The sequence below is a fragment of the Macaca mulatta genome, chromosome 2 (assembly GCF_049350105.2).
Source record: "Macaca mulatta isolate MMU2019108-1 chromosome 2, T2T-MMU8v2.0, whole genome shotgun sequence".
In the NCBI taxonomy this organism is placed as follows: Eukaryota; Metazoa; Chordata; class Mammalia; order Primates; family Cercopithecidae; genus Macaca; species Macaca mulatta.
In genome coordinates, this window is record NC_133407.1 from 15953631 (window position 1) to 16023376 (window position 69746).

The 69746-nt window shown below is 41.3% G+C and overlaps 1 protein-coding gene across 1 annotated transcript; it reads left to right on the forward strand.

Moving 5' to 3' along the window:
* Window positions 1–9980: 9980 nt before the first annotated feature.
* On the forward strand, window positions 9981–54492 carry DYNC1LI1 (dynein cytoplasmic 1 light intermediate chain 1). The gene is made up of 13 exons (XM_015132392.3): window positions 9981–10148; window positions 10354–10427; window positions 34648–34764; window positions 35508–35738; window positions 39434–39603; window positions 43154–43247; window positions 45521–45656; window positions 47091–47202; window positions 50001–50060; window positions 50189–50233; window positions 50855–50975; window positions 51884–52039; window positions 53564–54492. The coding sequence occupies exons 1-13, from the start codon at window positions 10003–10005 to the stop codon at window positions 53671–53673; spliced, it is 1572 nt and encodes a 523-aa protein (XP_014987878.1). The 5' UTR covers window positions 9981–10002; the 3' UTR covers window positions 53674–54492.
* The last annotated feature ends 15254 nt before the right edge of the window (window positions 54493–69746 follow it).

Below are 69746 nucleotides of genomic sequence, written 5' to 3' on the forward strand. Positions count from 1 at the left end.
ATCTCACTTATTGTCCACTCAAGCTGCTGTGGGTATGAGTTGATTTTATAGGTTACTATCCTTCCATTCATCACCCATTTTCCAAGAATGAATATGGAAATTGTGGTGAGGAGTTCAGTCTGAAATGAAGGGCAATTCCACTATTACCTTATCCTGGAATTAAAAAAATAAATATTCTGGCCAGGTGCGGTGGCTCAGGCCTATAATCCCAGCACTTTGGGAGGCCAAGGCAGGCGGATCACCTAAGGTAAGGAGTTCGAGACCAGCCTGACCAACATGGAGAAACCCTGTCTCTACTAAAAATACAAAATTAGCCGGGCATGGTGGCACATGCTTGTAATCCCAGCTACCAGGGAGGCTGAGGCAGAAGAATCGCTTGAACCTGGGAGGCAGAGGTTGCGGTGAGCCAAGATCGTGCCATTGTACTCCAGCCTGGGCAACAAGAGTGAAACTCCATCTTAAAAAAAAAAAAAAAAAAAATCAGAGAGGTTTATTTCTGAATGATACATTTCTAAGCCAATGAAAAACAATTTCTTGGCCAGGCACGGTGGCTCATGCCTGTAATTCCAGCACTTTGGGAGGCCGAGGCGGGCGTATCACCTGAGGTCAGGAGTTCGAGACCAACCTGGCCAACATGGCAAAACCCCGTCTCTACTAAAAATGCAAAAAAATTAGCTGGTCATGGTGGTGTACTCCTGTAATCGCAGCTATTCGGGAGGCTGAGGCAGGAGAATCGCTTAAATTCGGGAGGAGGAGTTTGCAGTGAGCTGAGATTGAGCCATTGTACTCCAGCCTGGATAAAAAGAATGTAACTCCATCTAATAAAAACAAACCACAACAAAACAAAACAAAAATTTCTTTGTAAAATTTTGTCCTAAAGTATACTTGGGTATGCGTGTGCACGCGCGCACACACACACATACACCAGTACTTTTTTTTTTTTTAAAGAAATGAGGGGCCAGGCATGGTGGCTCATGCCTGTAATCCCAGCACCTTGGGAGGCCGAGGTGGGTGGATCAAGAGGTCAGGAGATCGTGACCATCCTAGCTAACGTGGTGAAACCCCGTCTCTACAAAAAATTAGCCGGGTGTGGTGGTGCACCTGTAGTCCCAGCCACTCGGGAGGCTGAGGCAGGAGAATGGTGTGAACCTGGGAGGCAGAGCTTGCAGTAAGCTGAGATCGTGCCACTGCACTCCAGCCTGGGTGACACAGCGAGACTCTGTCTCAAAATAATAATAATAAGAAAGAAAGAAAGAAAGAAAGAAAGAAAGAAAGAAAGAAAGAAAAGATTTCACATTAGATGTAAAAATAAGAGGGTTTTTTTTTTTTTTTTTTTTTGAGGTGGAGTCTCACTTTGTCGCCCAGGCTGGAGTGCAGTGGTTCGATCTTGGTTCACTGCAGCCTCCATCTCCCGGGCTCAAGCGATTCTCCTGCCTCAGCCTCCCGAGTAGCTGGGATTACAGGCATGCCCCACCATGTCCGGCTAATTTTTGTACAGTTTGTAGAGATGGGGTTTTGCAGTGTTGGCCAGGCTGATCTTGAACTCCTGGCCACAAGTGATCTGCACTTCCGCCTCCCAAAGTCCTGGAATTACAGGTGAGAGCCACTGTGCCTGGCCCTTTCTATGAAAAAACCAATCCACCAAGAGAGTCTATTTCACTTTCTCTTAGGTATTTCTCCATCTCTTTATTTGTGCTAAGATACGATGTTCTGTGAGGGTTCACTTGACAAAAATTCCTAGGTGAGAAGTAAGAGGAAGGATAGGTCTATAATTAGAGGGGCTGGCGACTGCGAAATGAATTAGATACCCATCATTTCATTCTAAGGAAGTACTTAGAATGAGATAAACACGACTCAAAGGAAAGCAAATATAAATGACCGTAGGTGTTTGCTCCGTCTTTAATGGCATCCCTGGTTGGGTCTGCTGGGAGAGATGGCTCGCAAAGACTCTGCCAATTCTAGCATTACCAGTTTGTCTCAAATGTCAGGAATGTTACCAAAAAAAAAAAAAAAAAAGATTCATATATTGTGTAGCGGATGGGACTATTTAAACTCAGAAGTCCTTTTCAACGCTATCATTTGAGTTGCTCATAGAGTGAAACTTTAAGGGTCCACTCATCTTGTTTACTTCCTTTTTCTCTTGATTTTGGCCTTTCAGCCAGCATTTAATACCAACTGTGACTGCCACCATTTGGTGCCACGGGTGAAGCAGGTTTTATCTGAAAATCTGCTGGTGGCAGCCTGTGGAACTGATGCAATAGGAAGCAGCCTAAGTGGTAGCTGTCTTGTTCTGGTTCCCAAACACGGAAGTCATCCCCAAAAGAAAGAGGAAGTGGTTCTACAGTCCCCCGCTCCAGACCTTCGGAAAGTTCCCCTCCCAGTCAAACTAGGTTTCTGCATCACTTTTGTTGAGATAGAGAAATACCCAATGTGACCTTGAGAAAGCTGATGAGTTTGCAGAGGACGCTGGTTGACAGAGAGAGGAGAGAAGAGAAGTAAGCAGAGAGGAGAGACGTGTAGCTCTTGGGAGACAGGAAGCTGGAGAGAGGAGGAGCTGTCTCTCTTTTGGCTGGTGTTCCATTTCCCACTTACAGGCCCTGAGGCTCAGCTGAATTAGAAACCAAACCAAAAGGCAGAGTCATCTGGGATACACCCGGGGAATCCCAGTAGGACCTGAGCACTTCCCAGATATAACATGGTAGTATTATTGACGAGCCTAAGGAAGCCAAGGGCCTTTAGGAAAACATAAATCTATGTTTATATAACTTGTTAAAATAGGAAAGGAGTGGTGTGTATAATATACTTTTAAGTGATTTATATTTTTAAAATGGTTAAGGCTGGGTGTGATGGCTCATGTCTGTAATCCCAGTGCTTTGAGAGGCTGAGGCAGGACGATGGCTTGAGTTCAGGAGTTTGAGACCAGCCTGGGTAACATAGTGAGACCTTGTCTCTACCAAAAAAAAAAAAAAAAAAAAAAAAAAATCAGCCTGGGTAACAAAGCAAAACCCTGTCTGTATAAAAATTTTGAAAATTAGCTAGGCGTGGTGGCGTGCACCTGTAGTCCCAGTTACTCAGGAGGCTGAGGTGGGGGGATCACTTGAATCCAGGAGGTTGAGGTTGCAGTGAGCTGAGATCAGGTCACTGCATTCCAGCCTGGATGATAGAGTGTGACTTTGTCTAAAAAAAAAAAAAAAAGAGCTGGAACATGGTGGCACATGGGTATAGTCCTAGCTACTCAGGAGGCTGAGGCAGGAGGTTCACTTAAGCCCAGGGGCTCAAAATTACAGTGAGCCATGATTGTCCCACAGCACTCTGGCCTGAGCAACAGAGCAAGACCCTGTCTCTAAATAAATTAATTTAATGGTTAAAATATCATAAAAGAGAGCTCCTGCTTTCAGGTGTTGGAATGAAGAATTTTTATCTTCTCTTAAATACACACACACACACATACACATACACAAGCATGCACACACGCACCCACACACATATTCTGAAATTTTGGAACACTGGTAACAAGTAGATTCATTCATTTATTCATATTTTCAGCAAATCTTTACAGAAGGCCTGCTATGTTCCAGGTACTAAGTGCTTGGGGTACATTACTGAAGAAGATAAAGATCCTTGCCCTCACAGAGCTTGAGTTCTACTAAACAAGTAAATCCTATACTATGTTAGGCAATAATAAGTGCTATGGAGAACGAAAAAAGAGCAAGGTAAGGAGAATCTGGAATTTCAGAGGTGAAGGGCCAGGTTGCAATGTTAAATGGGGTGGTCAGGATAGACATCACTGAGAAGTTGAGAACGGAGCACACTCACTGCAGGAGAAGAGGGAGTTGGCCAACTGGCTACCTTGGGGAAGACACTGGGATGGACAGCTCCTCACCGCCTTCAAAACAGAAGGAACAGCTAGAACAAAGGCCTCAAAGCAAAGAGACACACCACAGATTCAAGAAACAGCAGCGGGGCTGAAGGTGGTTGAAAGGGGGAAATTGAAGGGAAGAGTGGAATGGAGGTCAGAGGGGCAGTGGGGCCAGATCCTGCACGGCGTTATGGGTCATTGTAAGGTCTTTGGCTTTTCCTCCAACTAAAATGAGGAGCCACCATCGGGTTTTGAGCATAGAAGTGACGTGGTCTCACTTACATTCTTAAAGGATCACTGTAGATGTTATGTAGAAGAGCCTTTTACAGTATTTAGGCACGAAATGATAGCTCAGGTCAAAGGGTATCAGGGGAAGTGTGGTAAGAAGTTGGATTGTGGGTATGTTTTGAAGGTAGAGACAACAGGATTCCTCATGGATTCAATGTGTCATGTGAAATAGAGAAGTCAAGCATGACTCAGGTTTTGGGCCTAAGCAACAAAGCAACAAGGAGTTGCTACCTAATGGGGAAAGCCATAGGTAGAAGATTATTTTGTTCCCACAGGACAGAAGTTCAGTTTGGGGCATGTTGAGTTTGAGATATCTATTAGATATTGAAGTGGAGATGTGGAATAGGCAGTTGGCTATATTAACTTGGAGTTCCAGATGGAGCTCTGGGCTGGAGCAATAAATTTAGAAGTCTTTATCATGTAGATGGAATTTAAAGTAGTTAGACTGGATGACATCACCAAGGGAATGAGTATAGAGAAAGAAGAGGAACAAAGACTGAGTCCTGAGGTCCTTGACTCAGAAAAATGGGTAAAGAAAAGGAGACTGGGAAGGAACAAGTACCAAGGGAGGAAAAACACAAAGAGAACATGGTGACCTGGCAGCCACATGAAGGATATCCAGAAGGAACGAGCAACTGTATCCTGTGTTGTTGATAGGTCAAAAAGACAAGGATAAAGAGCATACCATTGTATTGAGCAACAAGGGGGTCATTGACAAGGGTAAGAGCAGTTTCTGTAGAGTCACAGGGGTAAAAGCCTGATTGAAGTGAGCCATAAGGGCAAGAGGGAAGAGGAATTTAAGATAGCATAGAGAGAAAATTCTTTTAAAGAGTTTTGCTGTTAAAGCAAGGAAAGAGGCCCGGGGTGGTAGCTCACGCTTATAATCCCAGCACTTTGGGAGGCCGAGGAGGGCAGATCTCCTGTGGTGAGGAGTTCAAGACCTGCCTGACCAACGTGGTGAAACCCTGTCTCTAATACAAAAATTAGCCAGGTGTGGTGGTATGCACCTGTAATCCCAGCTACTCAGAAGGCTGAGGCAGGAGAATCGCTTGAACCCAGGAGGCAGCGGTTGCAGTGAGCTGAGATTGCACCACTGCACTCCAGCCTGGGTGACAGAGGGAGACCCTGTCTCAAAGAAAAGGAAAGAAATGTAGTAGTAGCTGGTGAAGGAGTGGGGTTCAGAGAAATTTTTCTTTCTTTTTTTAAAATTAGAGAATCAATAGTATGTTTGTATGTTAACGGCAATAATCTAGTGGAAATAAAAAATGATTATATAGAGAAAGAAAGGGAATAATTGTTGGAACAATGTCCTTGAGTTGAAGTTAGGAGATGGGTTCTAGTGCATAGAGAATGCTTTAGTATAAGAGTGGATTATTGGCCGGGCGCGGTGGCTCAAGCCTGTAATCCCAGCACTTTGGGAGGCCGAGACGGGTGGATCACGAGGTCAGGAGATCGAGACCATCCTGGCTAACATGGTGAAACCCCGTCTCTACTAAAAAAGACAAAAAAATAGCCAGGTGAGGTGGCGGGTGCCTGTAGTCCCAGCTACTCGGGAGACTGAGGCAGGAGAATGGCGTAAACCCGGGAGGCGGAGCTTGCAGTGAGCTGAGATCTGGCCACTGCACTCCAGCCTGGGCGACAGAGCGAGACTCCGTCTCAAAAAAAAAAAAAAAAGAGTATGGATTATTCTTTCAATACTTAGAAGGAGGGAAGAGTAGGAAAGTGCAAATAATGGAAGGGGGATAGATGTGTTAGTGGGAATCTGTGGAAGTTGCAAAGGATTCCAATAAGGAGAAAAAAAAAACACAACAAAGATTCAGAAATCAGAATGGCTTTGGATTTCTCAATGGCAGCACTGGAATCTAGCAGACAAAGGGGCCAAGGCTTTAAAAACCTAAGGGAAGATAGCTTGTAACCCAAGAATTCTACACTTAGCCAAACTATTATTAAGTGAGGATAGATTAAATGCATTTTCAAACACAGGAGGTGTGCTAGATACCTTGTTTGCCCCTTGAGATCCTTCTCTATTCCTACTTTGTGCTCAGGGAGGTAGACCTGCATGGGTTGCTTCACTTGGGTCTCTTGCCCTCAGGCTCCTGGGTGAGTTTGGTCAAAGTGTGACACTGGTAGGAGATCGGGGGCAGAAAGAAAGAGATGGATACTGTGTTCCTTTACTGAAGACTATAGATCTTGGTGGGCAACCCTTTCCTATAAGCTGCATCTCTCTCTGGATTCTAGTAAACACTCCTTCCTCTATCCCTTTCAGGCCTATTGCTAGTCCTATCTCTTCAACTGTTCACACCTTTGTAAACAGTCCCTCCATTAAGCTTTCCTCTAGCACCCCCTTAAGAATGCCATTTTTCCTCTGGTTGACCTTGACTGGATACACAGGTATCCAAAGACTTACCAGTGAGCCTTTTTATCATAAAACTATTGGAGGAAGTTCTACACTAAAACAAAAAGAAGACACGAGATTGAGGCAAAGGGAATCTCCTGAACAATGGTGAAAGATAACAGGATGACAGCTGTGTATTCAGTTTCAGAATAACCAACTTAGATGTAGCAGGCCAGAAGGTTCTTAAAGGTATCTTTAAGAAGGTAAAAGTGTTAAAATATCTAACAAGGAGTTTTACACAGCTGGGACAGGAATTTGAAACTGAATGAAAGACATGGAAATCTAAGCAAATGAAAAAGAAGATGGTTGGCTGGGTGCAGTAGCTCACGCCTGTAATCCCAGCACTTTGGGAGGCAGAGGCGGGTGGATCACCTGAGGTCAGGAGTTCAAGACTAGCCTGACCAACAAGGTGAAACTCCGTTTCTACTAAAAATACAAAAATTAGCCAGGCGTGTTGGCAGGCACCTGTAGTCCCAGCTACTCGGGAGGCTAAGACAGGAGAATTGCTTGAACCCAGGAGGCGGAGGTTGCATTGAGCCAAGATTGTGCCACTGCACTCCAGCCTAGGCGACAGAGCAAGACTCTGTCTCAAAAGAAAAAAAAAAAAAAAAACAAGATGGTTATTAATTTTAGATGTAAGAAAACATTGGGCAATAAAGAAAAAGCAATCATAGTATAGAAAACAGGTCAATCATCAAACAGCATTTATGCAACAAAAATTCCAAGGGACTGCTGAATTATTTCCTTTTATAGACTTCCTCATAATATATAGCTTCCCTATTTTTGTAATGTAAAGCTTTTCACAGAAGGTATTTACCAGAACAGCACCTAAAATTACCAGGACATTTATTTTAACATGATTTGACCTAGGTCATTTTACAGACTAGATAGTAAAAAATCTCAGTTTATCTATAAACTTCTGATCTGTGTGACCTGGGGTAGGTTACTTAATTTCGCTGACCCTTACAAAGTATGAGGATTGCAAATATCACACACAGAGTGCCTGGCACATAGGAGGCATTCATAAATGACCACTTTTGTCAGCCACCTTAATGGAAGAGTGCTGGTTAGGGATATTATAAAACCACAAGGAATACAACTTTGACCTCAGTTTAGGTGGGGAATTGAGCATCTGGAAGTCATGAGGTGTTAGAAGCCTGACATTATTATAAAAGTAAACACTTCTGGCCGGGCGCGGTGGCTCAAGCCTGTAATCCCAGCACTTTGGGAGGCCGAGATGGGCGGATCACGAGGTCAGGAGATCGAGACCATCCTGGCTAACACGGTGAAACCCCGTCTCTACTAAAAATACAAAAAATTAGCCGGACGTGGTGGCGGGAGCCTGTAGTCCCAGCTACTCGGGAGGCTGAGGCCGGAGAATGGCGTGAACCCGGGAGGCGGAGCTTGCAGTGAGCTGAGATCCGGCCACTGCACTCCAGCCTGGGCTACAGAGCGAGACTCCGTCTCAAAAAAAAAAAAAAAAAGTAAACACTTCTCAGACTAAGCAAATATGATATGGAACTGACAACAAAATTGATGGGAAAATGCTCTGAGGAAAAAGATGACTGAAAGAATAAAGTAGACTAAACTGGCTTTCAGAGGGGCCAAGAGCAGTATACAGCTCTCCTTTAGAACAGTGACATAAAGACTCAGCTTCTCCTGGTGGTGTAGGACTACTGGGGAGGGTTCTGGTTCCTTTCCTAAGTATACAAACAACAAAATCAAAAGTTTTATTTTATTTATTTATTTATTTAGTGACAGGGTCTTGCTCTGTCACCCAGGCTGGACTGCAGTGGCATGATCGCAGTTCACTGCAGCCTTGATCTCCTGGACTCAGGTGATCCCCCCACCTCAGCCTCCCAAGTAGCTGGGATTTGGCTAATTTTTTGTATTTTGTTGTAGAGCTGGGGTTTCGCCATGTTGCCCAGGCTGATCTCGAACTCCTGGGCTTAAGCAATCTGCCCGCCTTGGCCTCCCAAAGTGCTCACATTACAGGTGACAGATAAAGAATTTTAGCTCCAAGAGTTCTTTAGGCCCATCACTTCTAGAGGTTGGTCAGATATTAATGGTTTGAAAGGTAAAGAAAGTCATTGATAACAATTAACATGTGGTGAGCGCTTAAGATTTGCCAGTCGTTATTCTAAGCCATTTTACATGAATCATCCCGTTTAATCTTCACAACAATTCTAGGTCCTTTTATCCTCATTTCACAGATAAGGAAACCGAGACTCACGGAGGTTAAGTAAATTGCCTAAGGTTACACAGCCAGTAAACTCAAAAAGCTAGACCTGGACTCAGATTTGCCAGCCTCCAAAGGCTTCCAGACTTCTAACTGTAACGCTAATATACAGCAAATAGTCTTTAGTTGTGGATTTTCTCACTAGCATAACAGCATTGATCAGGTCATATTTTAGCAAGTGATTTTCAAATATGAAATGATAGAGATAACGTACAAAGGTCAGGCAATTTTAAGCAAATGCTCTTACAGGTGTGTACTAGGATAGAGCCTTAAAACCATTGACTCCTTCTAAACATGGAGTTCAGACATTCGAATACATTTACCTAGTAAAGTTCTAATAGAAAAAGAGTTATTTTAGGGCTAGTATAAGGCCATCCATGTATTCCCAGTGTCAACTGTGCTCGACGTAGTAAGTGTGGAATTAATGTCTAGTGACCGGTTAGATGACCCGCGTAGTGGGTCTTTTCAAATCTCACATGGAGGATCTCATACAAAAACATCAAGAACATTAAAGCAAGCCCTGACAATAATTTTTTTAAAATAACAGTCTATTTCCAGGGTAAACAATTACTTTGTCACGCCGCTGCTTAGGGGTGGGAGAACCTGCTTCTGATGTGGGTCCAGGTTGAGGAACACTTCGCCACTTGAGAATGCAAGTAAAGTCCACAAATCCAGGACCACAGCAATACTCCTGCCCAGGGTTGCAGGGCAGCCTCTTTACCAGCCGGGCGACCCATTTCTATCTAGGCGCCCGCGAAGCACCGGTGTGGGCGGGGGACCGCGCCCAGCCTGAACAGTGGGTGGGCCCGCAATGACAATGCAGGAATTCCGCGCCTGCTGCAGGGTTTGGGGATCTGTCGGAAGGGTGGGAGGGAGCACTTTTCACCTGACACACCCAACCCCCCTGCTGCAGTCCAGGGCCGCGGATGAACGGAAGGCAAGCGGTTCAATACTGTCAGATCAGTGGACTTGAGCTGCAGCAGAGCGGCCCACCCCGCCGCCCGCACACGCTCAGTCCCTCCGAGCAGGCCAGGCAGCAACGCACGCGCAGTCTGTTCTCGCTCGCTCCATCAGTCCCGGCCCGGGGCCCCGCCCCCGCAGGCGCCGCCCCGCTCCCGTGCGCTGAACGCCCCATATCCGGGTTCCCGCCGCCTCCACCGCCGCCGCCTCAGCCGCCTCGCATATTTAGTCTTGCCGGGAGTGGTGTGATTCCCGACCAAGATGGCGGCAGTAGGGAGAGTCGGCTCCTTCGGTTCTTCTCCGCCGGGATTATCTGCGACTTACACAGGCGGCCCCTTGAGCAACGAGATAGCGTCGGGCAACGGTGGCGCCGCGGCAGGCGACGACGAGGACGGGCAGAACCTTTGGTAACGACTCCACCCCTCCCTCAGCCCCCGCTGGTTCCCCGGGCCTTGCGCGGACGCCTTGGGATCCCGTGCCCGCTGGAGCTCGGCGCCGGGCCCGGCCACTGCGTTCCCGGCAGCCCCATCCCCGGCGCGCCAAGGCCGGGTCCGTTCCTCCCGCGCTGCGGCTCCGGCCTCCGGCCTCACCGTACGCCTTGCTTCCCGTTAGGTCCTGCATCCTCAGCGAGGTCTCCACCCGCTCGCGCTCCAAGCTCCCTGCGGGGAAGAACGTGCTACTGCTGGGTAAGAGTTCCCTGCCTCGCCCCGCCCCGCCTGGCCCCCAGCGGCCCGGGGTACCTGGTCCGCCGGCTAGCTCGCTGGCTCTCTTTGTGCGGACAGCCGGCCCAGCCCCGCCCCGCCGCCCGACCTGTCGCGGAAGGCTGGGCAAGAAGGGGAACCCGAGACCCTCGACCCAGGACCTACGGGAACCCGCCCTCCCTCAGGTTCCTCCTCCTCCCCGGGATATGGGGGTGGCCCTGACAGCCTCCCCTGGGAAGGACAGAATTCGATCGCTCATCTGAGGGATTCTGGTGGCCTAGGGTTTATCTAGAAATTGACAGTTTTTCTTTCATCCCAAAAATTGGTAGCAGGAGACTCTTTGCAAGAGCTCCGGCGCAAATGGCTTGCCATTAATATTTAATAGCTGACTCTTTGTATAATTGACAGAAGCTACAACTAAGACCTGGCGATAAATGTTCTTGATCCAGTGTTCTCTGGTACAATGTGCTCGTGTTGCAGCTACCTTAACTGTCACATGTAATTCTGAAATCTGTAAAAGACAGTAGAACACACCTTTCTAGTTAAGTCTTTTCAGCCAAATGGATGTAATAGGGAGAAATGGTCCAGTGTCAGTTCTCCTGATTGTTCTGTATCTCCTCGGCTCTCTGGAAGTTGTGTATTCTGTTTCTTTAGTGACTCTGGGGGTGGGGATAGAGGACTGAGGGAGAATAGTTCGCAGGTTCGCATTTTTGCAGGCTTAGGTCCTGAATCATTTATAGGAGAAATTTCTCTCTATAGTTCTATACATGCAAGATAACTGAAGTTTGGCTTATGCGATGATTAAATTGAAAAACTTTGGTGTTTGATATCGGCTCAATACCGGAGGTTCTTTTTTTTTTTTTTAATGTCCATCTAAAAACAGGAAAGGAAACAAAGAAGTCAAATGCTACTTGATAGGCTGCATGGTTAAATATAAATGTTTACACAGAAAAAATTACTTTTTTAATAGACTTCTGCCAAGCAAGAACATATGATTATTGATATTCTTTAAAGCTGCATGGAGCTAGTTGAAAAATTAGTTTTTACTCTTGTTTTTAATGTGATTGAAATCACCTACTGCAGATTAGCCTGGATTGAGTCACTGTCCTATCACATATAAGCCCTAAGATCTTAAGCAAGTTGCTTGACATCTATAAACCTCAGTTTCTTCATTTTTAAAATGGTTGTTATGGAAATAAAAATACCCGCCTCTAGGGTTGTGGGAGGATCAAATGAGTTAATGTTTGTATAGTGATAATATTTGCAAGTGATATATTTATCTTAAACTGAATTAGAAAATATTTGTGCTCAGAACTTTTTAAAAAATTGAATTAGTGCCTTCATAAGTGATATTAATAGGGCAAAAATAAATTAGGCTCCAAAAGCAAAAAATTGTAGAATATGTTTTTAATTTACTAATTTAAACAAATTACCACTCATTACTAAGCTAAAATGGATTTAAGATCATATGACCTCATTGAAATCTATTCTATTTTAATTACTTTAAGTAAGACTTATTTGGAAACACTGCCATGGTAAAGGTAAGATTCAGTAGTTTTATTCTTATTTTATACATTTCCTCCAGTTATTTCTGCATATTAGATATTGCATAGATTATTCTGTTTGTGGTAAAACAAAAGTGGCAGTTTTGTTCATTTTTTGGTATACCGAATTTGCACTGAGGTTGTGCCATGGTTTTTTTTTTAAAACCCCCCCTTTGACACTGGGTCTGTGCATGGGACTGAGTGTTCTTAGAGGTCCCAGCCTCCTTCACGCCACCATACAAGAATAGATTAAATTTCCTTTTTTATGAACTTAATAGTTCATAAAGTTCCATCTAGTATCAGGTAATATGAGCTTGAAACTTAATATTTTTCTTTCAGTACTGTTGGGATTTTCATCAGAGTCCTTTTCAGCTTTGGAAGAAGCTAATAACTGATTTGTATACTGGTTACAAAAATAGAGTTAACTTCTAAGATACCCCTGAAGATTTCTTTCAGACATTTTACTATCACATATGGCAGCATTCACTCTGTGCTGGTGGAGGAAAGAAATATACAAATAGGGATTGTGGTTTTCTTTGTTATGAGTTTGAAGGTGCTAGGCAGGAGGATGCTTGGCCCTAATATATCTTTCATGAATGCAAGTGGTCTCTGGAGTCTCTTATTTTAAAAAACAAATCTAAAGCCAGGCACAGTGACCCCGCCTGTAATCCTAGCACTTTGGGAGGCGAGGGGTGGATTGCTTGAGCTCACGAGTTGGAGACCAGCCTGGGTAATAATGTTGAAACCCCATCTCTACACAAAATTAAAAAATTGGCCTGGCATGGCAGCTCCTGCCTGTGCTTTAGGAGGCCGAGGTGGGTGGATCACCTGAAGTTAGGATTCCAGACGAGCCTGGCTAACATGTTTAAACCCCATCTCTACTACAAATACAAAAATTAGCTGGACGTGGTGGCATACACGTTACTCGGAGGCTGAGGCAGGAGGATTGCTTGAGTCCAGAAGGCAGAGGTTGCAGTGAGCCAAGATCGTGCCATTGCACTCCAGCCTGGGTGACAGAGTAAGACTCTGTCTCAAAAAAAAAAAAAAAAAAAAAAAAGTTGGGTATTATGGTGCATGCCTGTAGTCTCAGCTACTCAGGGAGGCTAAGGTGGAGGGACAACTTGAGCCCCAGAGGCAGAAGTTGCAGTGAGCTGAGATCGCACCATTGCACTCCAGCCTGGGCAACAGAGTGAGACCATGTCTAAAAAAATAATACTAATAAATAAAGTAAAACAAATCTGAGCCTTTTGCAAGGCTTTACATTTCAGAAACAACCTAGAATAGGAACAATGGTATAGACCTAAGTACTCCCCTCACAACACACACAAATGGCAGTTTAGCTTTCCACATGCTCTCTTCTACTACCTGATGGGAGAAAAGGGACACGACTAGTAATGTGTGTATGTGTAAGAGCCATTCTCAAAGGATTTTAATACAAATCTCATTTCACCTCCTCTCTCCTCCCAGATCAGGGCACCAATTTATAGATGGGTAATGAATTGTAGAGACCTGTTGAGTGGATTTTCCAAGGTCACACAACATAAGGGCCCTGTTCTGTGACTCTGGCATGGATTTCTGACTTGATAGAAGTTCCCACAAGGGAGAGAGTGCCAGGTACAAAACTCTTTCTATTCAAAGCCTGTCTTTGAGCAAACGTACTGGTAATTATTTTAAAGGAAAATCCACATATTTATTGGATTCTGGGATGCAGCTGTCGCCATGGCACTTGTGTTTAAGTAATTATTTAATCTGCCTAGGCCTGACTTCTAATGAAATCCAGAAAGTCTATGATATTAACTCTTCTTTCTTGAAAGGTTTTGAGAATGGATTTCAGTAAGATTTGTTTTTAATAAAGGTAGGACTTCTTGCGCATGTATTTTAAGTAGATTCTAACTTCTAAATTGTCCTTTTTAAGAACTACATTTTCTTTTTTACCTTTTATATTTAATTACTTTTAATACAATTGATTATATTTTTTGTTTGTTTGTTTGTTTGTTTGTTTTGAGATGGAGTTATCCTGGCTGGAGTGCAATGGCATGATTTCGGCTTACTGCAACCTCCGCCTCCTAGGTTCAAGCAATTCTCCTGCCTCAGCCTCCTGTGTAACTGGGATTACAGGCATGTGCCACCACACCAAGCTAATTTTGTATTTTTAGTAGAGACAGTTTCTCCATGTTGGTCAGGCTGGCCTCCAACTCCCGACCTCAGGTGATTTGCCTGCCTTGGCCTCCCAAAGTGCTGGGATTATAGGCGTGAGCCACCTTGCCGGGCATATTTGTATTTTAATAGCTGCCTTTAAAGGCAGTTTCTCCATATTGATTACTTTCCCATGTTTTGATAAGAAAACTCCCTAAGGAAAATAATAATTAATAATACCTAACATAGAGCACTTACAGGTACTAGTCATGTAAGGATTGTTTATGTACTCTGTCCCCTTAAAGATCAGGAAACAGACACAGAATTTGTGTTTTGTTTTTGAGGCAGGGTCTTACTTTGTCACTCAGGCTGGAGCATAGTGGTATAATCTCGGCTCACTGCAACCTCTGCCTCCTGGGCTCAAACCATCCCCCTGCCTCAGCCTCCTAAGTAGCTGGGACTACAGGTGCATGTCACCACTCCTAGCTAATTTTTGTACTTTTTGGAGAGATGAGGTCTCACTGTGTTGCCCAGGCTGGTCTTGAACTCTGGGCTCAAGCAGTTCTCCTCTCACCTGAGCCTCCCAAAGTATTGGGATTACTGGGGTGAGCTACCACACCCTGCCAGACACAGAAATGTTAAGTAAATTGTCCTAGGGTTACATAGCCAGGAGGCAAAATCAGTATTCAAAATTTTGCAGCCTGAGGCCGACCGTGTGGCTCCTGCTTGTAATCCCAACACTTTGAGAGGCTCAGGGGGTGGATCACCTGAGGTCAGGAGTTTGAGACCAACCTGGCCAATAATATGGTGAAATCCCATCTCTACTAAAAATACAAAAATTAGCTGGACATAGTGGTGGGCTCCTGTAGTCCCAGCTACTCAGGAGACTGAGGCAGGAGAATCGCTTGAACTGGGGAGGCAAAGGTTGCAGTGAGCCGAGATCGCACCATTGCACTCCAGCCTGGGTGACAAGAGTGAAACTGTCTCAAAAAAAAAAAAAAAAAAAAAGTGTGCAGCCTGGCTCCCAGAGCTAGTACCCTTTTTTTTTTGTTTGTTTTTTGTTTTTTGAGACGGAGTCTCGCTCTGTCGCCCAGGCTGGAGTGCAGTGGCCAGATCTCAGCTCACTGCAAGCTCCGCCTCCCGGGTTCCCGCCATTCTCCTGCCTCAGCCTCCCGAGTAGCTGGGACTACAGGCGCCCGCCACCACGCCCGGCTAATTTTTTTTGTATTTTTAGTAGAGACGGGGTTTTACCATGTTAGCCAGGATGGTCTCGATCTCCTGACATCGTGATCCGCCCGTCTCGGCCTCCCAAAGTGCTGGGATTACAGGCTTGAGCCACCGCGCCCGGCCCTAGTACTCTTAATCTATACAATCTCCCTAAAGGAAAAGAGCTTCCCTTGTAAGTAAGCTATGCTTAGCAGTTTTTAAGGAATTTTATCTGATTCTTCTGGGTGTGTATCTTTTAGTGCAAACAATATCACTTACTTAGATTAATTGAATTCATTGTCAACAAAGATAACATATGTAACCCTGGTCCCAAGCACAGTGCCTGGTTTTTAGATAGGACTTCAGTATAACTTTTTGATTTGCGGTGTGAATTAATGAAAACTAGCTGGTCCTTTGTCAAGTCATATAAGCCTCATCTTTCTCATCTGTAAATTAGACTATTTGAATTTAGTGATCTCCAAAGCCTTGTTTGATCTGACATTTTATAAATTTTCTTGTTTTAATCTTGTGAGTTATTGAATATTTTTAAAGAAATGTTTTAAGGCACATTGAAATTGGGTTTTAATTAATTAATATAGATGTGGGCCATTTAATTCCCCCCAGGAAAGAAATGTAAAGTCGCTATATTGTTCCCTGAAGGTATTAGTCCGCGGTAATATGCAGCAGAAAAGTCCCACAAAATGCTGAACATCATCAGTAAGTACATGTGAAAGTCTTTTTTTCCCCCCTTCAGGAATAAAACTCTATTATGCTTGAGCTATTGTAGGAAACCTTAAGATATACACAGTGGAATTCAGAGATCTGTGCAGAGAAGTAACTTGTAACTGGCAAGGGAGTGTATGGTTTTCTATGTGAGGACTGATTATAAAAATAATGAGAGTGTTCAGTCTGAAACTATTGATTTGTGGAGGAGCTGGGATTAAAGATCATCAAGGTTCCATGAGTTATGCTGTTTTCTGGCATGACTGGTTATGGGAATATGCAAGGAATAGACTGTTACCATATATATGATATTGAATTTTTTCAAAGAATTAACATGAAATTATTACATGTTTATTATATGTTACAGCTACTAAAAATACACCAAATATAAAGTGTTTTGAGAGTAAGATGGCATATTGGTATCTTATAATAGGGTCAGCAAACTTTTCTGTCAAGGGCCAGATTGTAAATAGTTTAGGCTTTGTAAGTCATATGGTCTCTGTTGCAGCAACTCAGTTCTGCTCTTGTAGTTCCAAAACAGCCATGGATCATATGTAAATGAATGGATACAGCCTTGTTTCAATAAAACTTTATTTACAAAAACAGGCAGCAGGCCAGTTTTGGCCTGTGGCCTGAAGTTTGTGAACCTCTGTGTTAGTTTATTTATTTAGAGACGTGGTCTCGCCTTGTCACCTAGGCTGTAGTACACTGGCACAATCATAACTTATTGCAGTCTCAAACTCCTGGGCTCAAGTGATCTTCCTGCCTCGGCCTCTTGAGTAACTGGGAATGCAGGCATGTATTCCCACCATGTTGGCTAATTTTAAAAATTGTTTATATTTTTCTAGAGACAGGGATTTACTATGTTGCCCAGGCTGGTCCCGAACTCCTGGGCCAAAGTGATCCTCCCACCTGTCTCCTGAATCACTGGGATTATAGGTATGACGCACAGCTCTTGGCTGTGTTAGGTGATTATTGGCGTCAGTTTTATCAGTAAGCACAGATGCCAGTTAATAGAGATTTCTGGTTAATGGGATATGGTGTGTGGCACATAATAGGTGCCTAATGAATACGTGTTGAACAAATGATGAACAGTCTTTACTTAAAGTATCATTGTTATTCCAGTTAGGTATAGTTTGAGCACAGGTTTAAGAATTGTTAAGAGGACTTCATATAATATTTCCCCCAGTGCTACTGTCAAAAGCAGAAAACAGAACTGGCGAATCACAGATATAGGCTGGAGCAGTAATTCAGTTGGTGTGAAATCCATGTGAGAGAGAATGTCAGCAAAAGCACTTAGAAAATATAAAACAGAAAGGAGTCTTGAAATAGGAAAAGAGAAGTCCAAAATTTAGTGTGGGACCCTGTCACTAATAAGTAAGTGGCCGGGCGTGGTGGCTCAGGCCTCTAATTCTAGCACTTTGGGAGGCCAAGACAGGCAGATTACTTGAGGTCATGAGTTCGACATCAGCCTGGCCAACATGGTGAAACCCCGTTTCTACTAAAAATAGAAAAATTAGCCAGGTGTGGTTGTGGGCGCCTGTAATCCCAGCCACTCGAGAGGTGGAGGCAGGGAGAATTGCTTGAACTCAGGAGGTGGAGGTTGCAGTGAGCCGAGATCATGCCATTGCGCTCCAGCCTGGGTGACAGAGCAAGAATCCATCTCAAAAAAAAAAAAAGTAAGTGACCATGGACTAACATTTTTGGGCCTTATTTGCTTCATGTGTAAAATCAAGACAGTGGCTATTAGAAAGACTCCCCAGATTATCATTTTATTCTTTTTTTCACCAAACATTTATTGGAGACATGTCACATATAAAATGCTTTACTGAATCATCTGGGGTAAACAGGATGACTGAGACTCAGCTCCTGCCCTCCAGGAGCTTATAAACTCCCTTGGGGAAGAGACTCAAAGTAGTAAAGATCAAGTATGCCAGTATGAAATGATTGCTAAATAGGTCACAAAATATTTTGTGGAAAAGGTGGTATTTTTTTATTTTCTGAGTTTTTATCTCACCTGACCAAAAGTCTTTTTTTTTTCCCCCCCTGTGGTATGCTTCCTTATTTATTTTATTTTATTTTTTATTATACTTTAAGTTCTAGGTACATGTGCACAATGTGCAGGTTTGTTACATATGTATACTTGTGCCATGTTGGTGTGCTGCACCCATCAACTCGTCATTTACATCAGGTATAACTCCCAATGCCGTCCCTCACCCTCCCCCCCATAATAGGCCCCGGTGTGTGATGTTCCCCTTCCAGAGTCCAAGTGATCTCATTGTTCAATTCCCACCTATGAGTGAGAACATGCAGTGTTTGGTTTTCTGTTCTTGCGCTAGTTTGCTGAGAATGATGGTTTCCAGCTGCATCCATGTCCCTACAAAGGACACGAACTCATCCTTTTTTATGGCTGCATAGTATTCCATGGTGTATATGTGCCACATTTTCTTAATCCAGTCCGTCACTGATGGACATTTGGGTTGATTCCAAGTCTTTGCTATTGTGAATAGTGCCGCAATAAACGTACGTGTGCGTGTGTCTTTAGAGCAGCATGATTTATAATCCTTTGGGTATATACCCAGTAATGGGATGGCTGGGTCATATGGTATTTCTAGTTCTAGATCCTTGAGGAATCGCCATACCGTTTTCCACAATGGTTGAACCAGTTTACAATCCCACCAACAGTGTAAAAGTGTTTCTATTTCTCCACATCCTCTCCAGCACCTGTTGTTTCCTGACTTTTTAATAATCGCCATTCTAACTGGTGTGAGATGGGATCTCATTGTGGTTTTGATTTGCATTTCTCTGATGGCCAGTGATGATGAGCATTTGGAAAAGGTGGTATCTGAGTACAATTTTGCTAAGTAGGGTGGAGAGGAAAACAACCTGTGAAAAGGGCCTAAAACCCAGAGAAGAGGGCCGAGGCAGTTTAGGTATGGTGGAAGGAGCCCTGACAAAAGCCGCAAGATCTTTGAGTCAGCCTCCCTATCCTTTGAAGCGGTGGAGTTGTGGACAAATTAGAACCCCTTGACCTGTAAACTGAGATTATTTCATACATTATTTCATACATCATGGGATTAAAAGAACCAAAAGAAATTATGTCTAAAACACTTTCCTCTCACAATTGGAAATCACTATTTTAAATGATGAAAGTAATGCATGTTTCTTGCCAGAGAAAGAAAAGAAAAAGGTAAGAAGATAAAGTGAAAATAGCCATGCTCAGTGGCTCCTGCCTGCAATCTCAGCACTTTGGGAGGCCAAGGTGGGGGCATGGCTTGAGACGAGCCTGGGTAGTACAGCAGGACTCTGCCTCTACAAAAAAAATTAAAAAAATAACTGGTGTGGTGGCACATGTCTTTTGTCCCAGCTACTTGGGAGGCTGAGGCAGAAGGTTCATTTGAGCCCAGGAGTCCAAGGTTGTAGTGAGCTGTGATCACACCACTGCACTCCAGCCTGGGTGACAGAGCGGGACCGTGTCCCAAAAGAAAGAAAGAACATGAAAATAATGCATGATCCTACCACTTAGAGGTAAGTGTTCATTTTTTCTTATTTATTTATTTTTTATTTTTTAGAGAGAAAGTTTTGCTCTGTTCCCCAGGCTGGAGCGCGATGATAGTGTAATAACAGCTTACTGCAGCCTCCAATTCCTGGGCTCAAGTGATTTTCCTGCCTCAGCCTCCTGAGTAGCTGGTACTACATGACACCATACTTGGCTATTTTTTGGAAAGATGGGAGTCTCACTATGTTGCCCAGCCTGGTCTCAAACTCCTGTGCTCAAATGAGCCTCTGTTCTTGGCCTCAAAGTGCTAGGGTTATAGGTATGAGCATCTATTAACATACCAGGTCGTGTTCATTTTCTCTATGTGAATATTTTTTTCTGAAAAATAAACTCATGATTTATATTATATTACTCTTTTGCAGTCAGATTTTTTTTAACTTCATGTACCATGGTTCACTTCATGTAACATGAGTTTTTTTCATGTGAATAGATACGGCTTTATGTTTCTTATTGACTGAATAGTATATATAGCTATACCATAATTATAATGGATTGGTATTATAATGGACAGATTATTATTGTTATACCTCATTTTCCACTTGCCCAGTATTTTCTTTGGTTGGAATAAGTTCCCAGAAGTGGAATTGTTAGGTCTTCTAAATCTTTCTGCATAAGTATTGTCAGTCTTCTAGGAAAATTGTACTATTTTACTATTTTTTTTTTTTTTTGAGACAAAGTCTTGCTCTATCGCCCAGGCTGGAGTGCAGTGGTGCTATCTCAGCTCACTGCAGCCTCCGCCTCCTGGGTTCAAACAGTTCTCCTGCCTCAGCCTCCCGAGTAGCTGGGACTACCGGCGTGTGCCACCATGCCGGGCTAATATTTCGCATTTTTTAGTAGAGACGGGGTTTCGCCGTGTTAACCAGGATGGTCTCAATCTCCTGACCTTGTGATCCGCCTACCTCGGCCTCCCAAAGTGCTGGGGTTACAGGTATGAGCCACCGTGCCTGCATTTTTACCATCAGTATGTGAGAGTACTTGTTTGTTTAGCACCATTGCCAATACTAAGTATTATTCATTTTAATCTTTGGCTATCTAGTAGGTTAAAAATTTGCATCTTAATATAAAGATGATTTAATTGTAGAATACATACCATATTTGATTAAGAACCATTGCTTTAGTGTGCCTTTGACCTCCTAGGGCATGGGAACTATTAATAGCCATTGTAATCAACCACTGTGGTTAGCATTTACTGATCTCGGTAAATATTTATTGGATTAAACTAAATGTTTTCTTTGTTTTTGTTTTTTTTTTTTTGAAACGGAGTTTTGCTCTTGTTGCCCAGGCTGGAGTGCAATGGCACGATCTTGGCCCACTGCAACCTCCGCCTCCCTGGTTCAAGCGATTCTTCTGCCTCAGCCTCCTGAGTAGCTGGAATTACAGGCATGAGCCACCACATCTGGCTAATTTTGTATTTTTAGCAGGCGGGGGTTTCTCCATGTTGGTCAGGCTGGTCTCGAACTCCCGATCTCAGGTGATCTGCCCGCCTCATCCTCCCAAAGTGCTGGGATTACGGGCATGAGCCACTGTGCCCAGCCAACTAAATGTTATTTTTAATTCATATCTAGACAGCCTGTGGGAGTAAGGAAAATGATTAAGGATAAGTTCTATTTTTTTTAATGTAATGTAAATTGCTGAATGATCAAAGGTGGAGCTTTGGCCAGCTGCAGGGATAGGAACTATCATGTATTGCGTCTGTGACTTGTGTTGAGTGTTCTGCTAGGTGCCGTATTATGTAGCATGTTTACTGTTTTACAGGAAAGGGTTTTAAGCCCCAGGTTACACAACTGAACTGGAATTCATTTTATTTATTTTTTGAGATGGAGTCTTACTCTGTTGCTCAGGCTGGAGTGCAGTAGCACGATCTCGGCTCACTGCAACCCCTGTCTCCCTGGTTCAAGCGATTCTCCTGCCTCAGCCTCCGGAGCAGCTGGGACTACAGGCATGCCACCACACTTGGCTAATTTTTGTATTTTTAGTGGAGATGGGGTTTCACATTGTTGGCCAGGCTGGTCTTGAACTCCTGACCTCAGTTGATCCACCTGCCTCGGTCTCTGTAAGTGCTGGGATTATAGGTGTGAGCCACCACTCCTCGCCTTGAGCTGGAATTCAAAATTGGGTTTGTCTTTTTGCTCTACAGGCACTCCTTGACATGTTGGAGGGATGTAGTCATAAATAGGCATGCATAAATGTTTATTTACAGTCACTTTGTCTGTGTCCTGCATTTGGTTAATAGTCTCTCCCTACTCTTAGCTACCAATGTGAGGGAGGATGATGCCCTCTAGGAGATGGGGAGCACACCAAAAGTCCCTCACCTTACCTGGGTCCTCCAGATAACCTGTGGAAGGCCATGCAGAAGATGTATGCCACAAGTAGTTCAGTGAAGACCCCTCATGACTCTTCTCACCAGAGCTTTCAGATAAAATAGGATAATTTATGTCATATAAGGCCAAATAAAAAATGTCAGCTTTACAATGTTGATATCTCAATTGGATAAGGAAGGGATATAGCAGATTAGAATTCCCTGTCTCCTGATGATCATGATGCTGGGGACCATGTCAAACAGTGGCATGCATGCTTGGGAAGTGTTCAAGGTAGCTATTATCATTAATGTATTATGTGTTCTTAATTGTTTTGCTTTGACTACTCATTTTTCACAATTCCTGTTTTTATTGTTATATATATATTGTTATATATTTTATTGTTATATTGTTATTTTTTATTGTTTTATAGATATATGTTTTTATTGTATCTTATATTGCTGATATAAGATACAAAGGAGTTGGGCCGGGCATGGTGGCACATGCCTATAATCTCAGCATTTTGGGAGGCCAGGGTGGACAGATCACTTGAACTCAGGACTTTGAGACCAGCCTGGGCAGCATGGTGAAATCCTGCTCTACAAAAAAATACAAAAATCAACCAGGCATGGTGGATGCACCTGTAGTCTCAGCTACTCAGGAGGCTGAGGTGGGAGGATCACCTGAGCCTAGGAGATCGAGGCTGCAGTGAACTGAGATCTTGCCACTGCACTCCAGCCTGGGCAACAGAGTTGCCCTGTCTGTCTCACACACGCACACACACACACACACACACACACACACACACAGAAACTATATATATACACACACACAAACACATGTATATACACGTATATATACACACACATATACACACATATGTATACACACATATATACACACATATATATACACACATACACATATATAATACGCAATCACAGGAGGCTGAGGCTGTAGTGAGCTGTGATTTTTTTTTTTTACATTTTTAAAGAGATGGAGGAATAAAACAAAAATGTGTAACAGAGACCTATGTGGCCTGAGAAGCTTAAAATATTTGCTGTCTAGTGCTTTACAGAAAACGTTTTCTAGCACCTGCATGTAGACATGAAAATAGCTTTATTATAATAGTATTGCTTTTATGAAATTTTTGTTGTTGTTGTTTGAGACAGGGTCTTGGCTCTGTTGCCCAGGCTGGAGAGCAGTGGTGCAATCACAGCTCACTACAGCCTCAGCCTCCTGGGGTCAGGTGATCCTCCCACCTCAGCCTCCTGAGTAACTGGGGCTATAGGTGTGTGCCACCATGCCCACCTAATCTTTGTATTTTTTTTGTAGAGATGGGGTTTTGCCATGTTGCTCAGGCTGTAATGAAATGATTTGTTTTTTTAAATATGCCCTCTTTAGGAAAATCTAGTATATAAACTTGCAAATTTAGATAAAATCTTCAGAAAATAATTTTAGCATCATCACCTAAAGGGTTTTTTATGGAAGGGCTTTCATCCAGTCTTTGAACAGGAACTCTACTTGTGTAATTGTATGTTTACACATCATTAACTATTTGGCTGGCAGTCTTACAACTGATGTGTCTGTTTCACTACCAGCTGAAGGCCAAGGAACTGAAGATAAGTAGCTGGATTATTTCAAGCATTGTTTGAAACCCCTTTTCTATACTTGCCACTTTAAAGGTGTAGAATAATGGTGTAGAATAAGGTAAATTTTTTTTTGTTTTATTTTACTGGAGCTATTAGGTGTGTTGTTTTCTCCAAACAATAACTTATAATTTGGTGACTTAATTTTTTAAATTGCTTGTCATTAAGCATTTTTAAATTTTTATTATTTATTTTATTTTTATTTCTTTTTTTGAGACAGAGTCTTGCTCTCATTGCCCAGGCTGGAGTGCAGTGGCACAATCTCGACTCACTGCAACCTCCACCTCCCGATTCAAGCGATTCTCCTGCCTCAGCCTCCCAGGTAGCTGGGATTACAAAGTGCCCACTACCATGCCCAGCTAATTTTTTTTCTTTTTTGTATTTTTTTTTTTTTTTTGAGACGGAGTCTTGCTCTGTTGCCCAGGCTGGAGTGCAGTGGCCGGATCTCAGCTCACTGCAAGCTCTGCCTCCCGGGTTTACGCCATTCTCCTGCCTCAGCCTCCTGAGTAGCTAGGACTACAGGCGCCCGCCACCTCACCCGGCTAGTTTTTTGGTATTTTTTTAGTAGAGACAGGGTTTCACGGGGTTAGCCAGGATGGTCGCGATCTCCTGACCTCGTGATCCTCCCGTCTCGGCCTCCCAAAGTGCTGAGATTACAGGCTTGAGCCACCGCGCCCGGCCTTTTTTTTGTATTTTTAATAGAGCTAGGGTTTCGCCATGTTGGCCAGGCTGGTCTCAAACTTCTGACCTCAGGTGATCCACCCGCCTCGGGCCTCCCAGAGTGTTGGAATTACAAGCCTAAGCCACCGTGCCCAGGCTGGCCTCAAATGTTTTTTCCTTATTCTGTTTACCCTAAGAGCTAAAGGGAGTTGTACCCTTGCAGAGGTTGACCTGAATTCTCTTCGGAGGCATGGAATATTCTATGCTACCACCAATCTTTGTGACTATAGCCTTGGCCTCAGTTTCCCCATTTGTAAGAAGCGGGAATTTATTACAGTTCCTTGTAGCCCCAAAATGCTGTGTTTATGAAATGTTATTGATTCTCAATGTGACCATTTCTAATTTGTTACAAGAAGTGAGAAATTTTGAAATCACAGGGTGGGGAAATAATCTGAAACTACCATGTTTAACATACTACGTTTATTTGACCATATGCTCTTTCCTTTTTCAAATTTTATGTTGTAAAGTTTACTTAAAACACATTACAAAGTACTGAATGTTAAGAGGAGTAGCTGTCATTTAAAATTCTAGCAGAGAAAAAACTATCAGCATAGTAAAACAAACTTCTGGTACTTCAAGTTAGATTCAGAAGACTAGGAACATATCCACCTGTCACTCAGAGGAAGTCCACAGAGAAGAATGCATTAATTCATTTTTCTTTCTCTTCTGAAAATAGCAGTGACTCTTGGAAGTGGAGATAACTGTTTTCTTCAGTGAGTCATGATACAAAATATAAAAACAGTCTTTGTTGTCGTCGTTGTTGTTGTTACATAGATTAGAGATTTCTGTGTTGCCCAGGCTGGCCTCAAATGCCTAGCCTTGCCCTCTTATGCACCAGGACAATAGCCCTGAGCTACCACGGCTGCCAAACAGTCTTGCTTTAATGGTCTCTAAAGACATCAGCACTGTTGAGTATTAGGAAGAGTGTGCCTTGGCATTAAATTCCTATGAATTTAGACCTAGCTCTGTCATTTCCTACCTGTGTGAACTTGGATAAGGTACTTAACTGAGCCTCAGTATCCTACCTGCCAGATGGGAGATAATCACGCCCCTCAGAGTTGTTGTGTTAGTTATTGTTGGCAGGATACTCTTGCAGATAGGCACTCTGTAAGTGTTCACTGCTGTATGCTGCTTGCTGCTTCTGTAGAGAGGGAAGTGGGAACACTAGTGGCTCCATTTGACTAAGGTATGGGCGAAGGGACATAATTCTAGTCTTTAATTTTTATTGTATGGAAACATGTTGACTTCATCCTTTTTCTGTCCTAGTTTTTCAGGCCTTTGCATTTCAAACTCGTTAATATATAATATAGTTTTAAAATAATCTCAAAGTAGGTAAGGGGACAAAATTTGTATCCTGCATTCAAGGATTTGTGAAACTTAGATCAATTTTTGGCTGCAACTGAGTTGATAGCACTTTTTTATGGTTTGGTTTGGGTTTTTTGTTTTTGTTTTTGAGATAAGTGTCTCACTCTGCTTCCCAGGCTGGAGTGTAGTGGCATGATCACAGCTTACTGCAGCCTTGATTCTCCCATGCCTGAGCTATCCTCCCACCTCAGCCTCCTGAGTAGCTGGGACCACAGGTGTGCACCACCACACCTGGCCAATTTTTCTTTTTTTTTTTTTTGTAGATAGAGGATCTCCCTATCTTGACTAGACTGGCCCTGAGCTGCTGGGTTCAAGTGATCCTCTTGCCTTGGCCTTCCAAAATGCTGAGGTCCATGCCCAGCCAATAGCACTTTTTGTTGTTTGAGACAAGATGTGTCAGTGGCTGCTCTGTAGGAGGCTTAGAAGTATACATTTTAGGCTGGGTGCTGTGGCTTATGCCTGTAATCCCAGTATGTCCGGAATTGGTGGGTTCTTGGTCTCGCTGACTTCAAGAATGAAGCCGTGGACCCTCGCGGTGAGTGTTACAGTTCTTAAAGATGGTGTGTCCGGAGTTTGTTCCTTCAGACGGTCAGATGTGTCTGGAGCTTCTTCCTTCTAGTGGGTTCATGGTCTCGCCGACAGGGGTGAAGCTGCAGACCTTTGCGGTGAGTGTTACAGCTCTTAAAGGCGGTGTGTCTGGAGTTGTTCGTTCTTCCCGGTGGGTTTGTGGTCTCGCTGGCTTCAGGAGTGAAGCTGCAGATCTTCCTGGTGAGTGTTACAGCTCATAAAGGCGGTGTGGACCCAAAGAGTGAGCGGCAGCAAGATTTATTGCAAAGAGCGAAAGAAGGAAGCTTCCACAGTGTGGAAGGGGTCCTGAGCGGGTTGCCACCGCTGTCTGGGGCATCCTGCTTTTATTCCCTTATCCGACCCCACCGATATCCTGCTGATTGGTCCATTTTACAGAGAGCTGATTGGTCTATTTTACAGAGAGCTGGTTAGTCTATTTTACAGAGAGCTGATTGGTCCATTTTGGCAGAGTGCTGATTGGTGTGTTTACAATCCCTGAGCTAGACACAGAGTACTGATTGGTGCATTTACAATCCTCTAGCTAGACATAAAAGTTCTCCAAGTCCCCACTAGGTTAGCTAGATACAAAGTACTGATTGGTGTATTTACAAACCCTGAGCTAGACGCAGAGTGTTGATTGGTGCGTTTACAATCCTTTAGCTAGACACAGAGTGGTAGACAGAAAAGTTCTCCAAGTCCCCACTAGATTAGCTAGATACAGAGTGCTGATTGGTGTCTTTACAAACCCTGAGCTAGACACAGAGTGCTGATTGGTGTGTTTACAATCCTTTAGCTGGACATAAAAGTTCTCGAAGTCCCCACCAGGTTAGCTAGATACAGAGTACTGATTGGTGCATTTACAGTCGGTTAGCTAGACATAAAGGTTCTCCAAGTTCCCCACTAGACTCAGGAGCTCAGCTGGCTTCACCCAGTGTCTCCCCCACCAGGGCTGCAGGCCAAGCTGCAAGCCCATCATGTGCCATGTGCCTGCACTCCTCAGCCCCTGGGCGGTTGATGGGACTGAGCTCTGCGGAGGAGGTGGAGGCGCTTCTCAGGGAGGCTGGGACTGCAAGGGAGCCCACCGTGTGGGGGCGGTTGGGGCATGGTGGGCTTTAGGTCCCGAACCCTGCCCCGCAGGGAGGCAGCAGAGGCCCGGCGAGAACTCGAGCACAGCGCTGGCAGGTGAGCACTGCTGGGGGATCTGGTGCACCCACCACAACTGGGCCCTGATGCTAAGCCCCTCACTGTCCTGGGCTGGTGGTGCCGGCTGGCCGCACCGAGTGTGGGGCCCGGAGCCCGCACCTGCGGGAACTCGTGGTGGCCTGTGAGCTCCGCCTACAGCCCCGGTTCCGCCGGCTTCTCTCCCTCCACACCTCCCCACAAGCAGAGAGAGCTGGCTCCAGCCTCGGCCAGCCCAGAGAGGGGCTCCCACAGTGCAGTGGTGGGCTAAAGGGCTCCTCAGGCGCCGCCAGAGTGGACGCCGATGCTGAGGAGGTGCTGAAGAGTGAGGGCTGCGAGCACATTGTCACCTCTCACCAGCACTTTGGGAAGCTGAGGCAGGCAGATCACGAGATCAAGAGATCCTGGCCAACGTGGTGAAACCCGGTCTCTACTAAAAATACAAAAACTAGCTGGGCATGGTGGGTGTGCCTGTAGTCCCAGCTACTCAGGAGGCTGAGGCAGGAGAATTACTTGAATCTGGGAGGCGGAGGTTGCAGTGAGCCAAGATTGCGCTCCTGTACTCCAGCCTGGCAAGAGAGGGAGACTCCATCTCAACAACAACAACAACAAAGTATACATTTTGCTGTGAAAGGAGCAGAGTTTATAGGCACGTTTGTCACATGTACTTTTTAGGTACTAGGGATGCAGCAGTGAACAAAATAGAAGTGCCTGTTTTTCTGGAGCTTGCTTTTGAGGTTGGGGGAGACTAAGTAAAATACATAGTAACTTAGTATGTTCAGTGGAAAAAAATAAAACAAGAAATAAAGAATGTTGGGAGGTTGTAATTGTAAATGAGATGGGGGAAGAAAAGGTGGAGGTCTCAGTGACTCATGCTTGTAATCCCAGTGCTTGGGAGGCTAAGCGGGAGGAATGCTTGAGGCCAGGAGTTTGAGACCAGCCTGGGCAATGTAGCGAGACCCTGTTTTAAAAATGAATGAATGAATGAAGAAAGGTAACAGAGTGAGACCTGTCTCTAAAATGAATGAATGAATGAATAGTAAATGGTTGTTTGTAAGAAGGAATGAATGAATGTAGGTGGTCAGGGAGGCCTACCTGAGGAGGTGATATTTGAGGGAAGGCAAAAAGGAGTTTAGGCAGCATGCAGATATCTGAAGGAACTTTGTTCTAAGTGGAGGGAATAGTGGATATAAAGGCTTTGAGGTTGGACTCTTATATTAATTATGTAAGTCAATGTTTTGGGGGAAGTGGCAAGATGATGATAATGCTTTGTGCATATTGAAATGTGAGGTATTCATGGGACATCCAGTAGTAATGACTAGTAAGCAGTTCAGGAGAAGCTGATCCTTGAAGGAAGTCTGTGGGGTCACCAGATTTTAGGTGGAATTGAAGTCATGGATTTGCAGAGCCTCTGGGAATTACATATACAGTGAGAAGAGCAGAGGACTGAGGAACGAACCCTAGGTAACAAATGTTGGGTAGGGATAGAAGAGCAGTCTGCAAAAAGACTTAGGACCAAACACTTCAGAGGCAGCTAGAAAAGAGGATGGTGTTTCTGAAGTTATAGCCAGGCAGTCTTCTCTGACTTCTGTGTCTGCCTTTTCTCTGCCAACTCCCAACCAAAACAGCCTTTGAGTATAGTTGTCTCTGCCTCCATACTTAGATCAGAACTACCTCATTTTTTGCTAGGACTCCATTAATAGTCTGTTGTCTAGTCTCTTTACTCCTTAACTTATTCTTGTCAGTCATTCTTCCACACTTTTCCATAGTAGTCTTTCTAAAGTACCTAAACTGTGCCAGTGGTTCCTCATTTTCAGAATAGTCTGACCTTGTCAGCCTGGTATAAGATGCCCTTCATGATCTGGCCTCTGTTTGTTTTCACCTTTTGTTTCCTTTCCCCTTCACATCCTAAATTTCATGCATTCAAATTATTTGTCCTTCCTAGAAGGACACTTCTTTGCTTCTGGGTCTCTGTACGTGGTTTTCTCGTGTGTTCTTACTTCCTGGAATGACAAACTCTCCATGGTTCATTAACCATACAAGATTTGGCTTAATTGTTACCTTTTCTGCAAAGACTTCTGACTTCCAAGCAAAACCAGGCTCTTCCCTCTGGGCTGACTTCCTGATTTGTTGCATATCTCTGGTGTAGTCCTAATGACAGTATCTTGAAACTGTTTCCTATTTGTTATCCCCTTCCAATTTATGAGCTCTTAGAGGACAACAATGTTGATATAAGGATCTTCACATTCTTAGTGTATGGCTTAGTGTAATAAATGTCTAATGCAGTGGTTTTCTTTTTTTTTTTTTAATTTGCTGTTAATTTTTTTTTTTTTTTTTGTAATTTAAAAACAGATAGAGATGGGATCTCACTTGATCACCCAGGCTGGTCTTGAACTCCTGGGCTCAAGTGATCTTCCTGCCTCGGCTCCCAAAGTGCTGGGTTTGCAGGCATGAGCCACCACATCCAGCCATGGAGTGGTTTTCAGTGTGGCCTCTGTACCAGTGGCATCAGCATCTCTGGAAACTTGTTAGAAATGCAGATTCTTAGGCCCCACTCAGTATTTACTGGATTAGAAACTAAGGGGGTGGGCCCCAGTAATCTGTGTTTTAACAAACTTCTCAGGTGATTCTGATACCTTATAACAAATCCTGCAGGTGATTCTGATAGTTCTAATAGTTAGAAAATTATTAAATCGTCCAGTGAAATGAATGATTGACAACATTCACAGAGAGGAATAAACTCTGATCTCATGATAAGTGAAGGAGAACCCTTCCACTTGTGTTCAGTCTTTAGAAAAAGGAAACAGCCATGCCTTAGTGATGGCTGCAAGAGCTTAAAATAGTGAGCATATATAGTTACATTGACAGTTTTGTTTGTTTGTTTGTTTTGAGATGGAGTTTCGCTTTTGTTGCCCAGGCTGGGGTGCAATGGTGCTATCTCAGCTCACTGCAACCTCCGCCTCCCTGGTTCAAGCGATTCTCCTGCCTCAGTCTCCCGAATAGCTGGGATTACAGTCATGCACCACCATACCTGGCTAATTTTGTATTTTTAGTAGAAACGGGGTTTCTCCATCTTGGTCAGGCTGGTCTCAAACTCCTGACCTCAGGTGATCCACCCGCCTCGGCCTCCCAAAGTGCTGGGATTACAGGCGTGAGCCACCGTGCCTGGCCAACCGTATTTTGGCTCAAAATCTGTTCTGAATCTACTGACTTAAACCTTTACAGATCAAAAGGAAGACACAAGCTTGTTATTGAAAAATTACCCATAATATCACCATCAGAGATAACCAAATTATCAATAATTATTTCTAGGTAATATGGTTTCTATTCTTTTGCTTAGATTTGTGAGATTTTCTGCAGTTATGTATTTTTTATTTGGAAACCTTTATATTTAAGTAATTTCAAATGTTAATATTTTAAGAAATAAGTTGAAATAAACTCATCTGAAGTTTTTACCCTTATGAAGATATCTTTTCACTTTTTTAAAACTGACAAAAATTGTGTTTATTGTGTACAATATGTTTTGAAATGTGTGTACATTGTGGAATAGCTCAATCAAACTAGTGTCTTTTCATTTTCTAACATTTAAAGTGGGAATTAAAGAAATAAGATAGATCCTGGGTCATATTATATGTAGTTTTACTTAACTGATTACTGCTTATTTTATGGATCTGTGTATGCTTTACAAAATACTTACTGAACATTGTGTTGTTCAATAAGCTTCTGTTATAAGGCTGGGCACTAGGTTTTTACTTACAGTGCAAAACATTGTTTTTGTGGGATAATCCAAATTAAGTTGATATCATGTTAACTTAGAGGATTTCTTTCAGGAAAGTAGCCTGTCATAAGAGTAAAAACTTTAAGAAATCTTGATTCTTTTCCTAGTTCTAGAACAGATTCAGGCTCCTTTTGAAAGAAGATCTTCATAGATCTTTTCACATGGTGATTTAAATTAGTTTTATTATATAAAGTCTAATGCTTGTGTCTACCGAGGCAACTAGATAATACTTTTTTTTTTGGCTTATGGTTCCCAAATAACTCCAAATCCCAAAATTATAAATTAAATGTACTTATAAATTAAATGCCATAGAAACTCTACTAATTTATATAAGTACTTATAAAATTAAATGCCATAGAAACTGTAGAACTTGATAAAATTCAAATTAGCAACATTAATATAACAACTGATGTTTTGCTGAAATTAAATGCCAGTGTTGGGTTTAGTAATAGAAAGAAATATTTTTATATTTTATTTTTTACTGGTTATTATTTTCATTTTAAGCATTTTAGACATGATCATTATGGGAATCATTGTCATCATAGATATTACTGTTTTTAAACCTAATCTGTTTTGTTGATTGGCCAGTTTAATGGCACATTGTAAAGATAGTACTGAAAAATACTAATTTAATGTCAAATTCTTTTTTTAAATTAGGTTAAATTGTATGTATTTACAGGACATGAAGTTTTGGAATATATATGTGCGTTATGGAATGGCTTAATCAAGCTAATTAATATATATATATTACCTCACATAGTTGTCATTGTTGTGAGAACACTTAAAATCTAATCTCTTGGCATTTTTCCGTACAGTATATTGCTAATAACTATAGTCACCATGTTGTACAATAGGTCTCTTGAAGGTATTCCTCCTGTCTAACTGAAATTTTGTAACCTTTGACCAACATCTATCTCCCCAACTCCCTCCTCCACCATGGCCCCAGTCCCTGGTAACTACCATTGTGTTCTCAACTTCTGTAAGATCAACTTTTTAAGGTTGCACGTATGAGTGAAATAATGGAGTATTTGCTTTTCGGTGCCTGGCTTGTTTCATTTAACACAGCAGTCCCCAGTCTTTTTGGCACCAGAGACTGACTTCATGGAAGACAGTTTTTCCATGGACTGGGTGGTGATGTTTCAGGATGAAACTCTTTCACCTCAGATCATCAGGCATTAGTTAGATTCTCCTAAGAAGCATGCAGCCTTGATCCCCAGGTGTGCGCAGTTCACATTAGGGTTTGGGCTCCTATGGGAATCTAATGCCAGCACTGCTGATCTGACAGGAGGCGGAGCTCAGCGGTAATGCTGTTGGCTCACCTCCTGCCATGTGGCCTGGTTCCTAACAGGCCACAGACTGGTACCTGTCCACAGCCCAGGGGGTTGGGCCCCCTGATTTAACATAATGAAGAACCTTCCAGGTTCATTCATATTATTGCATATCATGGAAATTCTTTCCTCCTTTGAGGCTAAATAGTATTGCATTTTGGGTATGTGTGTGTATAATATATATGTGTGTATATATTATATGTACATATACACACATACACATACCAGATTTTCCTTATCTATTCATTTGTTGATGGAGTTGATGGACAATTAGGTTGATACCATATCTTGGCTATTGTGAATAATGCTGCAGTGAACATTGGGAGTACAGATACTCCCTTTAATATATTTACTTCCTTTGGATTTCTTACTGTCACCTTTTTTATTGCCTATGTAAAGGTACAGTTATTACTATGAAGTATTAGAAAATGCTTCATAAAAAGAACCAGTCTGCCCAGTGCAATTGAATATGGAATTGACTGCTCTGGGATACTTTGAATTTGGCGTGCCTGTGTGTTGACTCTCTTTTCTGTTCTGTCTGCTTCACTTGGCTTCCCCTTGGCCCCAGCAGGATTATAAACACCATTGCAGAGGTGGGCACTGCAATCTTGTGGCAGCATTCAGATACAAAGACCTAAGACGTATTTTTTTTTAGCTTAACATGAAAATGAAGACAATTTTTAAATTCAGAGAACTCATAAATCTCCAGGCATAAGTCCTTAGATCCAAGCAACTCCAGTTTTATATCTATAAATACTATTACTATGATTCTAACAAGTCCATGAACAGTAACATATAAGTAGCATTTAAATACTCACAATATAAAAAAGCACTCACCAAAACATTGAACAGCTAGCCTAGTTTTGTTTTGTTTTGAGACGGAGCCTCGCTCTGTCGCCCAGGCTGGAGTGCAGTGGCGCGATCTTGGCTCACTGCAACCTCCACCTCCTGGATTCAAGCAATTCTCCTGCCTCAGCCTCCTGAGTGGCTGGGATTACAGGTGCACGCCACTGTGCCCGGCTAATTTTTTGTATTTTTAGTAGAGATGGGGTTTCATCATGCTGCAAGGCTGGTCTCGAACTCCTGACCTCGTGATCCACCTGCCTTGGCCTCCCAAAGTGCTAGGATTACAGGCGTGAGCCACCGCGCCTGGCCTAGTTAGCCTAGTTTTAAACCTTTTTAAAAAAATACTTGTGTCAAGTTTAAATCACGTGATTTTCTGCCATTAACACTTTTAAGTCTATTTTTAATTTTTGTCTGTTGTACATTCCCCCTACACTTTTTCTTGCCCAGTTTTTTATCCCCATTTTCTCCCCATCTCTCCTGCTATGTATTTATTATGGCTTCATGGTTCTGGTAAGGGTCACAGTTCCCTGTCCTGATGTACAGGGAACTGATTGATGCACCGTCCATCCCCCTTCATTGGCCCTTAGGTGGACATATAACTCAAACTGGGCCAATTAAGAGTCTTTAACTGAGGTTCTTCAGACTGAAAGCCAAGAGTAAGAGTCTTTTGTTCCTTGTGGATTAAACTGGGATGACATGAGAGTGGAAATTCCTGAAACCTAAGGTGTTTCACTTTACCTTCTCATCTCCTGAAAATTATCCATAGAGGAAGTCATTTGCAATAGGATAGGACAAGATTTAACAAGACCGGGAGAGAGAATCCTGGTCATGATGGAGTCTGCATCTTTATCTCTTTTTTTTTTCTTCAGACAGAGCCTCACTTTGTTGCCCAGCCTGGAGTACAGTGGCACAATCTTGGCTCACTGCAACCTCTGCCTCCCAGGTTTAAGCAATTCTTCTGCCTCAGCCTCCTGAGCAGCTGGAATTACAGGCGTGTGCCACCATGCCTAATTAATTTTTCTACTTTTAGTAGAGATGGGATTTTACCATGTTGGCCAGGCTGTTCTCGAACTCCTGACCTCAGGTGATCCGCCTGCCTCAGCCTCCCAAAGTGCTGGGATTATAGGTGTGAGCCACCGCACCCAGCCAAGTCTGCATCTTTGATACTGTAGCTGCTCCATTATATTTCATCAAATTGTCTTTTTGGTTGAAGCTAGTTCCAGTTGGGTCTTTCACTTGATACTAGAAAGCATCCTTAAATAATCTGTGTTGTAATTTATAAGATGTATCCTTTTTTTTTATATCTAGGTGAAGATGGAGCCGGAAAAACAAGCTTAATAAGAAAAATTCAGGGAATAGAGGAGTATAAGAAAGGAAGAGGACTGGAATATTTGTACTTAAATGTGCATGATGAAGACAGGGATGGTGAGTGTCATTTGTAACATAAATTTCTGAAGTCTGTTGTGAGGTGCACTGCCATTCACATTAGTCTTTGATTTTTTTTTTTTGGGGGGGGTAATTTTTTACTAGAAGTTCTGTGATGTCATGCTGGTCAAGAAATAGCTATGTTTAGGCATACTTTTATTAATTTGGGATTGGGATTCGTATATGATACTTTTAAGCATCTTAAGCTATCCTGGTGTGCAGATACTTCTTTCCGGCCATACTTGAAGAATCTCAATTTTTCAGCTCATCTTCCCTCAGATAGTGATTGTTTTGTTGACTCCCATTTCACCTTCTAATTTTCTGATAAAAATATTATCTACTTAGCTTTTATCTATCAGCTATTTTTTCTTCTGTAGATCACTTGCCTTCTCATTTTTGTATATAATATCTTGGTATGCATATCTCTATCTGCTGATGGTAAAAACAAACAAGTTATGCATCCTCTGGTTTTAGATTAAGAAATATGAAGTAGAGGATGCTACAGTGAAGTCATTTTAGGCCTTTAGATAAATTAGAAGATGGCCTAAATAGTTGAACTATACTGGCAGTTAAGTCATTTTAGGCCTTTAAATAAATTGGTAGATGGCCTACATTGTTGAATTTTGTCAAAGCCAATAGCACATCTCCTGTGGAGATGCACTAAAATACCAAGTGGTACTGTTAGTTGGATGATGAAATTACTTAATCTCGTTGCCTTGGTTACTTTGTTTTGTCTGTTGTAGATCAAACAAGATGTAATGTATGGATCTTAGATGGAGACCTATATCACAAAGGCCTCCTTAAATTTTCACTGGATGCCGTATCTCTGAAGGATACCCTAGTTATGCTGGTTGTTGACATGTCAAAGCCTTGGACTGCTTTGGATTCTTTACAGAAATGGGCCAGTGTTGTTAGAGAACATGTTGACAAACTGAAAATCCCTCCTGAAGAAATGAAACAAATGGAGCAAAAGTGTAAGTAGTCTAGAAATAATAATGTAGGTTTCAAAAACAAAATATCTAGGCTGACTTTAATCATTAGAAATTTTTGACTATGAAAAAGGTTTAATGAAGTAAGCATATTGTAAGTACTTTTTTTTTTTTTTGAGACAGAATCTTGTTCTGTCGCCCAGGCTGGAGTGCAGTGGCATGATCTTGGCTCACTGCAACCTCTGCCTCCTGGGTTTAAGCTGTTCTCCCTCAGCCTCCTGAGTAGCTGGTATTAGAGGCGCCTGCCACCGTGCCCTGCTAATTTTTGTATTTTTAGTAGAGACGGGATTTCACCATATTGGCTAGGCTGGTCTCGCACTCCTGACCTCATGATCCACCGCCCTCGGCCTCGCAGAGTGCTGGGATTACAGGCGTGAGTCACCGGCCTGGCCTGTAACTACTGTTTTAAAAATTCTGTTTAGATGATGTGCTAGGTTTTAATACAGTTTCAAATTAGAAACATAAGACACAATGGTAAACTGTTTAGTAGAGATGCCTTTTCTCCTTGCCAAAAAGCTGTGTGTGTTCATTTTGGAAAGTAGCTTTGCAGGGTGAAAAAATGGAATCTTTCTTCAGCTGCTCATTTTCAGCAGTTTCATTTTTTAACTAGTAATCTTACTGACCTTGTCAAAATGAAATGTGCCTAGAAAGATGTTGACAGTATACATATAAAGATATTAAAATGGTTTTATGATTTACAAAGTACATATTTTATACATGCTCATGTGAATTGGAGATTTTTATGGGAATTATGAAAATTGTATGAGTCATTTCTAACAGGTTGTAAGCCAGTAACATTTTTTATTTACTTTTTTTAAATTTTTGAGTCAGGGTCCCACACTGTTGCCCAGGCTGAAGTGCAGTGGCACAATCTTGGCTCACTGCAATGTCTGCGCCCCAGGCTCAAGCCATCCCCCAACCTCAGCCTCCCGAGTATCTGGGACTACAGGCACGTACCACCATGCCTGGCTAATTTTTTTATTTTTCGTAGACATAGGGTTTTGCCATGTTGCCCAGGCTGGTCTTGAACTCCTGAGCTCAAGCGATCCACCTTGCTCAGACCCCCAAAGTGTGCAGGGATTACAGGCATGAGCCACCACATTCAGCTGCCTGTAATATTTTTTAATGTCACTTAGAGTTCTTCATTTGCCAATATCGTGCTTTGCATAAGAAAATACATAGATGGGCCAGGCATGGCGGCTCACATCTGTAATCCCAGCACTTTGGGAGACTGAAGCAGGTGGATCACGAGGCAGAAGTTTAAGACCAGCCTGGCCAAGATGGTGAAACCCCGTCTCTACTAAAAATACAAAAAAAAAAAACAGCCCAGCATGGTGGCAGGCACCTGTAATCCCAGCTACTTGGGAGGCTGAGGCAGAGAATTGCTTGAACCCAGGAGGCAGAGATTGCAGTGAGCTGAGATTGTACCACTGCACTCCAGCCTGGGTGACAGAGCAAGACTCCGTCTCAAAAAAAAAAAAAGGAAGTACATAGATGAGCTCCTTTGTTGTTATTTACTGACAGTAACTTTTAAAGCGAATTTGCCGGCTTGCTGGAATTTATGCGTAAGAAAACAGTAAAACTTGTATGTACTAAATCATTGAAAGAGATGTCTAAATACTTTTAATTTTGTTTGTTTGTTTGTTTGTTTACTATTGCCTGTGGAGTTTTTGTTGTTGTTCTTCTCTAAGTCTAGATTTATTCTAGAGTAGTAGTTGTTCAACTGTGGTTCCCTGGACCAGCAGCACTAGTATCAGTATAGCTGGGAACATGTCAAAAATACACATTTTTCACTCCCCATCCTAGACCACTGAACTAGAAACTCTTGAGGGTGGAAACAGTAATCTGGGATTTAACAAGCCTTTGAAGTGATTCTGGTGCATGATAAAATTTGGTAGCCACTGTTAGATTACAGCCTCTGATCTTAAGGGTGGTAGTCACCAAGGCTGCTAAGGGTTAATACAGACCCCTGTGTTTCTGGAGGGAACGGTGCCCAACTGTTCGGGATTCCCTATTCCTTGACCCCATGTAAATTCAGAACAGTTTTCCTCCATATGAGTCAGTCTTCACGATCCAAAGATCTGGCTCATAATTACTTAAAGAGAAAACACACATTTTTTTTCTAAGTAAGTAATAATGTACATTCTTTGTTTTTTGAAAATTGAAAATAGGGCTGGGCGCAGTGGCTCACGCCTGTAATCCCAACATTTTGGGAGGCCAAGGCAGGTGGATCACAAGGTCAGGAGTTCAAGACTAGCCTGGCCGATATGGTGAAACCCTGTCTCTTCTAAAAATACAAAAATGAGCTGGGCTTTGTGGTGGGCACCTGTAGTCCCAGTCCGTTGGGAGACTGAGGCAGGAGAATCACTTGAACACAGGAGGTGGGGGTTGCAGTGAGCCGAGGTTGTACCACTGTACTCCAGCCTGGTGACACAGTGAGACTCCATCTCAAAAAAAAAAAAGAAAAGAAAAGAAAAAGAAAATAGCCAGTCACAGTGGCTCACCCCTGTTATCCCAACACTTTGGTTTGCTGAGGTGGGAGGATTGCTTGAGCCCAGAGTTCGAGACCAGCCTGGGCAACATAGTGAGACCCCAGTCTCTACAAAAATAAAATAAAAAGTTAGCCAGGTGTGGTGGCACATGCCTGTAGCTACTCAGGAGGTTGAGCTAGAAGATCACTTGGGTTAGGGCTATAGTGAGCCATGATTGCACCGCTGCACTCCAGCATGGGTGACAGAGCAAGACCCTGTCTCAAATCAGTAAATCAGTAAATCAAACTTTTGTGTATTTTTCCCAGTATTTTTATTTCTAAGCTGGAATCATACTTTGGCTTTATTTATATCTCTTTTAATGTTACTATTTCCTGCAACATTAAATATTCTTTGAAAACTTGACATTTTATAGTTGTGTATAATTTTTTCTCATATACCATTTTAATCCTATGCTATGGACAGTTTGTTTCCAAATGTGTTTTGCTTTTAAACATGAAGAAAAGAGTTATATGGAAATCCCTGTGTGTGCATGACTGATTGTGCCCTTGAGAATTCCTAGGAGAATAATTACTGAGTCTAAACATACATTTTCAAGTCTCTCGTTACGTTCACGTTTACTTTATATTTTTTAGTGACAATTTTGACAACCTTGCAAATAACTCCTAAAAACTGATTGGCACTGGTAATATTTCATTAAGTTGTACCAGGGTTGCAGAATGAGCATGGACCAAGATTGAGCCTAGGTAAAAAAGGAGAGACCTGAGTAAAGGGTTTAGTGAAAGGAGTTAGTATTAGAAAGTCATCTAGGCTGTCTTTTAAATTGTGGGATTTTTTTCTCCCACATTTATTTTTCTTTTATCTGTATAGTGCCTTTTGTGAATTAGAGAAGGTAGAGAGACAAAACCAATTGTGACTTGACCAAAAGAGTTTGCATAAATTGAGCCAGGTCTAGATAGAACCCTACTTTGTAGAGCCATCCCATGCAGTAGTAGTATTCTGCCTCCTAATTATTAATGTGGGTTCGTTGTTTGTATATTCTCTTTGAAATAGGTTTCTCAAACCCTTTTTGTTTTTTCTCTTATACAAGACTAAGTATAAATTGGAGTAAATTTTATCTTTAGATTATGGCAAGAAAAGTTACCTGCTGAAATAAAGCAATTTCTAAATTGTGTTTACTTTGATTTTCAGTGATTAGAGACTTCCAAGAATATGTAGAACCAGGAGAAGACTTCCCAGCTTCTCCCCAGAGAAGAAATACTGCGTCACAAGAGGACAAAGATGACAGTGTAGTTTTACCTCTGGGTGCGGATACACTTACACATAACTTGGGCATTCCAGTACTAGTAGTTTGCACAAAGGTTAGTTTGCTTCCTAGGGATTCTGCTACTGATATTCACTGAGGATGAACAACTGTTTTGTTTTCCAGGTTTTTTGGAGTTAACACATTAGTTCTCCTAGATGATTTTTTGTTAACAAATAATAGTTTAAAGTATTGAATGATATTAACATGTTGCTTTTGTGGTCTTAATTATAGTTTCTTTGAAAGAAAATGTTATTTCAAATACTCATGATTGAATCTCATTTTCATAATTTCCATTGAACTTCATTGTATGATCAGTCAGTTTAATAGAAATAATTACAGGTAAAATGATAGTTTATTGGTTTTTATAAACTTGTTTTTCAACTTTTTTTTTTTTTTTTTTGAGACGGAATTTTGCCCTTGTTGCCCAGGCTGGAGCACAATGGCACAATCTTGGCTTACTGCAACCTCCGCTTCCCTGGTTCAAGCAGTCTCCTGCCTCAGCCTCCCCAGTAGCTGGGATTATAGGTGCCCACCACCATTCCCAGCTAATTTTTTGTATTTTTAGTAGAGATGGGCTTTCACCGCGTTGGCCAGGCTGGTCTCAAACTCTTGACCTCAGGTGATCCACCCACCTTGGCCTCCCAAAGTGCTGGGATTACAGGTGTGAGCCACTGCACCCAGCCTCAACATTGAATTTTTATATGTTCTCTAATGTCAGAGGATTATGTACTTAAAATCGACTTTTAAACATGTAGCCGTGCTCATTATATGAAGTTGACATGCAGTTATCAAGTGTTTCTGGTTTTTAAAAAGGTTCTGATAGGATCACTATTATCAAAATTATATTATTGGTTATTTCACTGTATATGTTTTGTAATAAAATTAAGTTTCCTTTAAAAATAATTAATAGAAGACCAGGTGCGGTGGCTCAAGCCTGGGAACCTGGAAGGCGGAGCTTGCAGTGATCGTGCCACCGCACTCCAACCTGGGCGACAGAGCGAGACTCTGTCTCAAAAATAAATAAATAATTAATTTAAAAATAATAGATCAGCCGGGCGCGGTGGCTCACACCTGTAATCCCAGCACTTTGGGAGGCCGAGGTGGGCGGATCATGAGGTCAGGAGATCGAGACCATCCTGGCTAACACGGTGAAACCCCATCTCTACTAAAAATACAAAAAATTAGCCAGGCGTGGTGGCGGGTGCCTGTAGTGCCAGCTACTCGAGAGACTGAGGCAGGAGAATGGCATGAACCTGGGAGGCAGAGCTTGCAGTGAGGCGAGATCGTACCACTGCACTCCAGCCTGGGTGACAGAGTGAGACTCTGTCTCAAATAATATTAATAATAATAATAAAAAGATCAAGTTCATGTTCTCCCCGCTTGGTCCTGAGTGTATGTTTTTACTGTTTGTAAGTCATGGAATAGTTAAGAAAATGACAGAACATAAGTCCTTTTCAGACCTGAAATTAATGCTTTTTAACATGTAAAATTTGCGCATATAAAATTAAAGGAGGGTATAGAATTTATTTATTGTTGGAGTAAAATTGATTAAAGTATTTAAAACCTACCTTAGGTTTTACTTTACTACAAAAATGATCCATAACAAAGGAATGGAGTGACAGCATTTAAAATAATTAAGTTAAAGTCTGCCATCTGCTTTCAAGTGGTGGTTCTGGTATAGTTGTTACGTACACCTTTTCTGTAAAACAGTATCTTAAAATCTCACACTGAAATCCTTCTGTGTGATTTGTTTTTTATTTTGTTTTGGTTGGTGAAGAGCTGTTTGTTTACTGGAAGTTGGTTCCATTTTACAGCACTACATGCCTTATGAAAAGCAGTCTTACTTTCCAAAAGAAAAATGTTAAGCTTAAAGGGTCCGGAATCAGTATCAAGTGAGTCATAGAGTCATAACATTTTCAAACCAGAAGAGATCATCTACTGTATTTCATAAAATCTAAGACACTATCAGATGTATTTCAGTTTATGAACTTTTAAAATGTGTTAGGCATATGGAGAAATGTGTGTTTCCAAAGGGAGAGAAGTATAGTGGTTCAATGCCATCAGTTTAAAGACTCCAGAAATGGAGATTTCAGAGAGACTAAGTTTCTTGTCTTAAGTCCAGATCCTCTGATTTCAGTTAAAATATTTTTATTTTATTTTATTTTATTTTTGATATGGAATCTTGCTCAGTCGCCCAGGCTGGAGTGCAGTGGTGCTATCTTGGCTCGTGGCAAGCTCCACCTCCCGGGTTCACACCATTCTCCTGCCTCAGCCTCCCGAGTAGCTGAGACTACAGCCCCCGCCACCACGCCCGGCTAATTTTTTTGTATTTTTAGTAGAGATGGGGTTTCACCGTGTTAGCCAGGATGGTGTTGATCTCCTGACCTTGTGATCCGCCTGCCTCGGCCTCCCAAAGTGCTGGAATTACAGTCGTGAGCCACCGCACCCAGCCTTAAAATATTTTTATTTAATACTAAACCACCATGCCTTTCCAAAAGTGTCATTAAGTCAAAGTATAATAATTATTTTTAATCTTTTGAAATCACTGTATTTGATAAAATGGGCAATGAAATGCTTATTATAATTCTGTAATGAGACTGTTCCGTGCCGTATATATGTTTTTATTTTCATTTTTATGGAGAGTTTTGCTATGTTGCCCAGCTAGCTTTGAACTCCTAGGCTCACTCCTCCCTCCTCACCCTCCGAAGTAGTACAGGCGCATACCACTGCACCCTGTTAGGTTTTTTTGTTGTTGTTGTTACTTTATTTTATTTTATTTATTTATATATATATATATATATATATATATATATATATATAGTGTGTGTGTGTATATATATATATGTAACAAAAAAATACATAGCAAATTTAACCCGAAACTAATATTGGGTGTAATGACCATTATTAAATGTTTATTTTTATATTTTACACCTTCAATTCAGAAGTGTTTTGGTGAAATTATTTGGATGTTGTGATATTTGAACATGACTTCTTTGTATTTTTCTTAGCATTTTTCTGTAGCAAGCAGCATTCAGAATTGTCTCATTGATTGTACGGGTGACATTTCAAAAATCAGTTGTAATTTCCTTATTTTGTTATTAGTTGAGATTGTAATAAGCGTGAATAAAAACACCAGAAAAGAAATTAAGGTCACTTGAGAATTATCAGATAAACACAGGAACAAAGAAGAAATGGTGAGAAGTAGAGACTCCCTGGATATGCAGAAGAGTTTTATAAAACTAAAATGGATGTTAGATCTTTTAAAACTTTGTTCCAGGTTATATAAGTAGTTGAGTTAGCAAGTATGATTTCTTAGAACACGCTAGGCTTGTTATTCTTCCTTCCCTTATGTACTAAAACTTTCTCTTTGGTATTCTGACCAGATTTAACGTTAACATAGAAGTTAATGCTTTTTAAAAAGATAAAATTATCTGTTAGTCCCTCCACGTTCATAGAGCACTTGATATTCTGTGTCCTGCTGTTCATTTACCATATCAGAGTGGTACTTTTATGATGTTCCCCTATCCAGAATTGAACTGTTTACATTACTATATTTAGTTTTGATTATTTTAAATGTATTATTTTTAATTATTTTAACTTAACAGTGTGATGCCATTAGTGTATTGGAGAAAGAACATGACTACAGAGATGAACATTTTGATTTTATTCAGTCACATATCCGGAAGTTTTGTTTACAGTGTATCCTTTTAAATACATTATTGATTCAGTGTACCACTTTCCACTTTACCTTTTTTTGTTTTTTAAAGTTAAAAGAATTAAATTGATGGACTTGAGAAATTCTGTAAACATTTCTCCTTCTGCCTCTGGTTGGAAATTTCATTTTAATTCCCAAATTATTTATATTTGGATATTTCGAGATAGAAAAGCAAATATTGAAGTATATTACTTTGATTTGCTGTGTTTCAAGTATGCTTAAGAAAAATAATTATCGCCGGGCGCGGTGGCTCACGCCTGTAATCCCAGCACTTTGGGAGGCCGAGGCGGGCGGATCACAAGGTCAGGAGATCGAGACCACGGTGAAACCCCGTCTCTACTAAAAATACAAAAAATTAGCCAGGCGCGGTTGTGGGCGCCTGTAGTCCCAGCTACTCGGGAGGCTGAGGCAGGAGAATGGCGTGAACCCGGGAGGCGGAGCTTGCAGTGAGCCGAGATCGCGCCACTGCACTCCAGCCTGGGCGACAGAGCGAGACTCCGTCTCAAAGAAAAAAAAAAAAAAAAAAAGAAAAATAATTATCAATTGTATGTGGAAAAGTCTAGTAAGCTGTATGAACAGATCTGATTGAAAAACTGTATTTGTTGGTGGGTGGTAGGGCAAAGTCAATATTGCGTTTTCTGTGTTTTCATTTTTAATTTATTTAGTGTGTTGTCATCTTCTCCACATATAGCCTAACAGTGGTTTCAATATCTGGCTCTGCCTATCTAGACATATTGGATTAGAGTATTCCAAAGGGAGGCTGGAGAATCATCTATACGTTAGAAACCTTCCTGGAAAATCTATCATAGAAAGTCTTGTTAATCTAGATTGCAAGGATTAGGTAAGCCAGTGAGTAATAATTACATCTAAAAGAGGGAGAAAATGAAAGTTAACAGTGAATACTTTTTAGAGACTTTACTGTTGAAAACTTAGTTACACCTTGAATACACTGAAGAGTAAACTCACCAACCCTCTTGGATCAGATATTTTGCAGTTGCATTCCCCAGCCAAAGCTTTTGAGTCTGAAATGTAATGAAATGATATTAGGAATAGATAGTAATGAGTAATACACACATGTTTATAGTGTCTACAATTTATAAATCATTTTCATTAGTGGGCATTTAATTTAAGGACCACTTATAGAAAGCCTGAGTGAGATCACTTGACACTGATAGTTTCCCTTTCCCCTTTTCCCTTCTGTTCTTTCTCTTTATGGGCCTTTCTCTTTTGTCACCAAATGGCTGAGTTGGTTGAGTTAAAGGATACTAGTCTATCATAATGTCTTCAGAAATAAAATAAAAAGTGGGAGTAATTGTAGTATAGGTATCTATAGCCCTTTTTTAATGTTATCTTTGGGGATTAGAAAATTTGAGAATAAACAGTCTCTTTAATCATTTATTTAATGCTATACTTAAAAATGTAAATACAGGGCCGGGTGTGGTGGCTCATGCCTGTAATCCCAGCACTTTGGGAGGCCGAGGTGGGCGGATCACAAGGTCAGGAGATCGAGACCATCCTGGCTTACATGGTGAAACCCCGTCTCTACTAAAAATACAAAAAAATTAGCTGGGTGAGCCACTCTGAACCCATCAGTGGTCAGTGGTCACATTGTCCACGTATGTCTTAATATTTACATCCACTGTGTCTTTTGGATAAAAGGTCATCTTCATGTGAGGTTGTGTGATTTCAAGTTTTGTCATGAAATGTGCTTTTGCCTTGGGTTATTCCTGAAAGCTTCCTCATTGGTACCTGCTGGTTCACCTTTCAACACTGGGTTTCTTTTGCCCTCTGCAATGAGTGTCCTGAGCCTTATCCCTGAAGTCTTAATTCCTGTCTTTAGTAAAAACTACAAAGAAGCACTGTTACATACCATTTTTGTTGAAAAGGCAAACAAAACAGCTGTTGATAAGTAATATCCCCTCCATGAAGTTTAGGAAAGTTAAAGTCATAAAAATTTTCCTTTCATGTGCTTTAAATATAGAAGTAGTAGTAGTGTCAGTATTTCTAGATTTACCTTTACTTAATGAGACTTCTACCTTCCTAGGTTAAATTGATCATGTAAAAATTCTTTTATCAATTGTAGCCCATATGAAGGTAGTATTTTTTACTTTTGAAGTTCTTGATTACCATATAGTATACCTTTAGAGTTATTTCTGAAACCAAAATGCATAGAAATAAAAGTTAAGCTGAAAACACAGAATTTTATGGTGTTTGCTCATGATATTTGTCCAGAATTTTCTTTAACCATATTATTCAGATGGTGCAGCACTTATTTACACTTCAGTAAAAGAAAACAAAAATATAGACTTAGTATATAAATACATCGTTCAGAAACTATATGGATTTCCCTATAAGATTCCTGCTGTTGTTGTGGAAAAGGATGCAGTATTTATGTAAGTGCACTCTTAAATACGTAATTTTATCATGTATTATTGCTACTATTTGATGGTGAATCATATTTTCAGTTTTGAGTTGGGACCAATAGACCTTTCCATGATGAGTAAGTGAGAATCTATCTGTTCCTAGATTGGTTTTTGTTTATAACCTGTCTTGATTTATCTATTATTGCCTTTTAGATTTACTGCTGGCCTGAACCCTTTTTCAAAGGTTTTTACTATTATAGCTAAACTGTCTACTGGTTGCCTATATTAGTGTATTGTATCTGCTTATTCTTTAATTGATTATGATAGATAAATGGCCAAATATGTGATCTAGACATGCTTTTAAAAAGTTACCTGGCTGAGCACGGTGGCTCACGCTTCTAATACCTAGCACTTTGGGAGGCCAAGAGCGGATCACTTGAGGTCAGGAGTTCGAGACAAGCCTGGCCAAGATGGCGAAACCCCCCTCTAATAAAAAATACAAAAATTAACCCAGGTGTGGTGGTGCATACCTATAGTCCCAGCTACTTGGGAGGCTGAGGCCCAGGAATTACTTGAACCTGGGAGGCAGAAGTTGCAGTGAACCGAAATTGCACCACTTCACTCCAGCTTAGGTGACAGAGTGAGACTCCATTTCAAAAAAAAAAAAGAGAGAAAAAAGAAAAAAAATTACCTGAATAGTCCAGGCGCAGTGGCTCGTGCCTAAAATCCCAGCACTTGGGGAGGCTGAGGTGGAAGGATTATTTGAGCCCAAGAGCCCAAGACTAGCCTGAGCAACATCGTGAGATCCCATATCTACCAAAAGTTTAAAAATCAGCCAGGTGTGGTGGTACGCACCTGTGGTTCAGCTACTTGGGAGGCTGAGGTGGGAGGATCACTTGAGCCTGGGAGATGGAGGCTGCAGTGAGCCATGGTTGAGCCACTGTACTCCAACCCGGGCAACAGAGCAAGACTCAGTCTCAAAAAAAAAGATAACCATATAAAATTAGGAGGTAATAATTAGTGCCCCCTTCTCCCAAGTTAACACCAATGACATTTGTAATATTGGTAATCTTTTTTGAGACAGGGTCTCACTCCTGTTGCCCATCCTGGAATGCAGTGGCGCAATCTCGGCTCATTTCAGCCCCTACCTCCCAGGCTCAAGCTCCTCTCTCAACCTCCTCCCAAGTAGCCGGGACTACAGGTGTATGCCACCATGCATGCCCAGCTAATTCTTTTCCTTTTGTATTTTTTGTAGCGATGGGATTTTGGCATGTTGCCCAGGATTTCATTTTAAGTAGAAATTAGTAAAACGTGGACATCATGGACATCATAATAAAAAGCTAATTCGTTTTACATAATTGTTCAGATTGACTTCGTAAAAGTGTTCCTTTTACATGATCTTGGACTGAATGCAAGAATGACTATATAAACGCTTGAGAATTTACCATATGTGTTTCTTTCCAGTCCAGCAGGGTGGGATAATGATAAGAAAATAGGAATATTACATGAAAATTTTCAAACATTAAAAGCAGAAGATAATTTTGAAGACATCATAACTAAACCACCTGTTCGAAAGGTAACCATTTTAGTAAATAATTTCAATATTTAGACTTTAGACTGAGGGGAAGTCCATATTTTAAGATTGAAGATAGAAAGGCAAAAATGTTCTTTTTCCATCTGGAGGCTTTCTAAGTATAATTTGGGTGTGTTTCTAATGTACGGTTTACATAAGGATTTGTTTTAGCAAAATATACATCAGCTATTCAGCTAATTAAATCTTTGCCCTTGGCATATTTATATTAGCAATTGTTAGTGCAGAATCCATATTCTAATATAGTGCCTTGGAAATCAGAGATTGGCATGAGTGAATATGTGGATCTTACAGAGTTTGAATAGGTAGAAGCCGTGAACTTTCCAATCTAGAGCTTGGCCAAGAGCCAAGAAGACATTGCTAGAATAATTCTGTTGGTTCTATCTTTTGAGGCAGGTCTTGGATCTTCTCTCCAGTTAGTTACCCACATTAGCTCACAGCTATCCAAGAACTTGCAATTTTTTATATTGTTTTAGTTTTTTTTTTTTTTTTTTTTTTTTTTTGAGACGGAGTCTCGCTGTGTCGCTCAGCCTGGAGTAAAATGGCATGATCTCAGCTCACTGCAACCTCCGCCTCCCAGGTTCAATCGATTCTGTCGCCTCAGCCTCCCAAGTAGCTGGGATTACAGGCACCCACCATCTTGCCCAGCTAATTTTTTTGTATTTTTGTAGAGGTGGGTTTCACCATGTTGGCCAGGCTGGTCTCGAACTCCGAACCTCAAGTGATCCGCCTCCCTCGGCTTCCCAAAGTGCTGGGATTACAGGTGTGAGCCACTGCGCCCAGCCCAGTTTTAGTCTTAACTCTATCTATTAAATCAGATGCCAGAAGATACACTGCTTTCTTATATCTTGATTTCATGTTAAGCAGTGTATAGTGTTCTATAGATAGAGATGTTTCTGAAAGCTCTATAAAAACGAGTATTTGCATAAATAGACTATCCCTAATCTGAAAATCCAAAATGCTCAAAAATCTGAAACACTTTGAGCACCAACATGACTCTCAAAAGGAAATGCTTATTGAAACGTTTTGGATTTTCAGATCATGGATGCTGAACTGGTAGGTATTAATGCAAATATTCAGCAACCTGAAACACTTCCACTTCTGGTCGCAAGCATTTCGGATGAAGGACACTCAACTGGTGGTATTTCTCACTGACTGACTTTAATCTTGACATACGTATCAAGAAAAAATAATTTTGATTTAGAGTCTTCAGAATCCAAACACTCATAAAGCATCCATCTTCTGTTCGTGGGTTATTGTTAGTAATAAAAAAAGGTTAGCCAGGCGCGGTGGCTCACACCTGTAATTCCAGTCCTTTGGGAGGCCGAGGTGGGCGGATCACGAGGTCAGGAGTTCGAGACTAGCCTGACCAACATGGTGAACCCCTGTCTCTACTAAAAATACAAAAATTAGCCAGGCGTGGTGATGCGTGCTTGTGATCCCGGCTACTTGGGAGGCGGAGGCATGAGAATCGCTTCAACCCGGGAGGCGGAGCTTGCAGTGAGCTGAGATGGCACCATTGCACTCCAGCCTGGGCAACAGAGTGAGACTCCAAAAAAAAGAAAAAATGAAAAAGTCAAATGAAAAATCAGTTGGTGTGGTATTTGGTTTGGATATTTATTAAAAGAAATGCATACATAAAAATAAAAGAGCAAAAATATTTTGCATTCTTTTACTAACAGATTATGCTTTTTTAATTTATCTTTTTCTTTTATTCATTCCACAAATATTTATTGAGTATCACCTCAGGCCCTGTTTAGGTTCTAAGTGCTAAATGGGAAGGAGAGTGATACATATAATAAACCAATATATAGACACCTGTCAAGTAGTGATAAGTGCTACAGAAATAAAGCAGGGTGTAGGGAGAATAAGCGAGGGGACTGGGCTATGAGGCATGCTGTTTATGAACGCTGGGGGAACGTCTTTGATAAAGAGGGGAGAATGCTGAAAGCAGAGGGAACTAAAAGTGCACATGCCCTGAAGCAGAAATGTATGAGGAAGACAGAGCAGGAAAGAGCTGTGAGGAAGGTTAGAGTGCTAGGAGATGTGAGGCAGAATTAAGTTATTGTGGGTCTTTTATCATTAGGCTACAGTAAGGACTTTAGGTTTCATTCTGAGTTAGATGGAAAGTGATTGAGAGTTTGAGCAGGGGAGTGATATAATCTGACTTAACCTTTTAAAAGAATCACTGGCTCCTGGGAAGAAAATAGGTTGGGTATGTGTTATACAGCAAGAATAGAAGCAGGAGACTTTGCAATTCCTTTTCCTAATTACTCAGCTCATAGAAGAGCCATTATATTTTGATTTCAGAGAAGCAAGGGACAAGTTGCATTTCACTTAACTAGGATATTAATGGCCCTTTTAAAACACCGTAACTGCTGTTTAGCAAATTTTGTAAGCATGATTAATATGCTTGTGACTCTAGGGTTGTGCTGTTCAACACAGTAGCCACTTGCCTCATATGCCTTTTAAATGTAAAATTAGATAAAATTAAAAATCAATTCCTTAGTAACACTAGCCACATTTCAAGTGCTCAGTAGCCACTGGTGGCTAGTGACTGCCATACTGAACAGCAGAGATAATAGAACATTTCTAGAACTGTAGCTAATTACTGGACATCTCTGCTGGAGGCCTTGGGTAGGGCAGCTCACACATGTGAACGTAAATATAGTATAGGTAATGTTCACATTCTTGAACTGTTTTTTAATTAATCTAGAGAATAAGTTACTAATGGTGTTAGCATAATATATTAAACTTGCTCATTTGTGCGTTGCTCATTTCAGTTTGTACATGAGAAGGAAATTATGGCAGAAGATGATCAAGTGTTTCTTATGAAGCTACAGGTATGAAATTATATCAGAAGCAGACTTAGTATGGTTAATAAGTAAACTGTTCTTGTGTGTATTTTCTTTAAAAATACACCAGTATATGCTATGAATGTCTAAACTAGGATTATTTTGGTTTTTTTCAGTCCCTTTTAGCAAAGCAGCCACCAACTGCAGCTGGAAGGCCTGTGGTCAGTATTACAAATTTTGACAAAATGATTAAAATGCAGTACATATTATTTTAGTTCTTTTTTCTTAATTATGTACATATTTCATATGGGTGTGCTTTGATATAAACTTGAATTCAGAATTCTTCTGTAATTTGTGAGATTTTAAAAGTGTAAAGATCTATTGGTAACATTTGTTGTGTGTCAATACTCAGCCATTTATGTGTCATTTTACAAATTCTCACAACCACCTTATGAGGCAGAGCTGTTATTAGCCCCATTTTGCAGATGAGGAAATGGGAGCCTTAGGGAGGACATTGTGGCTTGCCTGAGATTATAAAGCTAGTAGAATACAAGTCCAGATTGGAAACCAAATCTGACTCCCAAGCTTGTAACTATACATCATCAGTCAATATGTTCTTTATTTTCTGTGAAAGGAAAATTAGTATGTTAAAATGTAATGAGCCTCTGTCTGGCATTCTCTAATAATGAGGACAGGATTGCTAACAATTTTGTCAATGGCTTGCATTATAAAAGTACCAGCAGAACAGGGGATAGTTGCAAAGTAATTTCTTTTTACAATAATAACTTTTGTGAAAATGGAAGTTTCAGGTTTTTATAATTGTATTTTCCTATTTTTAATAGGATGCCTCACCAAGAGTCCCAGGAGGCTCCCCGCGAACACCAAATAGATCTGTATCATCTAATGTTGCCAGCGTATCACCCATCCCTGCTGGGTCAAAAAAAATTGATCCAAACATGAAAGGTACATCTCTTTTTAGGAGATAACAAGACAATACATTTTACGATAGAAATCTAAAATTCCACCTTTTGCCATAACTATTTTCATTCTTGTGCAGTATCTTTTAGGCTTTGTCTCTATGGACATATAATCTCATAGTTAATCAGATTGTAAACCATTTTACAGTGTATTTGTGATGTATCATTTCCATGATAGAAGTTTTGTTATATTTAATCACTTTCCTGGTAGATCATTGAAGAAATTCACAATTTACACTATAGTAGGTAATCTGCAATTAACATAAAGAAAAAAAACTATATGCATAATAGTTATTTCTGTAGGAACAATTGCCATAAATTGGATTAGTAGGTCAAAGAGTTTATGTTTTTATGCCTTTGGATAATATTTTTTCAAATGGATTATTCAACTTTGCATGTCATCAACATTGAGTGCTGCAGTTTTACCACAACCTAATTAACATGCTTTAAATACTACCTAATAAGAGTTTTTCCCCTAGTATTTTCCTTGTATTTTTGTTTCTCTTCTGTGAATTGTTTATTGCTATCATTTGCCCATTTATCTCTGGGAACTGCTACCGGTTTTCATGTAGGATACCTAATATTTGAGGCAATTTCTCAACAGTTCTATTTTTAAAGAATTCTTTTCAAAAGGGAGATATATATTAGTATATAACATCTTTTTGTTTAAAATACCTTTGACCTTTTAAAAATAACATTCTAATTTTTAAATATTACACTCTTAAAGTTTACTCATTAAAGAAATTACTCAGCATCAAAAGATCAAACTAGACTTGAATTTGGAATATAAAACTCTTAAATTTTAAGTTTATTCATTTTCTGTGTGTGATTACTATAATAATTATGGAAAAATCTTATGTTTTGACTAAAGCTTTTTTTTTTTTTTTTAAATAGCTGGAGCTACAAGTGAAGGCGTTCTGGCAAATTTCTTCAACAGTTTGTTGAGTAAAAAGACTGGCTCTCCAGGAGGCCCTGGTGTAAGTGGTGGTAGCCCTGCAGGTGGGGCTGGAGGTGGAAGCAGTGGTTTACCACCATCCGCCAAAAAGTCAGGTATGCGTATGGGGAGCAAGTCACTTTTTTAAAATAACAGCTTTATTGAGATATAATGAAGTTCACTGATGCATAATTCTGTGGTTTTGGTATCTTTACTAAGTTGGGCAGGCCATTACCATAATTTGATTTTAGAACATTTTTATCTCCCCAAAAGAAACCTTGAATCTTCTCTCTTTCTTCTGTGGATTTGCCTATCTGGACATTTCATGTAAATGGAGTTATACAATGTATGGCTTTAACAAATGTTTTTGAAAGTCATACATGTTGTAGTATGTATCAATACTTCATTTCTTTTTCTTTTTTTTTTTTTAGACGGAGTCTCACTCTGTTGCCCAGGCTGGAGTACAGTGGCGTGATACTGTAGCCTCTGCCTCCAGGGTTCAAGTGAGTCTCTTGCCTCAGCCTCCCGAGTAGCTGGGATCACAGGCACCTGCCACCATGCCCAGCTAGTTTTTGTATTTTTAGTAGAGATGGTGTTTCACCATGTTGGCCAGGCTGGTCTCAAACTCCTGGCCTCAAGTGATCTGCCCACCTCAGCCTCCCAAAGTATTGGGATTACAGGTGTGAGCCACCACGCCCAGCCTTCATTCCTTTTTAATTGCTGAATAATATTTCATTATATGGCTATACCGCATTTCATTTATCCATTTACTGGGTGATGGACATCTGAGTTTCATCTACTTTTTGACTATTATTAATATGGTGCTGCTTTGAACATCCATTTTTGTGTGGATATTTGTTTGTAATTCTCTTGGGTAACTACCTAAGTGGAATTACTGGGTTGTGCAGTAACTCGGTTTAAACAAAGGTTTTGAAGAACTGCCAGAATGTTTTCCAAAATGCTGTATCATTTTAAATAGTCAGAAGGTTAGGAAAGTTTGTTTCTCCATATCCTTGCTACATTTTTATTGTCATCTATTGTTACCACTCATCATCTTCTCTAGATGCTAAATTTTTGTTGCTGTTTTCTGTTTTACTGTTCTTATTGTCCTGTGCCTTAAAAAAAAAAAAAAAAACCTTTATGAGGTTAAATGATAGGTGCCAGTTTTAACTCCATTTGGTAACAGATCTACAATTTAAAATGAGGGAATTTGTTTTTTCTTGAAATGTATTTTTTTTTTTATTTTTTATTTTTTAGACAGAGTCTCACTCTTGCCCAGGCTGGAGTGCAGTGGTGTGATCTCAGCTCACTGCAACCTCCACCTCCCGGGTTCAAGCAGTTCTCCTGCCTCAGCCTCCCGAGTAGCTGGGATTACAGCAGGGTTTCACCATGTTGGCCAGGCTGGTCTCGAACTCCTCACTTGAAGTGATCCTCCCACCTTGTCCTCCCAAAGTGCTGAGATTACAGGCGTGAGCCACCACATCTGGCTTGAAATTTTTAAATTAAGGGTTGTTTATATAATTTAGTATGCTAAATAAAGTTAATGAAAGTGTTAGCAATTTTTAAATGAAGAGATATTGGTGAAAACGATACTTTCACTTATATCTAAATCTTGTTTCTTTTCTTTTTCTTCAATGTAGGCCAGAAGCCTGTCTTAGATGTTCATGCGGAACTAGATAGAATTACACGAAAACCAGTTACAGTTTCTCCCACAACACCTACATCTCCTACGGAAGGAGAAGCTTCTTGAAGATACCAAATAAAGCCATTTATTCAGTTTTCTGGGATAAAGTAAACATGCCTCTGCCTTTTCCTTCAAAAGTGGAATTACAAAGCTGGAGTGCTTCTTCAGATGGACTAAATTTATGTCTTTTGTGTGTGTGTGTGTGTGTGTGGTTGCCCATTTTTTAGAAGGAGCTATACAGAAGAAAAATTATTCTACATTATGTAGGATTGCTGTTTGCATTGCCATTTTGCATAAGGAAGTAATTTTTGATTTTGAAAATCTCAAAACTTTTAGATCTGAAATACAACCATGTGATCGTATTCTAAAGGCTATTTAAAACGTAAAAGGGTTTAGGGGAAGGGCAGAAAACATGCAATCTGGGCATTGACTGACTTGGAAGTCTAAGCTTATTTTAGTTATAACTATTAAAATCATTTTTAAAAATTTGTTCGTTTTGCTGACAGAGAAAAATCGTCAGTTGTCAGATTTTGCACACCAAAATAAATGTACCACCACACACGGAATATGCTAAGAAAATTATCAGATAGCGTTTGATACACTAGTCATTGTCTCAATCACTGATCCTGTAAGTTGTCACCAAAATATGATTTAGAAATACTGGCCAAGGTGTTTCTTTAACTGAGAAGAAAAGAAAGCACACTGCCTAAATGTATAAAAGAAAAATGCAGAGGTTATTCAAATGTAAAGAGGTAACAATCTTTGGATTTGTCTATACATATATATATATATATATGGCTTTGCCTTAATATACCCCCTTTTTTGTTTGTGACTTTCAACTGTAATCAGTTAATAAAGTATTTATTCTCTGCATTCAGGTTCAAATAACTTGTTGCATTCTCTTATGTTTAAATTTACATGTGTCAGCTAATAAATGAGATTCATTAGTACAGTCATCCCTTGGTATCCATGAGGGATTGGTTCCAGGACCCACCTCAGGTACCAAAATCTACAGATGCCCAAGTCCCAGATATAAAATGGCATAGTATTTGCATATAACATTCACATCCTCCTGTTTACTTTAAATCATCTCTAGATGATAATACTAATTCACTGTAAATGCTATGTATATACTTACATTGTGTTGTTCAGAGAAAAATAACAAAGTGCCTGTTTAGTTGCAATTTTTTTTTTCCAAATATTTTCCTTCTGCCATTGGTTCAATCCATGGATATGGAACCCACAGATACAGAGGGCTGACTAATTTAAAATGTTTGACCTAATTAGTAATATAATTATTAAGCATTCTGACCTAAGAGATAAATGAATACATGAGATTCCCTATCCTATAAATTTCCTTAATTTGGGAATTTGCCTTGGTCAATACATCTTCCTCACAGGCCTGCCTCAAACTGTAGAATCGTATGTCAGCATATCTAGTAGATAAAAATACAGCCTTTTATCATTTAACGGGAAGAAGTTGTTTTAAAAGCTTGGCAGTTGCACTAACACATAGCCACTCCCTTACAGGTGAGAACACCTGTTACTGAGTCCACCTTTTCAATACTCAGTTTTCAATTACTGTTTTAGAAACTTTAGTAAGAACACATGGATCTTTTTATTGAAGTTCAGCTAAAGAACACATCTACATTTGACCTGAGTCATTTATATAGTTGGGGGCAAAATGGTTACTGCCCTTTAAATTGGTCTTTGTTGCTGCTTTGAAATCAATATTCCGAAGTTTTTTTAAACAAAAAGTTTGAAGACAATACCTCTATTATCTAACACAGTCACTTCATTAAAACTTTAAAATCTATTTAGTCTTAACAGTATTTGACACCTTATATTTAATATAAATGTTAAAAATACATGAGAGATTGGGTGTGGGTGGTTCACACCTGTAATCCCAGCACTTTGGGAGGCTGAGGTGGGAGGATTGCTTGAGCCCAGGAGTTTGAGACCAGCCTGGGCAACATGAGACGACATCTTTACAAAAAGTTATCAGGGTGTGGTGGCACATGCCTGTAGTTCCAGCTACTTGGGAGGCTGAGGTGGGAGGATCACTTGAGCCCAGAAAGTCGAGGCTGCAGTGAACTGTGATTGTGCCACTGCACTCCAGTTTGGGAGCTAAACCTTGTTGCAAAAAAATACATATATATATAATATATATGTATAAATATATGCATAGATGTATATGTGTATATGTATATATACATGTATAAATATAGATATACACGTGCGTGTATATGAGAGGATAAAATGGTGTTCATGGACATACCAAAATTTATGAAAACATTTTGTCTGATAAAATATTTGAGGTAGGCCGGGCACGGTGGTTCATGCCTATAATCCCAGCACTTTGGGAGGCTGAGACGGGCGAATCACAAGGTCAGGAGTTCAAGACCAGCCTGGCCAATACGGTGAAACCCCGTCTCTACTAAAAATACAAAAAATTAGCTGGGCATAGTGGCGGGTGCCTGTAATCCCAGCTACTCGGGAGGCTGAGGCAGGAGAATCACTTGAAGCTGGGAGGCGGAGGTTGCAGTCAGCCGAGCTCCCACCACTGCACTTCAGCCCCAGTGACAGAGTGAGACTCTGTCTCAAAAAAAGTAAAAATAAAAAAATCTGAAACCTATTTTTGTAGCATTTTTTTGCAAGTAAATTTGTTTTAAAACTATTTGTTTTTAAGCAAACTTTATTGAAGTACACAATACAGAAAAAATGTACAAGTGTATGGTTTGAAGTATCACAAGGTGACCACATATAACCAGCACCAAAATAAGCAACAGAACATTAGCCAGCACTCACAGAAGCTTCCGGTGTGCCCCCTCAATCAGTATCACCACCCACCAAGTAACCACTGCCTAACTTACAAATACGCAGATAAGTTTGGCTTATTTTTAAGCTTTATATAAATTGAATCTTACAGAGTTAGTATTATTTTAGTGCCAGGCATCTTTCAATATCAGGTTTGTGGTTAATCCATTTTGTTGCATGTATCAATAGTTATTGCAGCATGTTATTCCATTGTGCAAATACAGTATCTATTATGCTATAGATGGGTATGTATTAGTTTCCTGTTACTGCAGGAAATTACCACAAATTTGGTGACTTAAAACCATACAAATTTATTATTTTACCATGCTGGAGGTTAAAAGTCCAAAATAAGCCTTACTTGGCTAAAGTTAAGTGTCAGCAGAGCTGGCTTTTTTTTTTTTTTTTTTTTTTTTTGAGGCTCTAGAAGAGTATCTGTTGTCTTTCTTTCTGGCATCTAGAAGCTGCCTGCATTCTTTGGCTCTTGGCCGCTTCTCCAAAGTCAGCAGCCTAGCATCTTCAACTCTGCATCCATCACATCACTTTCTTTCTGATCTCCCTGCCTCCCTCTTGTAAGGATTGAAGTGATTAAATTGGGCCCCCTTGAATAATTCCATATACCCTCCCTCAACACTTTAAATATTTCACTGCACTCTCTTGCTTGCATTGTTTCTGAAAAGGAATCAGATGAAATTCTTATCTTTGCTCCTCTAAAGGGGCTTTTTTCCTCTGGCTTCTTTCAAGACTTTTTCTTTAATTTTCTGCAATTTGAATATGATATGCCTAGGTGTAGGGTTTTTTTTTTTTTTTTTTTCATTTATTTTCATTTTATTTTATTAATTTAATTTTATTTTTTGAGGCAAGGTCTCACTCTGTCACTCAGGCTGGAGTGCAGTGACTCAATCAGGGCTCACTGCAACCTCTGCCTCCCAGGCTCAAGCAATCCTCCCATCTCAGCCTCCCTAGTAGCTGGGGCTACAGGCACGCACCACCACACCCAGCTAATTTTTGTATTGTTTGTGAAGACAGGGTTTCACCGTGTTGTCCAGGCTGGTCTCAGACTCCTGGGCTCAAGCCTCTTGCCTCGACCTCCCAAAGTGTTGGGATCACAGGTGTGAGCCACTGCACGCAGCCCATTTATCTTTCTTTTTTTTTTTTTTTTTTTTTTTTGAGACAGAGTCTCGCTCTGTTACCCAGGCTGGAGTGCAGTGGCGCCATCTCGGCTCACTGCAAGCTCCACCTCCCGGGTTCACACCATTCTCCTGCCTCAGCCTCCCCGGTAGCTGGGACTACAGGCGCCCGCCACCACGCCCGGCTAATTTTTTGTATTTTTAGTAGAGACGGGGTTTCACCAAGTTAGCCAGGATGGTCTCGATCTGCTGACCTTGTGATCCGCGCGCCTTGGCCTCCCAAAGTGCTGGGATTACAGGCGTGAGCCACTGCGCCTGGCCCATTTTTCTTTCTTAATGCTTCCTGAACTTCATGGATCTGTAGTTTGGTGTCACATTAATTTGGGGAAATTCTCAGTCATTGCTTCAGATATTGATTTTGTTCCTTTCTTCTCTTGGTATGCCTACTATCTATCTATATATTACACCGTTTGTAGTTGCCCCACAGTTCTTGGACATTTTGTTCCTTTGTGTGCGTGTGTGTGCATGTGTGTCTGTTTTCTGTTTGCTTTTCAGTTTTGGAAGTTGCTATTGACATGTCCTCCAGCTCAGCAATTCTTTCCTCAGCTCAGCAATTGTCTCCTTCGGTCCAGTCTATTAGTGAGCCCATCAAAGGCATTCTTTGTTAGCTTTTTCTTAGTCTCTAGCATTTCTTTTTGATTCACTCTTAGACTTCACCTCTCTGCTTACATTACCCATCTGTTCTTGCATGTTGTCTACTTTTTCCACTAGAGTCCTTAGCGTATTAGTCATAGTTGTTTTAAACTCATGGTCTGATAATTCCAACATCCCTGCTATATCCCAGCCTGGTTCTGATGCTTGCTCTGTCTTCAAACTGTTTTTTTGTATGCTTCACACTTTTGTGTTAACAGTTGGATATGATGTACAGTGAAAGGAACTCTGGTAAGTAGTGCTTTAGTGGTATGTAGAGAGAGGAAGCTTTCTATATTCCTATGATAAGGTCTCAGTTTTAGCAAGCCTGTGCTCCTGGGATGTAAACCTCACAGGTGCCTTTCAGTACCCCCACCCCTTTTAGGTGGGACAGGATGTCTAGAAGGGGCTGGAGTTAGGTGTTTCCCTTCCACCAGGTTGGTTTGGCTCTGATAAAACCTCAACAGGTGAGACTGTGGTAGAATAATTTCTCTTGAGGACAGGGCTTGTTAGGAACAGAATGCTCTGGCATATTTCAAAATGGTTACTTTTTACCCCTCCCCTGCTAGAAGCATGGGAGATCTTCACTCTGATCTTCACTGTGAGAACCTGGGAGAGCTCCTAGAGGTAAAACTCATGAAGTGTGGGGACCCTCTTATGACTGGGTCTTTGTAGGATTACTAACTCACACACTTACCCAAACTGAGCCTCTGGGCAATTCATCAATTACAGTTCAGATTCCTCTGTCCCAGTACCGGTTCCCGCAGAGGTGTATGCCCACTGGTTTCTGCTCCAGTAAGTTGTGATTGTGTGTCACTGGTCTGCCTCCAATTTGGGAGGCAGTGGTTTGCCCTGTGACCATTTCTCTGACAGCTCTACTTCTTTTTTTTTTTTTTGAGACAGAGTTTTGCTCTTGTTGCCGAGGCTGGAGCACAATGGCACCATCTCAGCTCACTGCAACCTCTACCTCCCGAGTTCAAGCGATTCTCCTGCCTCAGCCTCCCAAGTAGCTGGGACTACAGGCACCTGCCAACACGCCCGGCTAATTTTTGTATATTTAGTAGAGACGGGGTTTCACCATGTTGACCAGGCTGGTCTTGAACTTCTGACCTTAGGTGATCCACCTGCCTTAGCCTCCCAAAGTGCTGGGATTACAGGCGTGAGCCACCACTCCCGGCCCTGACAGCTCTACTTCTTAGGACAAAATGATGACCTCAAAACTCCTTACATGCTGAACTGGAAATCTTATTTATCCCCCTCAAGATCCTCAGTCATATCTGCAAAGTTTCTTTGCCAAGTCATGTAACATTTGCAGGTTCCAGGGATTTGAAAGTGGACGTTTTTTGGGGCACTGTTACTCAGCCTAACCACAGGATGCCTGGGTGATTTTTAGTATTTCAATTGTTATTATGAATGATGCTGTTGTAAACACTGTTGAATATTTCTGATGGAAAACATGTTTTCATTTCTGTTGGGTGTATATGCAGGAGTGGATTATTGGGTCCATAGATTATATATGTTTCCAACCTTAGCAGAGAAAGCCAAAGTTTTTCCAAAGTGGTTTTGAGAATTCCCATTCTTGGGAGGAAATATTTGCAATCATAGATCTGAGAAAGGCCCAGTATCCAGAATATATAAAGAACTCTTACAAATCAATAACAAGACAGCCCAATTTAAAGATGGATAAGGGATTTGAAGAGGCACTTCTCCAAAGGAGATATAAAAATGTAAAATAAGCATGTGAAACGGTACTTAACGTCTTTAGTCATTGGGAATATGCAAATCAAAACCACAATAAGATACCACTTCACAACCACTAGGATGGCTAAAATAATGAGTGTTGGTGAGCACTTGAAGAAACTGGAACCCCCATCCATTGCTGGTGGGAATGTAAAGTGGTGCAACTGCTTTGGCAAACAGTTTAGTGGTTCTTCATAAGGTTAAATGTTACCATATGACCTGGCCATTCCATGTCAAGGTTTATACCAAACAGAAATGAGAACATATGTCCTCACAGAAACTTGTATACAAATGTGTACAGCAGCATTATTCATAATAGCCAAAAGGCAGAAGCAACTCAAACATCCATCAGCAGACAGATAAATGAAACGACATATCCATACAATAAAATATTAGTCATGAAAAGAAATGGAGTGTTGATGTATGCTATAACATGAACGAACCTTGAAAACGTGTTAAGTCAAAGAAGCTAGTCACAAAAAGTCATGTTGTGTGATTTCATTTATGTGAAATATCTAGAACAGCAAATTCTCTGAGACAGAAAGTAGATTAGTGGGTTGCTAGAAGGTAGAGAAAGGAGGAAATAAGGAGTGGCTGCTAGTGGGGTTTATTTGGGGGGTAAGGAAACTACTCTGGAATTATATAGTGGTGGTAGTTGCACAATCTTGTGAATATACTAAAAACTACTGACTTGTACACTTCAAAAGGGTGAATTTTGGGCCGGGCGCAGTGGCTCACGCCTGTAATCCCAGCACTTTGGGAGGCTGAGGTGGGTGGATCACGATGAGGTCAGGAGATCGAGACCATCCTGGCTAACACAGTGAAACCCTGTCTCTACTAAAAATACAAAAACTTTGCTGCGCGTGGTGGCGTGCCCCTGTAATCCCAGCTACTCAGGAAGCTGAGGCAGGAGAATCGCTTGAACCTAGGAGGCAGAGGTTGCAGTGAGCTGAGATCACGCCACTGTGCTCCAGCCTGGGTGACAGAGAGACTCCTCATCTCAAAAAAAAAAAAAAAAAAAAAAAAAAGGTGAATTTTATGTTAATTATATATAATTTTTTAAAAAAGAATTTCCATAACTTACCAGCAACATGAGAGTTGCAGTTGCTCCACATCCTTGTCTACACAAACTATTGACTGTCTGCAATTTTAGACATTCTGCCGATGTATGGTAGGATCTTGTGGTTTAAATTGTATTTCCTTGATAACTAATGAAATGAAACATATTTCATGTTTACTGGCCTTTGGATATCCTCTTTTGTAAAGTACTTGTTTAAGAGTCTTGTCCTTTTTGGAGGTGGAGAGGGCGGCTATATGACTTTTTCTTATTTATTTATTTATTTATTTATTTATTTGAGACAGAGTTTTGCCCTTGTTGCCCAGCTGGAGTGCGATGGCATGATCTCGGCTAACCATAGCCTCCGCCTCCCAGGTTCAAGTGATTCTCCCGCCACGGCCTCCCAAGTAGCTGGGATTATAGGTATGCGCTCTCACGCTGGGCTATTTTGTATTTTTAGTAGAGATAGGGTTTTTCCATGTTGGTCAGGCAGGTCTCGAACTCGTGACTTTAGGTGGTCCACCTGCCTCGGCCTCCCAAAGTGCTGGGATTACAGGTGTGAGCCACCATGCCCGGCCTGACTTTTTCTTATTTTCTTTCTTTCTTTCTTTCATTTTTGAGAAAATGTCTGCCAAATACCTAAATCTGGAAACCTGTTCTTTCAAGTAAGATGGTTAAAAAAGTGGCTAGTTTTGCTTACTTATAACTCAATAGCATGAGTTGTTCTCCTAGAGCTGCCATTGTCACTCAGCGTGCAGCAGAAATGCTATATGTGTACTTCCTATCTTATCATATAGAATTTCTTTTTCTTTCTTTTTTCTTTCTTTTTCTTTCTTTCTTTCTTTTCTTTCTTTCTTTCTTTCCTTTTTTCCTTCCTTCCTTCCTTCTTTCTCTTTCTTTCTTTCTTTCTTTCTTTCTTTTCTTTCTTTCTTTCTTTTCTTTCTTTCTTTCTTTCTTTCTTTCTTTCTTTCTTTCTTTCTTTCTTTCTTTCTTTCTCTCTCTTTCTCTTTCTTTTTCTTTCTTTCTTTCTTTTTTTTCCCTCTCTCTCGCTCCTTCCTTCCTCTCTTTTTTTTCAGTCTCACTCTTTTATCTCTTCCTTTGTAATGTCTTCTTGTTTATTACACCTGCACTTCAATACAGAATATTATAGAACTCGTGAGAGGAAACACCTTTAATTGTTCCCCATCCCAGAGTAAAAGCTTTCGATATTTCACCATTAAATATATTTGCTGCATGCTTTCTGCAGAGACTCTGTCAAAAAAGGAAGTACTCTCAGATGAGAACATGTCCTGGCAAAAAAAAAAAAAAAAAAAAAAAAAAAAAAAAAGGAAGTGCTTTTTTTCTGTTCTTTGTTTGAGATGGAGTTTCACTCTTGTTGCCCAGGCTGGAGTGCAGTGGCACAATCTCGGCTCACTGCAACCTCCGCCTCCCGGGTTCAAGCGATTCTCCTGCCTCAGCCTCCCGAGTAGCTGGATTACAGGCACGCACCACAACGCCCGGCCAATTTTGTATTTTTAGTAGAGACGAGGTTTTTCCATGTTGGTCAGAGCTGGTCTCCAATTCCCGACCTCAAGTGATCTGCCCACTTCGGCCTCCCAAAGTGCTGGGATTACAGGCGCGAGCCACTGCGCCCCACCTGGAAGTGCTCCTTTTTTCTAGTCAGTTTATGTTACGAGTTTTGTCATGAATGGGTGTTTAATTTTATCAAATGCTGTCTTCATCTATACAGATTGTTTTCTTTTTTTCCACTAATGGTATGAGTACATTATTATTTTTTCTTTTTTTCTTTTTCGTTTTTTTTCTTTTTTTCTTTTTTTTTTTTTTTTTTGGTGAGACGGAGTCTCACTCTGTGGCCCAGACTGAAGGGCAGTGGCGCTATCTCCGCTCACTGCAAGCTCCGCCTCCCAGGTTCACACCCGGCCTACATTACCTTCTAAAATATTAAGCCAGCCGCGCGCGGTGGCTCATGCCTGTAATCCCAGCACCTTGGGAGGCCGAGGCGGGTGGATCCCGAGGTCAGGAGATCGAGACCATCCTGGCTAGCATGGTGAAACCCCGTTTCTACTTAAAAAAAAAAAAAAAAAAAAAAAAAAAAAAAAAAATTAACCTGACTTGGGGAGCGGGCGCCTGTGATCCCAGCTACTCTGGAGGCTGAGGCAGGAGAATGGCGTGAACCCCGGAGGCAGAGCTTGCAGTGAGCCGAGATCACGCCACTGCACTCCAGCCTGGGCGACAGCAAGACTCCGTCTCCAAAAATAAAAAATACAATACAATACAATACAGTACAGTACAATACAATACAATATAATACAATACAAAGCCAGCCAGACGCGGTGGCTCACGCTTGTAATCCCAGCACTTTGGGAGGCGGAGATGGGCGGATCATGAGGTCAGGAGATAAAGACCATCCTGGCCAACACTGTGAAACCCTGTCTCTACTGTAAATACTATAAAGACAAAAATTAGCCAGGTGTGGTGGTGGATGCCTGTACTCCTAGCTACTCAGGAGGCTGAGGCAGGGGAATCACTTGAACCTGGGAGGCAGAGGTTGCAGTGAGCTGAGATCGGCCACTGCACTCTGGCCTGAGCGACAGAGCAAGACTCCGTCTCAAAAAAAAAAAAAAAAAAAAAAAAATTATGCCAACTTTGTATTCCTTGATATATTAGTTGTATTGTATTCCTGATTTTGATTTGCTAACTTTTTTAGAATTTTGCATTATGCTCCTGAGAAAGGCTAACCTGTAATTTTCATTTCCCCTAATGTTTTTTTCAGTGTTTTATATCAAGATTATGTTGACCTCCTAAGACAATTCCGTTTGTGTTCTTTGTAAAGAGTTCATGTAAGATTGCTGTAGTACCTGTCAAATTTGTTTCTGTAGAATGATCAAATGTCACTTTATAAGTCCCCTCATGGAACGGAATAATGAACCTAATGGTAATATCCAGTATAGTTTTCTTACTTGTGGGCTTTCATTTAGACAGAAATTACTAGCTGTTTAAACTGGCAGAATCCCAGAATATGGGAGTTCTTCCTTCACGTAATGGTTACTAATGTTTTTACTAAATAGATGTTCCCCATGCTGAAATAAGATTGTAGAAAATGATGCCAGGCAATTCTTGCTGAATGTGTAAGACTTATCCTGTGATCATTATCATTTTATAAAATTATAGGAAAAATGAGTGAATCTTTCACTATAATAGGTTAAACTTTAATAAACCCTAGGGAGAAATTCAAGCTATGTATAGTATAGGATAATTTGCTAGAATTCTCACCTCTTCTTTCTTGAGCCACATGGCCTAGAAAATAGCTAAGATGTATGAATACCTTATTTGGAAACATCCAGAAGTATAATTCTTAACTGATTACAGGTGTTTGGTTTGGTTGAGGAAAATCATGACTATTATGTCGAGAAGCTTCCTTTATCATAGGTTAAGCCAACAGGTAGCAAAATTGGCTTACATGAGGAATTATTTAAAACATTTGGACGGCCGGGCACGGTGGCTTAAGCCTGTAATCCCAGCACTTTGGGAGGCCGAGATGGGCGGATCACAAGGTCAGGAGATAGAGACCATCCTGGCTAACACAGTGAAACCCCGTTTCTACTAAAAAAATACAAAAAACTAGCCGGGCGAGGTGGCAGGCGCCTGTAGTCCCAGCTACTCGGGAGGCTGAGGCAGGAGAATGGCGTGAACCTGGGAGGCGGAGCTTGCAGTGAGCTGAGATCTGGCCATTGCACTCCAGCCTGGGCGACAGAGCGAGACTCCGTCTCGAAAAAAAAAAAAAAAAAAAAAAAAAATCACACCGTAGCCTGACACGGTGGTGAACACCTGTAGTCCCAGCTACTCAGGAGGCTGAGATGCAAGGACCATTTGAGCCTAGGAGTTTGAGACCAGCCTGGGCAACATAGGGAGACTGTCTCAAAAAAAAAACAAAAAAAACAAAAAAAAAGTCCCATCTGTTAATATTACTACTAATCTCACTAGAAAAGTCTAAGTGTTGGGAAGGTATCAAGCTCACTGGTACATACAAGTGTTCCAAAGTGCTAATTTTGCTGGAAAGTTCAAATGTTATGAATGGCAACAAATACTGTCAGTTGTATACCTTGTATTGACAGGCTTATTTTGTTCATTTTTGAGAAAATGTCTGCCAAATACCTAAATCTGGAAACCTGTTCTTTCAAGTAAGATGGTTAAAAAAGTGGCTAGTTTTGCTTACTTATAACTCAATAGCATGAGTTGTTCTCCTAGAGCTGCCATTGTCACTCAGCGTGCAGCAGAAATGCTATATGTGTACTTCCTATCTTATCATATAGAATTGTAAAAGGACTTGTACGAAATGACTGCAGTTTAACAAAATTAATCATTTACTTGTTCATCAAGGGAATTTTTAAGTGAAATTGGCTTTATTTTTTCCCATGTAGTGGTGAAGAATACAATGACTACAAATGGAGCTTGGCATCACTGTCTTGTTTCATGCTATGGTGCTGGCAGTTTTACTCCATTAGCAGTGCAAACAAATGTCCTCACAGTGAAAAAGGCAAATGACCTCTTAGTCGTCTTTTGAAAATAGTCTACCTTATACAACCCCTGTAAGGAACCCCTGGTGGTCTACAAAAAATACAAAAATTAGCGGGGTGTGCATGCCTATAGTCCCAGCTACTTGGGAGGCTGAGGCGGGAGGATGGCTTGAGCCTGGGTGGCAGAGGTTGCAGTAAGCTGAGATTGAGCCATTGTACTCCATCCAGCTCTGGGCAACAAAGCAAAACCCTGTCTCGGCTGGGCGCGGTGGCTCACGCCTGTAATCCCAGCACTTTGGGAGACTGGGGCAGGCGGATCACAAGATCAGGAGATTGAGACCATCCTGGCCAACATGGTGAAACCCCATCTCTACTAAGATACAAAAAATTAGCCGAGTGTTGTGGTGCATGTGGTACATGTAGTCCTAGCTACTTAGGAGGCTGAAGCAGGAGAATCACTTGAACCTGGGAGGCAGAAATTGCTGTGATCCAAGATCGCGCCACTACACTCCAGCCTGGCAACAGAGCAAGCCTCCATCTCAAAAAAAAAAAAAAAAAAGACATGAACAGACAAATCAAAAATAACATAAAAATGGCCCTTGATATGAAAATGTGATCAGCTTTCCTCATGGAGAAGTACACATTAAAACTACACTGAGGCCAGGCGCGGTGGCTCACGCCTGTAATCTCAATGCTTTGGGAGGTCAAGGTGGGTGGTCAGGAGTTTGAGACCCGCCTGGCCGACATGGTGAAACCCTAAAAATACAAAAACCCTAAAAATACAAAAATTAGTTGGGCGTGGTGGTGCATGCCTGTAGTCCCAGCTACTCAGGAGGCTAAGGCAGGAGAACTGCTTGAGCCGAGCAGTTTCATATCAAGGTTTCATATTTTCAAAAAATAAAATTTAACCCATAATGAAGACAAAACCTCTAAGATTGATTCTATGACCTGCAATGGCACTCATTATGAGGTTAGACTGTGTTAGGGCTGCTTGGGGATGATGGGGTCTCCCTGCAATCCAAATTTCATATTGGACCCCACCCTTTCCCTTCCCCAGGCACTCAGAAGCTCCTACCTTTCTTTATCACATCCCTCACTCATGTGGTCAAACTGTCCTGGACTAAAATACCCAAATAATGATAAAAGCAAGGAGGTTAAGTGACACACCATCTTTTCCCCCTAACGACACCTAAGAACTAACCCTGCACTGGTTGAGTACAGAAGCCTTAGCATTCCTTTGCTTTTGTGGCCCTCTGCTGGTGTAAAGAAAATGTGGAGGTTGATGATGTTACTTGCTTATTCTCTAGTCTAGTTTTGTTGGGAGAGGAGCATTGATAAGCTGTCTTTCCTAGGAGATCTCTGACCCAAACTTCTTGCTTATCTGGTATTCTTGGGCACTTTGTGGAATTTGGAAATATTCATACAATTCAAGACGTTTCCTTTTCCTTTGCCTTTCACATCACTGCTCTTGTCTCCTCCTGCTCTTTAACCACTGCTTTTCCTTGGTTCTTCTTCACCTTCTTTCCTACTCCCTCCAAAGTTCTGGCCTCAATCCTCTTCTTCCTATAAGTTCATCCCTTTAGTACTTTTATGGCTGTAACTATTTAGTTCTATGAGTATTTCCCAAATGCTTTATTTCCTCCCTCCAATGCTCCAGATCCTTTTTTTTTTTTTTTGAAACAGAGCTGGTGCCTCAGCCTCCCGAGTAGCAGCTGGGATTACAGTCATGCACCACCATGCCTGACTAATTTTTGTATTTGTAGTAGAGACAGGGTTTCACCATGTTGGCCAGGCTGATCTTGAACTTCTAGACTCAAGTGATTGGCCCATGTCGGCCTTCCAAAGTGCTGGCATTACAGGTGTGAGCCACCACGCCCAGCCTCCAGATCCAAATTTGAAACTATTTATCACAAATTCCACTTGATCCCCTCTGGCACCTCAATCTCAGTATGCCCTAATCTGAGTTCATCTTCCCTCTGTTGGAACAAATGACCCCAGACCTGGAAATAAGGATTACCAAGTACCCTTTCAATGTCACACTAGCACGCTAGTTCTCAAAGTGTGGTCCCTGGACCAGCAGCATCACCATCACCTGGGAACTTCTTAGGAGTGCAAATTTTCAGGTTCCACCCAAGATCTACTGAGTCTGAAAGTCTGGGGGTTGGACCCAGCAGTCTGTGGCTTAACAAGCTTTCCAGGGGATTCTGATGATCCCTTAAGTTTGAGAACTACTGAACTAAAGCAGGAGCTAGCAAACTGTGGTTTGTTGGCCAAAGCCAGCCTACTGCCTGCTTTATTTTTTTTAATTTTAATTTTTAATTTAATTTTATTTTTTTGAGATGGAGTCTCGCTCAGCCGCTCAGGCTGGAGTGCAGTGGCATGATTTCGGCTCACTGCAACCACCATCTCCCGGGTTCAAGCGATTCTCCTGTCTCAGCCTCCTGCGTAGCTGGGATTACAGGCACCCGCCATTAAGCCCGGCTAATTTTTGAATTTTAGACGGGGTTTCACCATGTTGGCCAAGCTGCTCTTGAACTCCTGACTTCCAGTGCTCCGCCCGCCTTGCCCTCCCAAAGTGCTAGGATTACAGGCATGAGCCACTGTGCTCAGCCTATTGCCTGCTATTGTAAAAGTTGTATTGGAACACAGACACACACATTTGTTAATATATCACCTACAACTACTTTTATTTTACAACAGAGTTGAGTTGAGTAGTTGCGACAGAGACCATATGGCTCTCATAGCCTAAAATAGTTACTATCTGGTTCTTTAAAGAAAAAATTTGCCAGCCTCTAGACTAGACCATTGTCTACAAAACCCTCCTAAGGGTCATCTGATGGTCTAGGGAAAGACAATTTTCTTTGAGTTAGTATTTATTACTGACTTGGACCCAGATTCTGTAATTAAGGTATCAATTATAGAAAATTGGTAAATTGCAAATGATTTTTGTTAGAGGGAGATAAAAATGTTTTCTCTGTGTTAGAGTTCATCACAAAGCTAACAATTTTATTGTCTGGTAGACCATTAACCAGTTTTGGATTTAACCTAGCAATCTTATTCTAGCATTATTTTTTTTCTTTCACTGAATACACACACACACACGTTTCTCATATCCTCCTCTAAACCAGTTTTACATTCTTCTGATTACTTGACTAATAAATTAGGTAGTTGTTTTTTTTTTAATTTTATAACTTTATTTGATGTATTTAATGATCAGCAATTAGTTCTCATCCACATTGACTGTCTGTAGATTTTTTAAAGTGTTGGCCAGGCACGGTGGCTCACGCCTGTAATCCCAGCACTTTGGGAGACCGAGGCGGGTGGATCATGAGGTCAGGAGATCGAGACCATCCTGGCTAACACAGTGAAACTCCGTCTCTACTACAAATACAAAAATTAGCCGGGCGTGGTTGCGAGCAACTGTAGTCCCAGCTACTCGGGAGGCTGAGGCAGGAGAATGGCGTGAACCTGGGAGGCGGAGCTTGCAGTGAGCCGAGATTGCACCACGGCACTCCAGCCTGGGCGACAGAGTGAGGCTCCGTCTGAAAAAAAGAAAGAAAGAAAGAAAGTGGTAACAGGTACATATGTAGCCAAAGTATAGAGCTTATTTGGTGAATCTTCATCCTTATTCTGGATAATCACACGTGGATTCGGTATGTGACATTCCTTATTCCTTTGGCCCAGACAGCTTTGTTGAGCCTGGTATCAACTCGCACATCTCATCTGGAGCTCCCATCTCCTTCATGGCAAATTTCCGAATCTCTTTGAGTGCCCAAGGGGCACGCTTCTTGAAGCCCACTCCATGGATGTGCTTGTGAATGTTGATGGTGTATTCTCGGGTCACCACCTCGTTGATGGGGAACCGCCCTTTTGCTCTTTGCACACTTCTTTGCGGGAACCATTCTGCTGGGTCCAAGTTGGAAAGGCAATATTTTATTTTATTTTATTTTATTATTTTATTTTATTTTATTTTATTTTTAAGACAAGGTCTCACTCTGTCACCTAGGCTGAAGTGCAGTGACACAATGGCACAGTCAAGGCTCACTGTAGCCTCAACTTCCCGGGCTCAAGCGATCCTCCTACCTCAACCTCCCAAGTAGCTGGGACTACAGGCCTATGCCTCCACACTCAGCTAATTTTGATTATTATTATAATTATTATTTTAGAGATGGGATCCAGTCTGGTCTTGAA

Bases quoted from the DNA above. Each gene is read 5' to 3' on its own strand.
- DYNC1LI1 (XM_015132392.3), top strand. From the start codon at position 10,003: ATGGCGGCAGTAGGGAGAGTCGGCTCCTTCGGTTCTTCTCCGCCGGGA. The intron at 10,428-34,647 runs GTAAGAGTTCCC...TTTTATATCTAG, and splicing joins GAAGAACGTGCTACTGCTGG to GTGAAGATGGAGCCGGAAAA. The intron at 47,203-50,000 runs GTAACCATTTTA...TGCTCATTTCAG, and splicing joins CTAAACCACCTGTTCGAAAG to TTTGTACATGAGAAGGAAAT.